The sequence below is a fragment of the Cnephaeus nilssonii genome (assembly GCF_951640355.1).
Source record: "Cnephaeus nilssonii genome assembly, chromosome: 10".
Taxonomy (NCBI): domain Eukaryota; kingdom Metazoa; phylum Chordata; class Mammalia; order Chiroptera; family Vespertilionidae; genus Cnephaeus; species Cnephaeus nilssonii.
In genome coordinates this window covers 66,870,498-66,942,586 of record NC_137081.1, presented here as the reverse complement: position 1 = coordinate 66,942,586, position 72,089 = coordinate 66,870,498, and positions in this window count along the sequence as shown.

The following is a 72,089-nucleotide window of genomic DNA, read 5'->3' as shown; positions in this document are numbered from 1 at the left end:
ACAGTGGCCTTTGCTTTATTTCCTCAAGCTTGTTAAGCTCGTTTCCACCTCCAGACCTTTGCCCAAGACATTTCCTCTGCCTGGAAAGCTCATCCTTCCTCTGGCTAGCTCCTTTTATCTTTGTCAAAGTTAAATGCCACTTCCTCTGAGACTTTTTCTAACAACCCCGTGTAAAATTGTTACTATCTCTGACACCATCCTGTTCTACTGTCTTCGGGGCACTGATCACAGTGTATAACTGATCTTTATTTGTTTACCTACTGGTTTAGTGATACTTTTTTTCACTAGCCTGTAAGCTCTATGAGGATGCAGTCTATTTTATCAGCTACTCTGCACCTGGAGGCTAGCACAGTCTCTCTAGTACATAAATACATTTTAATTAAAGATATTTGAGTGCTGTCTCATAACCAAAAAAGTAAAATCTTATATAAAGAATCCCAAATCTGAGTGAGACAAAACATAGACATGTGAAAAAATTTTAAACAACATTATATAATATAAGATAGTGTATCACTGGCAGCCACAGTAAACTTTTGACAGAAAGAGAAGTCATAGAAGTCTGGAATGGTGAGGAAAGTCTTAATGGAGTTGACAAGACTTGAGCTTTGATAAAAATAAATATTGAATTGACAGATGAATCAATAAAGACCAAGCTGATCTCATGATGGGGAAGGGTACATCATTTATGGAGTCATTCAACAATATTTTTTAATATATACAATGTTTTAGAAGCTGGAGTTAGAGCAGCAAACCAAACAGAGGAGACCATGCCCTTGGGGAGAAACAACACTTAATGTCTAACCTTTAAATAATTATTTGCTTTTTCTAAGTTTCAGTTACCTCAGTTGTAATACTGGGGGTTGATAGTCTTTTGTAGTAAACACTATGTGTCCTACCCAGATCTTGATTTTCTTTTACCAACTCTATGAGCTCTGCCCCTCATGTTCTGTATACTTCACTGCTAAGGGATCTTACTTTTTCAAGTTTCATTGATCACTGTATATATCTGGTTGCCTAATTGGAATACTATATTTTAAAAATATATATTTTCAGTTGATCTCTGTATCTATGACAATCATGACTGATGAGGAAAGTCATGATTAATTTGTGATGTCATACTTGGGTACAAGAGAGAGAGAAGTTCCAATGTGAAGTTACATATCTCCACATATGCCAACTGGAAGCAAGGAGCTTACTATGAGGATATTCTAATGATGTAAATTCAAGTGTGAGATCTAGACATGATTGAGAACAGTTTACATGGAGAGTGAAGAATGGATGCTAGTAATGTTAATAAAGAAGAATCAACATGCTTGCTAACTATCTGAATTAGGTCATTGATAGATATAGGGGAGCCAAGTTAATATGGAGATAAAAGGCCTGGGGTGGAGACAGAACCTGGTGGAGAAGAACAATGGGAAGAAAAAAGAGGGGACATCTGTAATACTCTCAACAATAAAGATTAAATACATACATACATACATACGTACATACATGGAGCTCTTTGACCAGGAAAAATACTATTACTGACAGAAATAGGTAGGTAAACATATTAAGTATGAAAGCCAATTTGAGGGAAAATATTGTATTTTTAGTGTAAGGGAGTCTGATTAAATGAACATGAGGAGTCTACTGACATTTGAAAATGGTGTTCAGAATAAAAAAGAGAATATAAATATCAGATATGATGGTGAGAATATGGTGCTAATAGGATTGAGCTAGGGACTCATTAACATGCATGCCTTAGTGTAGTTCACTTCTTTTTCCTGTAAGGTCTCCAAGGTATATATGGGGATAACTACTAAAGAGATTTTCTTAATAATAGAAACTTTCAACCTACCCTAATGCAGAAGATAAACTGGAATCCATAATAGACACCTTTACTTAAGCTAACCATTACCTAACCTTTACCTTAGCTAACACTTGTTGAGCCTTTTTTTTCTTTTTTTTTTCTAGCTCTGCTACACTCACCAAATGAATACATTTATTAGCTAACAGAAGTAATTAGACCCAGAGAGTCTAATTAGTCCATTTCTTAGACTTCAAAATTGGAACTTTTAATTTTATTGTAATGCCAAGGAAAACTGTCTTAGTACTACAGGAAAAGGAGGCAGAGATAAAAATTATGAGAGTATTTAGCCACAACCCCAAATGCAGAGCTGATCTGAGCATCCGAGATAAGAATGGGATAAAGGGAGCTATCAAGGTTAGTCCTATGGTCTTACCATTTAAATGCATTAAAGAGAAAAGTGATTATATGCTCTTACCATTCTGACCTTTTGAAAATTCCACCCCTTGAAAAGGTAGACTAATTCTTGTCTGGACTTTAGCCTCAGCCCTCTTCTTTGGGAAATAGAAAGAGAAAGGAGGGACATTGATTTCCCCTAAAGAAATTCATACAGAGAAGAAAATAAGACAATGTAGAGAGCTTAGTCTTCATTAGTTCTTCAAACTGGGGAGTGTGAATAAGAGAGATGTCAACAAAGGAACCAATGATTGGGCAAAAACATAGTGTGCCTAACAGGAGTCAGGGATGGAAGAATTTTTAAATTGAATTTATTGGGGTGACATTAATTAATAAAATGGTGGACATTGCAAGAGACTTATGCCAGTAGCATCAGATGATGAAAAAATGAAGGAGAAAATGGTCTAAGAAATGACCTTTGGATTTGACAGTTCAGAGGTGATAGTAACTCGCAGTTTTCCTGGAGTAGCATTTTCTAAAAAGTATTAACTACAAGTGTAGCTGGATGATAAACATTGTGAAATTATTTAATATTTATATTAAATATAACTGTATAATTTATGTTACTTAAAATGTATAAAGAAAAGTTGAGTCTCCTGACCAAGTATTTTTGAGAAACTGATCAAGAGTTACCTCCCTAAATTCCTTCCCTGAATCCTGTATAGATTCTGGAGCTCAGGATAGAGTGACTATAGAATTCTGTCTTTCCCTAACTGCTTTGCCACTCAACTCTTTACACTTAGTATCCTGTAGGCCAGAAGGTTAAGGAACACACTTTGGGAAATGTTTAATTAGGATGTTTATTGCAGAAACAAGCTTATGGGAAGTTAAAAGAGGAGAGGTAAAGAAGTAGAGGTCATTGTGTAAACTATTTATTTGTGAGAGATTGAATATACAAAAGAGACAATACTCAACCTGCCTAGGAAACTAACCCCTTTATCTATAATAAACAACCTTGGGAGCCGGAGTGATATGTCAAGCCTGTAGTAAGCCTGATTGTTCTCTCTATTGACAATCCAGAAAACGAAACCATAAGTTCAATAGCAATAGGCCCCAAGTGGCCAGGACTTGATTCATAATTGATAGCCTCCCTATTTTTTGTCCCCACTTCCAACTTATAGCTGTTGTAGAAGGCATGAGGTGTCAGACCTGTGGGGTGAGACAAAACTTGGATTCAGCACCCTCAGTACTTGGGTTCTGGCTAGGAAAGAATGCAGAGCTGTAAGAGAGCATTTATTTGGTAAATCACAGAGGTAGAAAAAGTAATTCCTAGGGGGGGAAAATGGGTTTAAGAAGAAAAGTTATAGAGGAAAAGGAAGAGAGAGCCCCTGGAGCTTGGGAGTGAGGAAGCTAATAGTAATGTGCCTGAGGCAGGGAGGGGGAAGGGAAAGGTATGGGCGTGCTTCCAGAAAGCACACTGGGTCCTCTGTCCTAAGGAGTTTAAGGGTGGACATTTTAGGGGAGGTCCCTGAGGAAGTTCTTAATAGAATATGCAGCAGTTTTCCAGGTGTGTCCTTTCAGGGTTGTGGTCTGCACTGATTAATTGGCCTGCACCAGGGCAGGGGGTCATTATTCAATGCAGCTGGTCCTGAAGTCAGCCTTGGCTGATTTTGTTGCTTATCTGGGCCTGTAGCTGAAATACAACTGAGGCATAGATGTTATCTCTAGGGAGGAAAGGTCAGGGGGTCCAAACTGCATGACCAGCAATATGCTAGGGGAGGAAAAGTCTGCCTGGGGTGAGGTCCCCCTATACAATTGCTTTTCTGTTGCTAGGCACCTGGGGCTTTTCCACCCTAGCGACCTTGGCCCATCGTCGTTGCTCTGCTCATGACTGTCTTAACTACCTACAACAGAACCAATAAAAAAAAAGGTAAAATAATTTACCCCTAATCAATCACATAGGATGTCCCAATTAAGTTAGCCTACTTACAGCTTCCTCATGCCAACAGGCTCCATCAAAGCATACATACCTGAAGTATTCCCTTTTTTCTACTAAAAAGGTTTCCCACTCCTCTGCCTGCCTTTGAGCCTCGGTCAAAAAGCAAATGATAGTGGCTGACTCCCTTGCTCAGAATAAATATCCTTTGCTTATCTCATTTGAGGGCCATTAATTTCTTTCCATATTTGTAAATGCTGCCTTTTAATGGAAGAGATAGATTAGTTGGCATTGTAAACCCAGAGAAATAACGTTTGGGTAAAGGGTTCAATTTCAGGACTGTGTGTTTGAAAGAAAAAATGCAAAAGTCTGTGGAAAGAAAAGGTTTGAGCTACTGTAGACAGGAAGAGAAGGAGAAAGAGAGAAAGATTGGAAGAGACAGACTGAGAAGACTTGACAGGGCTGGGTCCCAAGGAAGTAGAAGTGATAAATGGAGAAATAACCCAGAAATACAAAGGTGTTGATGTAAGAAACATCCAGACCTGTAGAGAATGTTTATAAGAGTTTATCTGAGCCAACTGATGGCATATGCTGGGGAGAATGATCTCAAGTGCTCAAGAAAGTAAGTTTTGCAGCTTCTTTTATGCATTTGAGCTTCAGGAGATTACTTGAAGGTGGGAGGAAGCAAGGCTGGATTGGATTACAGGAATAGTTCACAAGATTAGGTGTTCCCTTGAGGGTATTTATTTCAAAGGTGTATGTGTTAACCTAGAAGCAAAAGAACAATAGACAGGGCTGGTTTAAAATCTTGCACTGAAGAGGCCTGGGGCCTGGCTATTCTTGGTAACCTGCCCAGTTAGGAATTTATGACCAGATCACCCTGTGAGGTTCCTCTCCATAGAACTCCTTGTTTCCTCTACAAAGGAGATGAAGAGATATCTTTTTACTTCCTCACCCTCATTCCTTGACCTCTGGACACAGACTGAAGCCCCCTTGAAGCAAAGCTCTTCGTAGTCCAACCAGCACACTGAAGCAAATAAATAAAAAACAAGAGCCTGGCCTTTTAAGTTTTTGTAGTTGCTTTGGATTGTCAACCAGTGACTTGACCACAAAATACTTCTTGTTTCCTCAATAATAAAAATAACAATAATGGCTTGGAATTCAGAAAAAATGATTCACATGGAGCAGTTTCAGCCTCTCGATTAGATTACTTTAAGGTCAGCATGAGTCAGCTGAACCTGTTCTTAATGTAACGCTAACTAGGAGTCTCCACCCTGTTTCTCTGTAATTTTCCTCTTTTCCCAGATTTCTTTTGCCAAGAAATCTTCCCCATATCCACCTCTGCTGTTGATAAGTCTAAATTAGCTTCTCAACAACTTCAGAGCAAAAATGTTCTCTTAAAACATTATTTGATTTGAGTTATCCTTGTTCTTTCCAAATATGAGACTCAATTTTAAAAATGAAATGCTCTTCGTAGCGGTAAAATAAGGTGAATGTTTGGAACTACCATCTTAGCCCAGCACTTGGGATGAACGGAACCCATCTAGGAGCTTTTTAGAGATGAAAATCATTAAGCCCTGCTCCAGACCCCCAGATTCAGAAATCCTTGAGGGAGGGAGTGCACTAATCTGTGTTTAACTACACCTTCCAGGTGATTTTGGATATTGAGAACTATTTTAGGGCAGGAATTGGCAAACTGCAGTCCTTGGGCTAAATTGTGCTCTGTTTATTTTGGTACAGCCCAGGGAATTAAGAATGGATTTTACATTTTTAAAGAATCAAAAGATTTCATTACACATAAAAGTATATGAAATTCATAGTCTAGTGTCAATAAATACAGTTTTATTAGAGCCATACTACACCTATATATTCACATATGCTCATTGGTGCTGTCGTAGAACTGAATAATTGTGGCCATGACTGGCCCACAAAACCTATATAAAATATATACTATCTGGCCCTTTACAAAAGAGTTGGTTCCCTAATTCTAGGGTATAAGCTCCCTACGATCAACTATCCGTGTTAGTGATAAGTACTAAAAATTTGCTTTTTCTTGTGGCCTCTTCTCCTTCAGATGGTTTATTCCAGGGGTCTGAAAATCCAGTGGCATTTCCTCTATCAGTCTCCTTTTACTCCCCAAAGGCAGGCTCATCAGGGTTGCTTTTCAAAAAGGAAATTGTCCTAACAACGGGATTTCTCTACCTTAAATTTAATTATTATAGTTACTTAGCTAAGAAGCTAAGTGCAGTTAAGACATCCCCTGGAAGTATCTTGTTGCTGGCTTTAGTGGAGGTTCCCAAACTTCGCTGTGCATAAAATTGCCTTATGGAGCTTGATAAAATTGTAGATTCTTTTTCTTTAAATATTTTTTTAATTGATTTCAGAGAGGAAGAGAGACAGAGAAACATCAATGATGAGAGAGAATCATTGATTGGCTGCCTCTTTCATGCCCCACACTGGGGATCGAGCCCATAACCTGGGCATGTGCCCTGACCTGGACCGGGAATCTAACTGTGACCTCCTGGTTCATAGGTCCACTCTCAACCACTGAGCCATGCCAGCCGGGCTAAAATTGTAGATTCTTGAGGCAAATCCCAGAAGGTCGGGTTCAAGGACTCAGGGTTGAACACTCAGAATTTACAAGCAATGCATGTGCTTCTGATTCTCATTGTCTGAAGAGCAGACTTTTGAGGAACACTGAAAATATTTGAATTTTGTATGAATTTTCCGTTGCCATTGAATAGAGATAAATCAGCTTTTAGGCTAAGGCATGAGATTTGGGGTTAGAAAATAAAAGGGATAAAACTTTTCTAAAATTGTGAATATGTGAAAACATAATTGAATTATGACATGATCCAAAGCAAGCTAAATTTTCAGAAATCCGAAGCTACTCTAACTAGAAGTGTCTCCCTAAAGTCAGAGACATGCCCAGTATATCTTGTTATTCTGTTTAGTTATCTACGATTTCTTTGTGATGTAGCCATTTTCAACACTTCACTTCTTAATGCATTTAAGCTTTTCCTATACGAGAAAAAAAGAAACAAAAAATAAACACCTTATTTGTAGCAATACCCACAATTTGGCCCAAGTCTGTTCAGTGGACCATAGGTTGCTCTCTTCTCTATTAACATTATCAACTCCCTTTTTAAAATTTTGCATCTCGTTTTTCTAAATTTGTTAGAACAGGGACTTTTTGTGTACTTTCTGCCTGAGACCTTCCACAGGAAGAATGAAAATTGCAAATTAAAGAAAATAAGGACCTAAAAAAAATAAGAATAGCCCTTCAAATACTTATCTTTTCTCACTTCTCTATATTTCTAACTATACTTACCTTTCTATAAATATTAGTAATATGACTCAAACTTTTTAAGATATCTTTTAGTAGAAAGCATGTTCTTACATATGTCTGCATATATCATATAGTATATCCGCTTGTACAACATTTAATTATAGTACAGATATGTCATTCTTAAAAGTTTTTCCTTCTTACTGATGATGGTTTGATAATTTCAGGTGGCATTCTGCCTTTTTTACTTTTATCAGTGAGTCAACTTTTTAATAACTTTCCCAGTAAAAACACACAGTACTTCATTTTCTTTTTACGCAAATCACGTAAGCAATTGTTCAGGACAACTGAGTAAACATTTTCAGGTGTATTTAAGAATCTCCAGCCAGGCTCACAAGGTCATTTGGCTCAGCAAAATCCTAAGTAAATAAAAGGGCGACCCCAAACTGTCCAACCTTAGGGGTCTGTGAGCCTGATGTGAAGTGAAGACGGATCACCTTGTCCCTCTTCTGCTAGAAGAGCTTTCAACTTCACACAAGTCCTACCAGGAAGAGTGAAATGTTCTTCTACCGCCTTTCCTCACACCCTCTCCCACATGCCCCTTTGCCAGGACCTCTGAGGGAGATGATGCATCGGGCCAGGAAGGTGGGGCATATCCGCTGTCTCATTGCACAAGCCTGTCTCACACTGACTCATCTCTGAGGAAGCAGCACACTTCTGTGGCAGAGGCAGCTATTTATTTATTTGTTTCATGCATGTGCTTTTCCAGACTTATAACATGCACCATCAGCCTCCTGAGTGGGTTCCAGAAGTAAAAAAATAAAAAAAAAAACACCATAAATTGAATGCACATGGAGAAACCAAGCCTTCATCCAAGACCTCACAAGCTCCCCACCCCAGCGCTCCAAGTCCACACCACACCCTCATTGTTCACACAGCACCTTTCTTCCAAGGATCCCAGAGAACTGCTCCAGCACAAAGGAATTAGACCAAGGGAAGGATATGTTTGAGTTTCCTTCTAGACTAGTAAAAAGAACTACTAGGCCCTCTAGAGTTTTAAGGCCACACAGGCAGGCTACGTGTATAGCAAAGTCAAATTAAATCTGAAGTTCCTAGGTGTTCATTTTTCCATTTTAGAAAGTCCAGATCACTCCTGATTATTTTTATGATTGGTAGAAAAGGTATGAAGTGAGAAGAGTTTTGCCTTTAGAAATATATTCCCTGGCACCCCATTTTTGCTACATTTCTTTCCATTTATTATACTTTCCCAAATATCAAGTGCTCTCATGCTATCTTTCTCCCAGGAGACCAATCTAATCAAATCACATATACTAAGGTGATCATGATGTGTGTTGCTCATCCCATGTATATTCACATTTCTTAAAAAGGCTATACCCTAAAGAATGCTTTCATCGCTGAAATAAATTATTGCAAATAAAGGATTTTGATGCATGTATTTTTAGGATAAAATTCTTGGTGCAGGTGTATGTGTGTACCTTACCACCTTCTCTGCCTAACTTTAACACCCTCTTCTCTTTAAACAAGGCTGAGGCCATCTAGTAAAACTGCTTCTCCCTACACACACTGTCTTTGACCTCAAATACTTAAATAACTGGCATAAAACTTGAGCATAGAGTTCAAACCTTAAATGTTAATAGGAAAAATATAAAAATCTAAGATCTAAGGCAAGTTCAACTTAGTATCTAATTGAGGCTTAGTTACTAGTGGTCCATCAGTTCTCTCAGTATTTTCATTGTGACTTGAGGCAACTGCTGGGCTCTTTCTGCTTTGCTTCAGTACCTGGACTTAATCCCCTGAGCTCCAACCACCATGACTGTTTTCTGCCCCCATTCTGATGCCTGATTTTATTGCTTTGGGTCTTATCACTATAAGAACTATAAGGCATGGTCTCTGCTTTCCCCATCTAATTCTTTACTTTTTGTTCAGTTTTCTTCTTCTCATCTTCAACAATGACTCAACACCATATGTAGAGCATCCAATGTGAGTCCACATTAACCCCCCAATCCCTGGAAATCACTGTGTCAGAACCCTTAATCAGTACCCGACTGCAACCTGCTCGGTAGAAGGAGGCAGTTGCCAAAGGACAAGCTATTAGTGTTAGGGATTTATAATGACCATTTGATGAATGAACCCTAGATATGTAGAAATATTAACTATTAGATAGGATCTTAGATATTACAAATTCTTCTTTCTAGTCAATGATACTGAAACTCAAAAAGGTGAAATTAAATTTCTCAAGACCATAAAGCAACTTCCAAACTGAACCAGAATTCGACTGTGAACTCTTGAGTCTTAAGACAGTGCTCTTCCTATTATCCTATGTACCATGGTCATTTCCTAAAATATGAATAAAAACAACAACAACACAATCTTTGTACAGCATGGAAGCTGTTTTGATGTGAGCTCTGGCATCAAAGGCCTGGTAAGAATGGCTTCTTGCCACCATTCTTAGGAGGCCTTCCTGATGCCTGGTTTAACAACTGTAAATGGGCCACTGGATACTTGAGTTTTTACTGATATTAGATAAACAGAGCTAAGTTTACCAAAATTAACATTTTCCCAAGCCCTCCCACTTGTGCTCTGTAGTGGTCATACTTGAAATCTTTACTTTATATTGTAAAAACATTTGTCATGCCATACTTTCATTTTTCTCAAATTCTGGTTGGTGTTCCCACACCTTATATTAGTTCTGCTTTGGATAATTGTGTTTCTAACACCAAAGTGTCCACTTTTTTACTGTGGATGTGTCCCTATTTGAAAAAGCACAGGGTCCATACATATTCCTTTTCATTTCTCCTATACTCGCTGCATCACAGTGGCACCACCAGGAAGCTGATGTTCACGGTGATGGAACATCAATAGTCACGGTGCAGATTTGCCAGAGAAAGGTTCTATTTTCTTCTGAAGGAATTACACCCGTGATTGTTCTGAAAGTTGACTAAAATATTAAAACTCAAGTGATCACTGTCATTCATTTTATAGAAAAAGCAATCTCAGTAGATTCATGTTACTATGTTGGCTAGAAATAGGCACAAACTAGAACAAAATCCCCTACCGAACTGGGAAGTGAAAGATGCACGGGAGAATTTTAAAGAATTGAAAGAAAAGGGTTTGAAGAGTAACATCAGTAAGTCAAATAATTTAAACTCCCTTGATTCCCTGAGCATTTCAATGACTTATTATTTTAGAATCAAGCACACTTGGGCGCGGCAAACTTTTAGATAAAAATAGCAAAGCACACCTGAATAGTAGGCTCAAGAACAGTAGGGTCCTTTGCCATGGCAGAGCATGTGAGCAGGAACAAGATTTACAGACTAGGATGAATAAATATATTATTGTTGTTCAGGTATCCACTATAGGAAGTACAATATGGTTTATTTGGAGCATAATATTAAAATGTTTATGATATTAAACATTGTTGCTTTCCTTCTGAGGGAACTTAATTACTTCTTGGAGAACTTTTACAAATGACATATATTATCTTGTCTTGTCTTGGTAAAAAATCAGTAGTGCTTCTGTCCCTTTCTTAGATGCCTCCTTAAATCTGCATGCTAGCCATTTTCTTCCGTCTGCTGCTAATACCACAGATTTACTGTTCACCACCCACTCGCATGCTGGTATGCAGGCCACATGTGCATACACACTTTTTTTTTTTTTTCTAATGTTTTAGGACTGAATAAGGAATAAGGTTTTGGCCATGCAATGAAAACAAGGGTATCTACTTTCATATAAATATCATTTGTCTCCTTCTACCTGTGAATAAAAGAATAAATGACACATTCCTTTTCTCTTCCTCCATGCAGACACTGCTTTTTCCTACTGTATAAAGTACAGGGTAAGCATATGTTGACATTGCATTCCTTCGCAACGCTGGTGCTGTCTATCAAATGCTTTATGTGGGAGCCATTCCTCACACCGAACAAGCAGAGATGCGTTTCTGTTTCCTCTTGGAAGAGCACTCTAGAAGGAGAAAATTTGCCACAGTAAAAAACAAAGATAATGAAAAAAAGAGAATTTAAAGTCTTTTAAAAATGCATTTTAGGTTATGAAATTAAAAAATAGCTATTGGATGTTATTCTATCTCTCAAGAAAATTCATATTCTAAAAGGTCTTTCCCTTTACAGAAAGAGTTGATCTATTCATGCTAGTCTTAGAAATAAAACAAAAATAACAATAACAACAAAAAGAAAATACTCCGAGCCACGAACATTCCTGTTCTTTTAGGTAATAAAGGCTTTTTACTTAGAATGGATTATGTATTAAACTTTTACCGTGCCTTTGCGAGCTTAGTAAACCTTTGTTCTGAATACTTTGTGACCATTAGTGCCTTTGATTATAGATTACACCACCATTTGATTTATTTTTCTCTCATGGGCAACATATTTCTTTCATTGAGCAACATTCTGAAACTTGGAAATATAGCCTGGTTTAGTCTTAGGAAAGTAACATTCATACGGTAAATCCTCCCCAGTTGGACTTGGTAGTCATTCAACTCTTATGTGGTTGATTTCAGGCCAAGTTTAATTATGTAATCACCCTCCCCTCAAAGAGGATAGGAGAATACAAAAGCACTTGTATTTAATACAGTGCCAGCTTTCTGAAAGAAGAAAAAAAAACAACAACACACCAGTAACTGGGGAATGTTTATATTTAACATGAAGTAATAATCTCTAAATGCAAGTCCAAAGGACAATGATATAAATTTATTGTGTAAATTAGAGATCACTTAGGCCTGAATCTAGACACACTTCATTCTGTATCTCTGCTAATAGATAAAATAAAATATTTTTATAGTTTTTATTTTTATCAAGAAGAAGAAGGAAATTGGGCACCTGATCTGAATGTTTTATGGTTAGAAATGCTCAAACATGCCAATATTACGTCTGAATTCAGTTTTTCTTCCAGGAGATTGTGGTTGCTTTAAACACAGTTTCCAGGGAAGTATTTTTTTGCACATTCTGAACTGCTTGTCCAGTCATTTTCTTATATTACATTACTCACATCCCCTTGCTGGAGGAAATTCCCTCTTACAAATGCTGTATCACTGGGATGTATGTATATTTATGTAACCCTAGTGGTTCTGTTCCTTCTTAGACAAACTCAATGGCACTGTTTCCTTAACTAAACTCCGTTGTCTTCATTAATATTAAATTCACACACACAAAAGGCAAAATGCACTCAAATCTCCCGGGCGTTTTCTTCAGGCTCTTTATAGCTAACAGGCTCTGCTCTCATTTAGGGGTTTACTAGAGAGTCCTCAGACTTCCTGGAAAATACCATTGCAATGCGTTGGTTGGATGCTTACAATTCAACTGTTTCCTTCCATAAGCATGCATTTTCTCTCTATTAATAATCCAGAACAGGGTAAACCAGAGATCCTTAGCCCTAGCTAAAAGAAGCACATTCTCCAAATAAACAAGCAGGAGATCCAGCCCTTCAGAGAGCTGAGGCCCCCATGCATGTGAATGACCTGGAAAGGTTATGCAGACTTCTTGTCTTACATGAGCTTAGGAGGCCCCCTGGGAACAGCTACAGGCTCGCTTGCCATAACAGAGCAATGCAGCCAGAGTTCTGCCCTCTAGGTGATCATACATTGGGACCTCACATGCTATAGGGCCTGGAACCAGGAGCCCACCCGGAAACCTAGATTACAATATGTGGATCTCACGATGACATGAGCCCTGTCTCTGTTTCTTAATATTGAGGGAAGGTGAAGGGTTAACTGTGAACTAGCAGTAGGTCCACTTTCTCTATGTCCTTAGACGCTTAGATGAAAAATGAGTGTATGTTTATATATGTACCTAACTTTGTTTTCATTTTGGCCTTTAAATAAGTTGGAAGGTATTGCACCCGTAAATAATGCCAGCAATCCTTTTTTAAAACTCTGAGGCCCCCAGCCAGGTTAAGTAATGTGAATGCTGAGTTTTCTTTCCTTTTGCTGTTACTTTGTATATAGGTTCTTGCTTTAACCATGAATTTTGAGATTTTTTTTTGAATGGTTCATTTAATTCATATCTGAGCTAAACTGGACATTTGCTAGGAAAAGAAAAAAGTTGCAAGGATCCCTGCCCTACTTACTGTCTAAATATTGCACTGCTCATGCTTTTACATAAGTTTCTGTGCTCATAAAAGTATATTTCCCTAAATATTTAAGTGCAGAGTATTCATGCTGTTATTCTTCACCAATTTTCTTAGAAATGTTTTCTTTTTAAGGGATCAGACTTATTTCTTAGTTTTCTTTAAATTTGTGATCTCAATACTGAAAGAATCCTCCTGAATCCCTTTTCATTACTCACATGCAGTTGATCACGTTAAGAGGCTTAGAACTACTTGGCAAACGTTCCGTGTCTCATGATTTCATGCAAGGCAGCAGAAAAGCAATTATTATGGTATTTCTTTTTTTTTAAAAAATAGAAAGTCCTCATCTGATTTAAGGGTTGGGTGGGGCTCAGGGTGTGTCTCTTCTTGTTTTTGGTGGAGTCAGTTTTTTTCAGAGGAAGTCCCTGTATGAGATGTAGACAAGGAAAAAAGTATGCAGAAGGTTATTTGTGTATTGTGATCTTTTCTCCGGGCAATCAAAAATTCATTTTTAACCTATTTAGAGTCAGAGTCAGGAAACAAACTGGATTTTGAGGACCTTTTACAAAATTGACAGTGAAGATGTAAAGATGATAAGGTTTGGAGGAAGGTGGTGAGTTGGGAGGAGTCTGGCTGCTTGTGCATAAACACCTGTAGCTGCCCTTAGAACTATGACACCCCACTTCCCCCATTGGAGTCCATTAATCTTTCAGCCCAATTCTTGCAGAGACTACCTGGGTGGCCAAAATAAGCAAGAGCCAAGATAACTGGGGCTTGAAAAACAAATCAGCCTGGCCGGCATGGCTCAGTAGTTGAATGTCGACCAACCCATGGACCAGGAGATCATGGTTTGATTCTGGGTCAGGGCACATGCCCAGGTTATGGGATCGATCCCCACTAGGGGGCGTGCAGCAGGCAGTGATCTATGATTTTCTCTCATTGATGTTTATCTCTCTCTCTCCCTTCCTCTCTCTAAAATCAATATATATATATGAAAAAAACAAATCAATGTGAAAGTGCTGGTGTTGGAGTCAAGATTTTAGTTAGTCATTGACAGAAATGTGATTTGAAAATCAGGACATAAGCCAGTACCTTATGCTTTTTATCTCTCTTAATCAGCATATACCTTATAGAAATGATGAATCATTTCTCATTTCTCATATTTCTATAATTTATTATTATAAGGAAATATATTTAGAGCTACTTAGAGCCATTCATATGTATGCAACACTATCAAAAATTGTGAAATGGAAAACCTCTATGCCAGGGATCAAAACATCATTTGACAGTCATATCTTTACCAATCCAAAAGGAGATACTGGCTTTATTTAATTATTGCCATTATAGTCTTTCTCTCTCTCTCTCTCTTTTTTCTTTTTCTCTTTTTCTTTTCTCCTTAGAGGTAGCACAATTTTAATCCATCCCATTGCAAGGTCTGGCCTTAAACAGACTTTTGTGATGGCCCCTTAACCTGAATCTACTTCCTTTTAAGTGCATCCTCGTAAGTGAAACTGGACCATTGACCTTTCCAAGTGAAAGCTGGTCATTCCAGAGGAGTGGGCTCTGCTTGTCCCTCACTCTCCTCACTGCAGCTCCCCCCTTTCTCTGGGGCCATCCCTTAGGCCTGGCCCCAAATCTTCCTGTTCCACGGGCAAGTCCAAGGGTCATCCTGTGTGGTTTCTCTATCTGTATTACTTATAATTCAAGAATCTGAAAGCCCAGATCATTAAGCACTTAGATCATTCAGACTCTTTGTTCTGGGCATAATATTCAATCTCCACCAATTTTGTAAGTGCTGCAAACAGATAATATCATTTGAAGGATATAAAATTCATGTTTTTCTGTTATCTTCATTGTACCATAGTGTACACACTAGGAATAGAAGAAAAAAAAAGCCCAGAATCCCAGATAATCTTCCAATGGAGTACCTGATTGTAAATGCTTACAAAAATATCACATATTTATAACCCTGTTTGTGAGGAGAGGTTTTTCTGTATTTTGACTACTTTTTTATGCACTTAACATCAATCATCTCATTTAGTTAAAAATAATGACATTCCAAACACAAAGAAATCTCTCCCAAACACATACAAATATAAACAAACAGACACACACACACACACACACACACACACACACACACACACACTCATACACATGCTTCTCCAGTACTTTTTATGCATAACATCGGTTAGCACAGTTCCACATTTACAGCCATCACTATATCTGACCCCTCATTCATGAAAACTCCTGCTGCTTAGCCTTAAGCTATTGGACTCCTGTCATTTCCCACTGAGCACACTGGGGTGGATTTGGGTGTCTTGCCCTCATTTACAATCTGAACAAAAGAAACCCAAGCCAAGAAAGCAGCTGGCACCATAAAAACAGTAAAAACTCTAGCTGGCATCCCTGGTTGCCATTGACTAGCCAAATATCCACAGGGAATGGTGCCAATCTAGATTTCAGGGACAGAACAACAAAATAGATTTTTGTCAATAAACATTGATTTGACAAGAAGTCACACAAATCCATCCATACCAAAGGATATGGACGTTCAGAGTTCCAAACCAATGAGCACATTATGGATAAATTGAAAACCTGCCTAAGCTGGATTCATACATGGCACATGCTCTCCAAGGTCTTCATCTGCCAAATATGGTTATATGTTAAGTGTCAATGTTGCTCTCTGATTCTGCTACCAGCTGACAACATAAACCATGAACACTGACAAAGCAAACACATACCATCACTCTGGGGCAATGTTTTTCAAACTTTTTTGAAATGAAATAAAAGAAATACGTTTTCAGTAAAGCCTAATACAAACACAGACATACAAATGACAACTTAAATAAATCTAATGCAACAATAGTTATTACTACTATGGATGATACGGTCAGTTTAATTCTTGCCTTCTAGTTTATTGTTATATTCTATTGCATATTTTTAATATTTTAAGTGATTGCTTTGATCACTGAAATCTATATATATAAAAGGCTAATATGCAAAGTGTCCCCATGGGAGTTTGACCAGGAGACCAGGAGTTCTATCGCTCGCTATGATGTGCGCTGGCCACCAGGGGGATGGCACAGAATGAAGGAAGGCCCCAGCCAGCAGCCAGAAGGAAGGCCCCAGCTGGCAGCTGGAAAGCCCCAATCAGCCCTGATCGCCGACCAGGCCTAGGGACCTTACCCATGCATGAATTTCATGCACTGGGCCTCTAGCTAATTATAACTTATCAATGAGTCATGGCAATGATTTTAAATATCCTACTCAGGGTGATATAAATTTTCCCTTTAGAACTTGCTTTTATTTCTTAATATCTTTTGAGAAAAATAGTTTTCTTTTTCCCCCCTTTCTTTTCTTGTTATATAAAGACATATAGCTATTTATCTAATAAATCCCAACAGACATATGGTTCAGAAAAACGACTCCATCAAATTTATATACATTATGTACTATGTGTATGACCCTGGAATACATGTTCTAAAGTTTGCTAAAGACCATCTCAAAAATTACAGCTACCAACATTGGTTACATCTACCTTTTCAAACTTATATTTCAAGAATTACAATTAATTATGCAGCTTTTTAAGGGTTAATTATTCATCTACAGTTGACCTCCTTAAGAAATATAAAATATATTTTTTGAGCAAGTTAGAAATCCACTAATATCTAGTCAAATATTATTTTTCTCTCTTTAGAATGAAAACCACATAAATAGGTCCTGAACTTGGGGATGCTGGTGGTGGTTGGGGCTAGAGAGTCATCAGTTTGCAATTAACCAGGGACAAACAGATCACTAGCAATATCAGTCTTCCTTTCTTAGCTTACGTATTTGTCGTGGGATATCCTCATTGCCTGGCTCCTAAAATAGGCATTTGAATCTGGGTCAGCCAAGCAGGGCATGCCAATGACCTGGCCATCATAATTAGCTCAAGATTGGGCACATAACCCAAACCAGCTAGTAAGAGTCAGTATATAAAACACACCTTTTTAAACATTGGTAAGCTAGTTACCTATAATACAACCAAAGTGACTTAGGTAAAGCCTATCTAAGAATGAATCCAGTCCTGGCTGGATCAGTTGATAGAGCGTCAGCCTGCGCACTTAAGGGTTCCAGGTTTGATTCTGGTCCAGGGCACATGCCTGGGTTGTGGGCTCAACCCCCAGTGGAGGGTGTGCAGGAGGCAGCTGATTAATGATTCTCTCTCATAATTAATGTTTCTATATCTCTCCCCCTCTCCCTTCCTCTCTGAAGTCAATATAAAATATATTAAAAAGAAAAAAAAAAAAGAATGAATCCAAATATTTAAGGATGTTAGCTGGGGCTCTGGACCTGGTTATGCTTGACAATGAAATCATCTTGAAGACCACCCACTTAGAAGAACCAACTCATTTATTTGGAATATGATACAGAGCAGCTTTTAATTGGGTTTCCAATAGGGCAATTGGAAAAGGCCTGGCCAACGCGCTACTATGTTCAAACATTTTGAAGAATCTAATCACTTCACTCCCTAGTGTATTCTTTAGCAATAATGGCTCTATCATAAATGATTGTGTAACTCTGAGCATCTGAGTAAGTCACTGCACACCTCGGTTTTTTATATACTTTACATGAAATAAAAGTTAAGGGTGTTTTAATTGTATTGCCAATTCACTCATTTGACTAGAGCTTGTGGTCAGTGAGTACAAACTCTAGACTTGACCCAAGTACAACCTTGTAAACTCCCCTCTTCTCCAGCCACTAGCTGTACCCTCAGTTCCACTTTTTCATTTCACTTAAGATAAGCACTCACTTGCAACATGCCTGAAAGTATCTGCCTTAATTATTCAGTATAATCCCTTCCTATTGCCAAATATCCAGCTAAAAGAATAAATATTTTTATAATGTAATGTCTTACTCTTCTACAGACATCTCCAGTACTCCAAGATATTTGACATTTGTTTTTTTTAAAGTATCCTCTTATCTTTTTTATAATAGGCATATTGACAAATGTGAAGCAATATCTCATTGTGGTTTTGATTTGCATTTCCCTGGTAATTAAGTGACATGGAGCATCTTTTCAAGTACCATTTGGATATCTTTTTTTTTTTTTTAAGTCCATTTGGGCCCTTTATCCTTTCTTTTTTTCTTTCTTTACTTATTTACTTATCTATTTTTTATTTTTGGCTATTTAGTTATATGAATTCTGTGTATATCTTGGATGTTAACCTTTTATCAAATATGTGACTTGCAAATATTTTCTCCCATTCCCTAGTTTTCCTTTTCATATTGATTTTTTTTTTTTTTGCTTTTAGAAGTGCTTTAGTTTTATACAATCTCACTTATTTAATTTTGCTTTTGTTATCAAATCTAAAACATCATTGCCAAGACCAATGTCAAGAAGTTTTCGTCTAGTAGTTTTGCAGTTTTAGGTCTTCATTCAAGTCTTTAACCCATTTTGAGTCCATTTTGTGTATGGCTTATGATAATGGTCCAGTTTCATTCTTTTCCATCTGGCTTTCTAGTTTTCCCGGCACTATTTATTGAAAACAGTATTTTTTCACTATTGTATATTCTTGGTTCCTTTGTCATAAATTAGTTGACCATATATGAATATATTTATCTCTGTGTTCTATTCTGTTCTATTGATTTATGGATCTGTTTTTATTCCAATAGCATATTGTTGTTATTTTTTTATCACTATAGCTTTGTAATATAATTTGAAATCAGAAGTGTGATCTTTCTAGCTTTGATTTTCCAATCCAGGAACATGAATACCTTTCCATTTATCTGTCTTGTTTAGTTTCTTTCATCAATGTCATACAGTTTTCAGTATACAGATCTTTTACCTCCTTGGTAATATTTATTTCTAAGTATTTTATACTTATTAATTGTAAATGAAATTGTTTTCTTAATTTTTTTCTCATATTTATAGTAGGCATAATCATCATACCGATTATGGTGCCTGTTATAAAAAAGACAAGATAGCCTGGCCATCATGGCTCAGTGGTTGAGCACTGACCTACGAACCAGGAGATCCTGGTTCAATTCCTGGTCAAGGCACATGCCCAGGTTGTGGGCTCAATCCTCAGTGAGGGACGGGCAGGAGGAGCCAATCAATGATTCTCTCTCATCTTTGATGTTTCTATCTCTCTCTCCCTCTCCTTAATCAATACAAATATATTAAAAAAATAAAAAGTCAGGACATAAATACTGGCAAGAATGTGGAAGAGGCAGCACTTGTACAATGTTGGAGGGAAAGAAAAAAAAAAAACAAACTGACAGAGTCACTATGGAAATTTCTCAAGAATTTAAAAATATAGAACTACCATATTATCTGGCAATCCTACTTGGTATATATCCATTATCTCAAAGAGGTATCTGTACTGCCATGTTCATAGCAGCATTACTCACAATAGCCATGATGTGGAAACAACATAAATGTTTGTTAATGGATGAATGAATAAAAAATATGACAACATTGATGAAACTGGAGGACATTATGGTAAGTGAAATAAAGTAGACAGAGAAAGATAAATACAACATGGTATCACATGTATGGAATCTAAAAATAAACTCATAGAAATAGAGAATAGAAAAGTGGCTCCCAGAAGCTAGGGGTGGGGGAAATAGAAGTTGGTAAAAGGTGCAAACTTTCTGCTATAAGATGAATACATTCTGAGGATGTAATGTATAATATGGCGACTATAGTCGATAACACTATATTCTATAATTGAAATTTGCTAAGAGAATAGAACATAAACAAAAGGAAGATAAATATGTGAGGTGTTGACTTGTTATTTAACTCCATGGGGGGAAGCCTTTCACAATGTATATGTATATCAAATCATCACATTGTGCACTAGAAATATCTTACGATTTGTCAAATAAACCTCAGCAAATCTGAGAGAATAAAAATAAAGACAGCTTCTCCAAGCTAGTAGAGAAGTTTTTTACTAGATTCATTTTACCCAAGAGGAAACCAAATGTAAGATACTCATTTACGTGCCTGAAATCAAATCATTAAGAAGTTCTATTCAATAGTGCATTGAGTGCTCTCCCTCTGCACTCTCCTTCCCTGGAGCACCCCTGTGCCTTTCTCGCTATCCCCCCCCCCGTCACCCCCCCTCCCCGCCGTGCTCCCTCCCCAACCCCTCACCTCCTTTACCTTTACTTAAGCCCCAGTGGCCTCTCTTTTGCCTCTGTAACTTGTTTTTGAGCCCATTTCTTCTACCACTCACTTCTTCCATCTTTGTGATTTTCTAAATAAACTTTCTCTTATAATTTGAAAAAAAAAAATAGTGCATTGAGGGAGTAGAACATGGATCAAAGAGGGTCTAGGAAGAAGGAGATCTAAAGAAACGTGTAGGATATGGTTTTAGCCAAAGGCATGGAGAGAGAAAGGATCCAAACAACCTCAAGGACTTGGATATTATCTTGACACTTGGGTCAAATTAATAACCAGGTACATGTTTTATATGAGAACGAGCAGATTGAAACTTAGTATTCTCAATAAGTATCATTATAGAGTTATGCAAGCATGAATTTATTCACATATCATATCATTTATTTTATCAACAGCAGTCTCTAGCTTGGATCCTATTTTCTTGAGCAGCTTTGCCTATGTTTTCTTTTGATCAATCTACACATTGGCTGTTTTTCAGCATTTTTCCTTCAGCAGCTACAGTGAGGACCTCCCACGTCTATGACGGACAGACCTTTAGCTCATCTGTCAAAACAACCTGCTTGTTCACGGAATGTCTAGTCACTGACGAAAAATGCCCTTCTGTTATTTTCCATCTATTCTCCTTTCAAAATTAGGAGGCTAGCTTTTCCTTTATCACCCAAAAACAAACTTATGAGCAGAAGGGTGGATTTTAAATGCTAACGAAGAGAAAATACAAAACAATATGAGTTAGTCTGACATGCATTTCAAGGTGACATATATTTAGTTTTAAAAGCTTAAAACTATCCTCTGCCCTCTCCATTTTATTTTGCAACATTTTTCCATTTTGCCCTTTCTCCTCCCATTTTTAACATAAACTTATACAATAAGAAAGGGTACAGATAGGCGAGATTCAGAAACATTTAATAATTTAAGCCACAGAAATTGATCATGTCTGTAAAACAAATTGTATACAATGATACAAATTCAAATTCTGTTGCCCAATATTGTTAACCATCAAAATGCATTTTATGCAGTTTATTGTTTAAAATGCCAATTATTTGATCTGTTATTTTAAAAATGTTTTTACTCCCAAAGTTTGTTAATTTTATTAATTTATTAATTTATTCAGCACAGATATTTCTAGATCACATAGAATGTGTAAATATTTTGTAAAATATTAATTATTTTTTAGTGACTGAATAATTATTGTACCAAAACACTATCACGGAGGGAAAATAAACTGTCTGAGTATTTTGAAAGCTGACAGTAAATAAAATAATCCGGTATTTATTATGATGTATTTTTCTTCCTGATCTGCTTAAATGTTAGACCCAGGTTTACCACTCTGTGGCTTCCTGAGGAAGTCACTTAACTTTCTAAGCCTTATTTTCCACATTTGTAAATAGATAAAATTGAATTAAGTACACAAAGTTATGCTCATTGTATGATTTAGATTGCTCTTTTTTTTTGTAATTCTTATTTCTATTTAGAGATTTAAGATTCTTTAAAAACTGGGACTGACTTTGATTTTGCTATATCCTTAAAACAATATCTAGAGACAGTTAAACCCTAACCGGTGTGGCTCAGTGGATAGAGCGTCGGCCTGAGGACTCAAGGGTCCCAGGTTCGATTCCGGTCAAGGGCATATACATTGGTTGCGGGCACATCCCCAGTGCGGGGTGTGCAGGAGGCAGCTGATCGATGTTTCTCTCTCATCGATGTTTCTAACTCTCTATCCCTCTCCCTTCCTCCCTGTAAAAAATCAATAAAATATATATATATAAAAAAGAGTTAAGAAGTGCTTATTGAGGTGAATTGAATTGGATTATCTTAAGCTATTTGTGATACTGAAAAGGGAATTGGAGTTTAAAGGAGTCAGTTGAATATAATATTTTCTCTCTTCTTGTGGCAGGTTATTCAAACTGATTTCCACTATTCTGCTAGGCTACACTGGAGGTTTAAGGCAGCAGGAATAGTTGAGTTTTTTTTTTTTTTAAAGTATAAGATAGCATACATAGCATGCCATGACCTTTATGAAGACTCCACATGCCCACTCACCCTGTCCCCTATTACAATGTTTTCCTGATATCGCTCTTATAGAGTAAGATAATTTTACGTCAACCTATTCTCCCAGTTGCTTTTGTATTTTAAACCTCACCTCTAATGGCTGAAAGTGCTGTCTATTCAGCAGTGTTAGCTGGAGGAGAAAGAATATTTGGGAAGTCTTCCTGACTCCCTGAAAGCATATCCAGTTCAAGATGAATTCTGTAGGCAGCCTAAAAATCCAAATGCAAGAGATGCGAGCAAGAAAAAGACCTTCCTACGTCACGCCCAACCTCTTGCAAACAGTGACCCTAGCTCCATAAGTGTAGATCTTCCTGGGAAAGGGACTCTGCTTTCTTCCCTTTGTGCCAGGGTGTCAGAGGTTTCAGCGTGTTCTAAATCAGACCCTGGTAATCTTGATGTCCTAGAAAGAGGAAGTGTATTTTATGTGGCTATCCTGGAATCAATTAGCCCTCAGCCACAGTTTTCAAGGATGTGTGTGGCATATTGTATAAGTTGTGGGCAGATTATAAACGAGAAGATATAGCCCTTGCTCTCAGAAAGCTGACAGTTTAATTGTTTCTAAGGCCTGGTTATGACCTGGGAAAAGGTCAGACTTCCCAGGACTTTAGGTGCCTCAATGAGTACATTTTTTTTTTTTAAACTAAATTCACACTCGGTTTTAAAAGGAGATGTTGTCTGTGAGAAAGAAACAGCTGTAGGAAAAGCTGTAAAAATGTACCTACATTATAGATGAAAGGGCCTTCATACGTTGTAAGGAGAACAGCTGGCTTTATACCTTTTAGAAGGAACTGGAGATCTATCAAGGCCCCCGACACTGTGGATCAGTTTGATGATAAGCAGCATTACAAAATGAATAATTTGGACTAATATCTATTTATTTTACTTATGGCCAAAATATAGGTGTTTTTTAAATATATAACGTTGAAATGTTCTCATCTCTTCCAGATTCCTTGGCACACAGATATTTGCCCTTTCTGTTGCTTGGTTCTGCTAAATATCTCAAAGCTTGAGTGGTTTTATTCCTTTCTGCCATTGGTAAGAACAGATGTCCTTTCTACCTGGGCCAGTTTGGTAAGACATTACAAAGGCCAGCTAATCATGCTCTTTGGACACTCAGTGGTCTTAACCTTTTGCTTTATTGGTCTAGATGTATTTCTCTCTCATATGTCAATAGATCTCTTTGCTCCTTTTCTTAGCTTTCCCTACATACCCACAGGAGCCCTATGTCTAGGAATAATGATTATAATGAGGCTCTACATATTTTTGTGTAAAATAACCTTTCAGCCAGATGTTAGATCTCTACATTTATTTTATATTACATTGAAGATGGTAATGCTTTTTTACCTATATGTGTACAAGCTCAAGATATTTCAGAAAGAGTTAAAGGGAATAAAAAGAAAACACTTATTGAAATGTCTGATCTTTGCATCCAGAGTAAACTAAACTTTGGGATCTCCTATCTATCTATCTATCTATCTATCTATCTATCTATCTATCTATCTATCTATTTATCTATCTATCTATCTATCTATCTATCTATCTATCATCTATCTATCTATCTATCTATCTATCTATCTATATCTATCTATCTATCATCTATCATCTATATATCTACCTATCTATCATCTATCTATTATCTATCTATCTATCTATCTATCATCTATCTACCTATCTATTATCTATCTATCTATCTATCTATCTATCTATCTATCTATCTATCTACCTATCTATCATCTATCATCTATCTATCTATCTATCTATCTATCTATCTATCTATCATCTATATATCTATCTATCATCTATATATCTATTAGTACGAATGCTAATTGTATTGGAGAGAAAACTTCTGGGAGCATGTGCTAATCCCATGTCAGCAGCATACGGGGCTCCATTCATACATGGAAGTTGTGGGGTTGCACTTAACAACTGTTGTTTTCTTGTCACATTTGTCCTACGAGCTGTGAGTGTTACAAAGGTAACTAAAAAATCGAATGAGAAAAACCTGAAGGGTATTTAAAATTAAAGAAAAAGAAATTTATAAAAATGCATACACTTTACAAAAATGAACCAAATAAAAGGATGGGAATAATATTTTTGCAATTCTCTTTAAGTTGAATTCTGTGTAGGAGAACTGCATTTGAGGAGAAGAAAAACAAAGGTTTTTACCTTGAAGTTCATCACATACAATTCTTCTATCTCTTTGAGTTTTCTGTGTGACAGGTGGAACCAGTGGTGTTTGTCCACGGTCATTACATTTTAAATAGAATGACTGGAAACATAAAAGGCTTTCACCCCAGTTTTTTTCAGTGCAGGTTTGTTCCCCTAGTGTTAAAAAAATACCTCCTTACCAAAACATGCAAATCGACAGTTTCAAACGACACTGCTTTTCATGAGTTGTTGTTTTTCCCCCCTCCATTTACCACCTTCAAACTAAACAAACATATAAACAAACAAACAAACAAACAAACAAAAAACAGGAAAGGACTCAAGTCATAGTTCAATTTGTTGTTATGAGTAATTATGTCTGGTATTTGAGGGTTACTTCTATCATCTATTTAAGTTTTAAATAGGAAACCATTTAACATATCTTTGTAAGCTGTTCTAAATGATCATCAATTTAAAACATTCTTATTCTGATAAAAATAAAATTATAACCTATCAGACCATAGAAACTAAAGTGCTGTTTAGGCTATGATAGACACTACAGGAGGAAAAACATATTTAATCAGCAAGTTTCTTTCATTGTCTTTTTTGATTATTAATAACCACAGATTCTATTTTTGTATGTTGTGAACCCGGGTCCTGGTCAATGAATACAAGAGGAAGGTAGACTGTAAGCTTTAAGAAACATTTGAATTGAAAGACTTTTTGATAACTTGTGATCATTTATGGACAAACATCAAATGGTCATAACTTAGAAAAGTGTTTGTTCAGTTGTTTTTGCAAGGTAATATTATAATGCTATTTATATACTGTCTTTGTTTTATTCATCTGTTCTTATTAAATAAAAATAATTAGGATTTGCTTGTGGATGGGAGTTAGTATGAGAGAAAGAAAGGATTAAAGATGAGTACATCTATTTAGGCTTGAACAACTGAAAAATTTTAATTGCTATTTACTGAAATAGAACCACTATGGAAAATTCTGGTTTGGGATGGGTGAACAGGGATCAGGAGTCTGATTTTATATGTTAGATGTGAGATGTCTCATCAACACCCATGTAGACATGTCAGTTAGAGAATGGAGTATATATGAGACTATGAGACTGAAGTTCAGAGAAATCTAACTTGTGGAATTGTTAGCATATAGAGAGTATTTAAAGCCATACAATTAGCTGTAACCACCTGGAAAAAAAAAAGAGTAGATGAAGCAAAAATAAAAACTATTAAGCTTGATTACTATAGGCCTTTAGTATTTATTTTTGGTGGTTGAAGAGATGAGAAAGAACTAGCAAAGAAAAGTTGTAAACAACAAGGCAGGATGACTTCAAGGAAAAGTAGTGTCCTAGAAGCCTCAGAGGATGTTTTAAGATGGAAGTAGTGATGAGCCCTGTATCAAAATAATTCTGACAGTTCAAATAAGATGAGGACAGAGAAGTGATCACTGGGTTAAGTAATATGGAAGGTTAAAGTGACCTAGACAATAGTTTATTTACATGAAGATTACCTAAAATACTTATCTTTTATATACCTCACTCATAAATATCCTAATGTATTCCAAGCACTTAGAACAGTGTCTGTTCCATAGTATATGCTCAATTAACCTTTTATGAAAATTAAAAAACAAACAAACAGGATTTGGGATGTTGCTAGAAGGAAAGGAAGATGGAGAACAGAGTAAAATAAACTTTACCTCTGTTCTTAGGCCCAGCCAAGTATTGGCTTTAACAAAGTGGATGGATTTTAAAGTATATCTATACTCCCCTTTCTCATTTTAACAAGAAGTAATATTAAACAAAAACTAAAAATATATACAATGACTTAGATTCCCAGAAATATTAAATTCTTGATTGTTTATTCTTTAGGCATATGACAATGTCAACACCATTTTATTAATAAGTATTAATAATTATCAATATTTTCATTGTGATTGCACAAGTTATATGTTCAAAGTCTTTTAAAATGTTTTAATGATTTTAGAGATAGAGATATTGATTAATTGTTCCACTTATTTATGCATTCATTGTTTGATTCTTATATGTTCCCTGACTGAAGATTAAACTCACAATCTCAGCATATCTGAATGATGCTCTAACCTACTGAGCTACCAAGTCAGGGTTGTTCAGAGTCTTCACTCTGCAAGATTAAAATAAGGAAAGACTAAAAGAGAAAAACATTGTTTCTTACACATTTTTTATAAAAAGAAAAAGCCAAAAATTGTATTACTTTATTACTTCAAAATTATGACTTCTTGGTAGAAAGAAGACATATCTTTTGGAAAATGTTAAATTAGGAAACATGTAGTTTTAAAAAACAACCTTGGTCATTTTGGCATTCATTTATTAATAACTAGAGGCCTGGTGCATGAAATTCTTGCACGAGTGAGGGAGGGTGTCCCTCAACCCGGTCTGCACCCTCTCCAATCTGGGACCCCTTGGGGGATGTCTGACTGCCTGTTTAGGCCAGATCCCTGTGAGTCGGGTCTAAACCAGCAGTCGGCATCCCTCTTACAATCAAGGACCACTGGCTCCTAACTGCTCACCTTCCTGCCTGCCTGATTGCCCCCTAACTGCTCCCATGCCAGCCTGATTGCCCCCAAATGCCCTCTCCTGCCGATCTGATTGCCCCCAACTGCCCTCCCCTGCCAGTCTGATCGCCCACAACTGCCCTTCCCTGCCATCCTGATTGCCCACGACTGCCCTCCCCTGCCAGCCTGATCACCCAGAAATGCCTTCCCCTGCCGTGACCCACCTCCTCCATCAGGACATGCCTCCTCCGCGCAAGGCGGTGGAGATGCTGGGTCCGGCCTCCTCCATGCCTTGCAGAGCTGCAGGACCCCCCAGTCCTCACCACATGGAGTGGTACACTGGGCCCTGCCTCCGCTGTGCACGTGGCCATCATCTTGTGGTGGCCATCTTGTGGTGGCCATCTTGTGGCGGCCATCTTGTGACAACACTGCGCGAGGGCACTGCATGAGGGCGTGACGCCACCTAGCCTTTTATTATATAGGATTATTGATAAGTACAATTTAGGACACTGAAGATAGTGTTTGCCTATATCATCTGCCTTTCTTCTTTGCTAACAAAACCTTTATTTTCTTAATGGGGAAGGTATCTCCAATACAAAATACACACAATCCCAACCAAATTCTCATGTAACAAGAGTAAGATGTGATGCCATCGTGGCTATGAGAAGTAAGTGGAAGTCTTGGTGGTATTTTAGGGAAATTTGTTGCCAACACAGCTTCTGCTTCCTTTTCTCCCCTTTCCTTCTTTCTAGATCTGTGAATGTGACACCTGAAGGTGAAGAAGTCATCTTATCAGCACTGGGCAATCAGGATGATGATGGAGGTGGCCTGCAGGCCACAGGGATAGGTCCACTCTCTGATGGTGACATTAAGCCACAGTACTCACTTTAGACTACCTATCTCTGGAATTCTGTTTCCTGAGAAAAATAATCCATTTCCCTTCATCAGCTATCATTAATTGAATTTATGGCTTAAGCATACCCTGTTGTCAACACTGTCATAGTGTAGTAGAGGGAAAATGCAGATGAATACAGTAATCTTCCCCTTTTCACAAGGAATACATTCATGTTTTAAACAGCATGACATGGTACACAAATTATATTGGCATGGCTGGAATTGGAGTAGAAGTATATTATTATTAATACAAACAACTAATAGATACAGATGACAAATGGGTAATAACAGAGGAGAAGGGGCTGAGCGAGGGCAAAATGCATAAAGGGGCTGAAATGTATGATGACAGATGGAAACTAGACTTTCGGTGATAAGTAGGCTATTTGTTTGCAGATATTGCAATATTGTACACCTGGAATTTCCATAATGTTACTAACCAATATTATTGCAATTTTAAAAAGTTAAGACATGAAAATCTATATACTATGCAAAAACCAACAAAAAAAACCCCATCGTGTATCTATATGAATAACAGACTTTAAGGAAAAATGTATCATTAGTGATATAGAAGGGCACTTTGTTTGTGTATAATAAATACATCACTTAAAATATTTAAAGCAACATTTTTAATGGGTGCTAAAAAAATTCAGTCAGAATGTCAGGGAGAAGAAAGAAGATGAGGGGTCTCTTGGACTATGTTCTGGAGGTTCAGTTTAATCTTAAAGGGAGTGGGAAATCACTAGATGGTTTTAAGCAGGGACTGACATTATCAATTTGTGTTTTAGATAGAGCTGGCAGCAATGTGGAGTACGAAACATAAGTGCCATCTCCCTTTCCTCCACATCAACCAAAAAAATATTGAATAAAATCCAAACATGCGGAAACTAAGGGATAAATACTGTCGTCAAGTATATGAAACATTTATGAGAAGGATGCTCAGCAGTTGTTCTGGGTGTCTGTGACAGACCAAACACAAAGGAATACACTAGGATAAAAGCAGTAGAGTTGAGTTGGACTTTTAGCAAAATCATCTCAACTGGGGGCTGCCCTGGAAAGGGATACTAGCAGAATAGGCTGAAATGGGGAAAAAAATTCTTTAAATAGATAGTAAAAGTGGATACAGCTATTAGTTTTAGGGGATTTTTAGGTAGTCCCTTTTCTGACAACAAGGGATATGATAAACTATACTTTGAATACTTCAAAGTATTTTTTAAATTATACTTAAGGTCTTGAGGTGAATTATCCCATCTACCACACCCCCAAAACACTCAACTTCCTACAATATAGACCAATAAAATACTGATCATTTGCATTCACCACTACTTACTAATATCTTCTAGTAAGTGGTTAATAGAATAAAAATCAATGTTGGAATAAGTCCCCCAATAGTTCAACAATAATTTGGGGTACATTTTTCTACATATCTAATTTAATTAATAAAAGAGTCCTATGCTATAATAGACTTAGGGGTTACAAAAATTTAAATAAAATTGTTTATTTCAGAATACCACAAAGCCTTTAATAGGGTAATATTCATTATAAATCTCTAATACATTTAAATAAGATTTTATCCAAGAGTATCTTTGTCAGCTCTGGCTGCTGTAACAAAATACCATAGACCGTACTGGATGGATTAAACAACAGACATATATTTTTCCCAGGTCAGAATGCTTGGAAGTCCAAGTTCAAGGTGTGGGCAGATTTCTGGCTTGTGGACAGCTGCCTCTCACTGTATGTTTACATGGCCTTTTCTCAGTGCACATTCACGGAGAGTTTCTCTCCTTCCTTGCATATAAGAGTATCAATTTTGTAGGAGGATCCCACCCTCATGATGTAATCTACACTTAACTATCTCCAAGGGCCTCACCTCCAAAACCAGCACATTGGGGAGTTAGGCCCTCAACATATGAATTGGGGGTCAGGACATAAACATTCAGCCCATAACAAAAAAAGGATGATAAAATATATATTTTAAGCAAATTTATTTGACCATGGAATTTTATTTTTATAAATATAGCAACAAGTTATTTAGAAAACTATACTGTATATTAATGGATTTTATTTCTGAATTTGGAAAAAAATAATTAATAATAGGAAACTAGGTTTCTTAAATAATAAAAAGAAGGCAGAAATTTAACCCATGTTGGTTACAACTATGTTCCATACTTTTTACATTTAATTTCCAAGCTATAGGATAGGATATAATCCCATGAGAAAAATGGGACTTAGTAAAGCCCTTATTGTCTCAAATCTAATAAACAACTATAGGATCATCTTTGCTACTAAAGTCAACTTATGTTCCCATCAGGGACCTATTTGTGAGCAAAATGAGGTCCTAAAGGTATAAAAGTACATCGGCTTTAAAGTATTAATTTATTAAGTAATAAATTGATTCTAGTATTTGGTAGACTTATAAAGTAGTTCTGTTTATAACTATTTAGGAAATGATATCTTCAAGCCAGATAAGATGCTGAGGTAAGAGGTATAAAACGGGACAATTATAGGCAACATGGGATGTCTAGTCACCTTAATTCAAAACCTTTGACAAATGCGCTGAGTCTTCATCTCCAGCTTGACCTCCCATTGCTCCACACTAGATTTACACATTATTCAAACTGGATTTCTTGTGTTCCCCGTTAATACTGCTGGCCTCCTTACTTTTATTGATGTCATTCTCCTTTTTTAATCAAATAAATTTCTCCAGTTCTTTAATGCATAATGCAAATACGACCTTTTTGACATCTCCCCTTTCCTCATAGCCCCTGTTAGCAATGATCCCTTCTTCTGAATTTCTGTCATACTTAGTTTAAGCAATGAGAATGACTCCTACCACTATTAGGATAATCTCATGAATAGCTGTTGTAGCTATTCATGAGATTATCCTAAATTCTAAAGTAAATCAAGGGCTGCTGGAGAATAGGAACTTTTCATGTATTTGATATATCAAGACATTCTTGTTACCCATATGGTATCTTGTATTCTAGGTGCTAAATATTTGATTTTTGAATGTGTTAGTGAATTGATGAATGAATGACTAAATAAACGAATTAATTTAATTAATTCAGAGCTTCAGATGAATATTAGAACTGAATTATGCCTCATTATTAATTTTTACTATTTTCAATCTTTAGTTGTTAGCATGGGGTTGAAGAAAAGAATGGGCCAAATTTGGAAAAAGTTAAAAATAAATAATGATTGAAAAGTTAAAAAAATAATGTAAACTGAATAACAAACATGTGAGATAGGTAATGGATATATTTGTACTTATGCTAGCATAACACCAAACATTCATATTTGTACTTACAAACTAATATTACAGTCCATTCTCTGCATTTGGCATAATGTAAAGTGTCTATCATAAAAAAATCTATTTCTTCTAAGTTTGTGCTTGTTTGACTTTGAATTGTTGTAGTTAAAGAACTAAATCTACAACTTAAAATCCAGTAGCATGCAAAGGATGTACAGTTAGGAGATATAGACTGTTGGTATTCTTTCAACATATGTTATCCAGCTCTCTCTGTGCCCACATGGAGCTTTCAGACTGGAGGCAGAGATACACATTAATTAAACATCACAGTGATAAATGTAAAAGAGCTATTGAGTTTAAATAAAAACCTGTGTAAAAGACTGAGCATATATAACAGATGTGGCCTGATAAGGGAGGAAAGGTGAAGTTTTCCTCAAACATTATGAGTAGTTTAGATCTGAAGAAATAGCAATAATTAGTTAGCAGAGATTAAAAGAAGAAGTATTCTGTCTGGGGCACCAGTATGTGTTCTATGATGATTAAGAGCAATTATAGTTTAAGAAAATGACAGAAGTGGAATGAAGGGAAAGAGATGGACAAGGGCCTAAGGAAGGTCTTTAGAACCATGTTCACTCTTTGGGCGTCTGGAAGCAGAGGAAGTCAGTCATACCTGGAGTAGTGTTTACAAAATGCCCCTGCCTCTGCAGGGAGAAGGTGGGTGTCATCTTCCAGTCTAATATGGTAACTTACACATAATAAGAACTAGTTTTGCATAGATAAGAGTGAAGAAATAAAGTTACAAATTTTGCTGCTGAAAATATACAAATGAATAACTTTCCTGCTTCCTGTGGCAAGCCCACTGCCTTTCAGTACTATGAAAGCAACCTCTGCCATTTGTTAAGTTTCTTTTTTTAAAAAATATATTTTATTGATTTTTTACAGAGAGGAAGAGAGAGGGATAGAGAGTTAGAAACATTGATGAGAGAGAAACATCGATCAGCTGCCTTTTGCACACCCCCTACTGGGGATGTGCCCGCAACCAAGGTACATGCCCTTGACTGGAATCGAACCTGGGACCCTTCAGTCTGCAGGCTGACGCTCTATCCACTGAGCCAAACCGGTTTCGGCTGTAAAGTTTCTTAAACCTTGAAATGTCCTATATTAGGAAATATATAATCAGTATTTTTGCTTTTGACTTCTATTGGATGGATAATGTTTTCCTGACTAACCCTCAAAATTCTCAACAAGTTGTTCCCATTCACTCATTTCCATTCACCTTATTCCCTCATGAACACCTCAGTAAGGTGATAGCAAACATCCATCAATCCCGTTTCCTGAAAGAAGCTTTCAGATCAGGTACTGAAGCCTCACCTTAACTTGTTTGTCTCTACCGTAGGCTAGGTCTGTGCCACATTCCAAGGATATAAGAAAACATGACAATTTCTCTACTTTCATGGAGCTTCCTTTAAAGATGGAGGAGACAGACATTAAACAAGTAAATAACAAAGGAGATTCTTTCTGACAGAGAAAGATGCTAGGAAAGATTTAAAATATGATAGGGGGATAAGGACACATATGCAATACCTTAATAAAGATAAAAAATAAATAAAATAAAATATATGATAAAAATGGGGGATTTCTGCTTTGGGAGATGGTTTCCGTAATTATAATTGTCAGGGTCAAATAACAAGGGCAGTTTGGAAATATCTTCTTCAAATGCCTCTTTTGAAAGAGCGCAGCCTTAGACATGCATTTTAACAGTAATTGTGGGTTTTTAATTCATTTTATGTGCTTTGGGTTTTCATGCTATCCAGGCAGAATATGTAAGAAGCGTTAAATCCTCTAAAATATAACCAAATAATATTAAATCTCCCTAGTAGAAATTTGATATGTTTTCCAGGTGAGGAGCACGTACTTTTAAAATGTTAGATTATCAAGTTGGCTCGTCAGTGCCAGACAGGGCAGCTTTCAGGGTCTCTTGGTTCTCTCATTATCCGGCCGTCTTTCTACCGAGTTGGACTACTACTGTGTGCACTTCACAGGCAGGACAGATTGCCCAGACCCGAGCCAGTAAGATTTATTCTGAATGCTAACAGAAACTGCAACTCTCCTCACAGAGGAAAAGAGAAAGAGGGAAGGAGAGGGAGAGGGAGAGGGAGAGAAAAAAGATAGCGGAGTGAGAAGAGAGGAGACATGAGGAAAAATAAATGAGAGAACAAAATAGAGGAGGAGAGAGAGCAGGGCCTGAAAAGCCCAGAAGGTAGACAGACGCCTGCTGGCCAGCCTACTGCCCAGGGTGGGCAGGCAGGTGCTTCCTCTCCACATGGCTGCCCAAAGGTTTCAGGACCTTATTCTCTGTACTTCAGTCTTCATACTCCATGGGAAGAGGAAACAGTTATTTTATGTTTATTTAGAACTCAGGCTGGGGACCTGTACTAACAAAGCCATACTTGAAGGCAGGTTAAAGTCACAGTGCTCTTAATGGAATGTGTATCCAAACCCCATTATTGAGTTACTGACTAAACTAAAGACAGGGACCATAATGAGCAACTCTCTTCACCGCTATATCTGTTGCATTCCCAGATACAGATAATCAATTAAAGGACATAGGTGGGGATGATTAAGATTTTACCTAAAATCTCATTTTGATTCCTCTTCTCTGCTGCTTCAAATAGACAAACAAGCTAACAAAAATCCCTGCTTTATAATATAGTTTGACAAACAAGAAAATATCTCCTCTCTCTTTGGGAACATTATTTCTTTCCCCTTTTACCTAATCATTCCTTAACTATTTGATCTTAAGCAAGTTAGTTAATCCTGCTGGATCTTAATTTCTTCAGCTGTCAAATGAGAATGCTAACAGTACCTACCTCATAAGCTTGTTCAACATATTAAATGAGATTGTTTGTATTAAAAAGATTGTACCACAAAGCATTCAATGCATATTAGTCCCCAGGCAGTTCTACTTCAGGCATGCAATGGGAGTGTAGGAAGACCTCACTGGTGTGAAATGAAACAGTCAACTGAGTTGGGTAGGAGAGTCTCAAGCAGAAAATTAAGTTGGGTATTTTCTGTACCCAAATTTGGGAAATATGTCATATCATACAAGGGAGCCTAAGAGAATCAGGAAAGTGAAAATATTTAAAGGATAGGTAGAAAATGCAACATCTTTCATGGAGGCTGAGATGAAGCCAAAAGGTAATAGAAAGATCAGAAAAGTCAAGAGGAGAGGGCATTTTAAGCAAAGTGGATTAATAATATCTAATGCTATTGTATAAGAACTAAAAGATGCCCCTTTCATCAGCAAGAAGAAGATCTTGGTAACACTGAAAGAAGCTACTGCAGTGAAGTGAGGAGGTGATAGTCTAAATTGCTTTGGTTTTTCAGTAAATAGGAGAGAATGAATTGAAGATTGTGATTTAAGAAAATCAAGTATGGCTATAAAGGAAATGAAGAAAGATAGGGAATGTTTGGAGAGAAATTTGAAGCAAATTGTGACCATTGCAATGAAATGTGTTCTCTGAACTCATGGTAGGTAGCACAGTGGCCCTCCAAAGAGATTTAAGCCCTAATCCCAAGAAACTGTCAATAGGTTGCCTTACATGACAAAAGCAATATAGCAGACATGACTAAAGGTTTAAATATTGACATTGACATCATCCTAGATTATCCCAATGATCCCATCTAATTGTAGGAGTCCTTAAAAGCAGTCCTTTTCTGGTTGTGGTCAGTGAGAGAAAGGTCATAGAAGTGCAGTTTCTTGCTTTGAAGATGTAGAAAGGAGGCCACAAGCCAAGGAGTACATTACCTCTAGGAGCTGGAAAATGTTTCATTCCTATTTCCCCTTCAAGTCTGGAGGTGTTAATGGCTTCTTATTATTGCTATTCCCTGGATGCTTTACCTCCACCTTTGCATTCCTTAACTCTACTCACACTTCTATAAACGGTCCCATTACTATGCTTTCTCCTGTTAAACCCTGTGTGTACCATGGATTTCTGCCTGAAACTGGACCCACGTGCTTTGGAAGCCACTGTAAGACCCTTGGTTTTACCCGGAGTGAATGGGAAGTTTTTGAATATTTTAAGTTTTGCAACTAATTAGATTAGCCTCTCCCCACTTCATTGTATTAATCTGTACAACAGGGTAATTGCTGTATTAAATTATATCAAGGGCTCTTTATGTTTTGAAAAGTATTTAATGTATTAGTCAAATTTACACTATTTACTCTTATTCTTTATTAACTGGCTGAGTTAAGAATTTGGGTTCAGAGGAGCAACTTTCCTCAAATCACAAAAAAAATCCTTCATCCAGAGCAATACTTAAAATTTTATTTCCTGGAGATTATTTCCTATATCTTTTTAAATGTACTTTCAAATGTACATATCCTAGTTCATCTTACTTTAAGTAAACTTTATTTGTTTTTTTTAATTTTTTTCTTTATTGATTAAGGTATTACATATGTGTCCTTATCCCTCCATTACCCCTCCCCCCCATCTTCCCACTAATGCCCTCACCCCCCTGTTGTCTGTGTCCATTGGTTAGGCTTATATGCATGCATACAAGTCCTTTGGTTGATCTCTCCCCTTTACCCCCACCCTTCCCTCTGAGGTTTGACAGTCTGATCGATGCTTCTCTGTCTCTGGATCTGTTTTTGTTCATCAGTTTATGTTGTTCATTATATTCTACAAATGAATGAGATCATGTGATATTTATCTTTCTCTCACTGGCTTATTTTGCTTATGACTTTAATTCTTATATTTTAGGACTTTGGATACTTGCAATAATTTTTGAAAGAAATTGCTGAAGTTGTGAAGATAAAGATACCAAGATTATTCCTTAAGTGGAGATTTGATATAGGGTGAGCAATAAATAACCGCCACAAACTTTAAAAGGATCATATTTGCTTACCCACTTTCATACATATTTAAAGTAATTAATTCAAGATAAAAAGACCAAAAGAGATTCTTAATATACTCTTGTAAACCCATTTTGTATTACACAAAATGGTCTGACAAGCTATAAGCAGATCCATGCTTAGATGCTCCTCATATAACTACCTAAACTAACCTAAGTATTTGCTTACTTGTTTTATGTCCCACAAGATTGCATGTATTTTGAAGGTCGGGATACATTTAAATTCTCTGCTGTATACCAAAAAAAAAATCCTGACACTTAATATTAATGAAATTAATAATTATAACAAATCTCTTTCTTCAAAGGATAAGAAAATGAGTGCCAAGAAATTCAATAACTTTTCAAAGACTTGTAGCTAGTTAGTAGCAGAACAGGGTATAGAATCTATGTCTCTTGACTTTTACACCATTTATCTCTTACCTCTCCACCACTTACTTAGAACTTCTTTACAAACTTCCTATTACCTATCTTTTGCCTTGAACTCACTTCAACTACTAAATATCTTTTTTTTTCTTTTTTCTTTTTTAAACTTCAGTAGCAGTCTTGGAAACCTTAAGAATGTTTTTCTGGTTCTGTTGTTAGGAGAGTGCATTATGTTATGCTTTTGTGTGATCTTGGTCAATCCTTGTCTGAAGGATGAAATACATTGGGCTTGTAATTCTGCATATGTTATGTAAATTATAGTAGCATATTGTATTGCTTTGACCTTTACAACACTCTATAATTTGATTGGCTGACTAGTCAAGTTCATAGTGTTTACAGGCTTGCCCTTACTTGGACAGGCATGATGAGATATTCCAATCCAGCCAATCAAAATATAGAATATCAAAAAAGGTCAAAGTAATATAATGTTTTCTTAAACTACATACTGTCTTCTCTTTACTGGTTAAGTAATGTATTTTCATAAAATTAGAGAAATCTTGTGAAATAAAGCATATCTGAGAATAGTACATGTCCTGAGTATTTGGATTTGATTAAGTTGATATCACCTTTTTTGTTTTCAATCTAGATTCTCTCAAGATAACTGCTTATATTTTTAATAATCAGTGTTATTACAGACTGAGTTTTACTTTATTTTGAATTTCTAGCACCTATAGTAATATCATATTATATTTATTGAATAGATGAATAAAATTTGTAAACTATACCAAAACCGTATCATTCTGTCCCCTTAGCTTTATAGCTTTATGACACCACATTTTCCTTGGTCTCCTTTACAGGCCTATCTCATTCCTTCTGGGGGTTAGTCCCTCAAGGCTCAGTGTCAGACCCTCTTCCCACTATATTCTTCCTTGCTGGAAAGTACATGTAGTTCAACATAATTCAAGTATTGCCCATGAGCTAATATCTTTCAAATGTGTATTTCTAGAACTTTCTTCTGAGTTCTAGAAACTTATATCCAATTGTCTATTTGAATTTCTTAATTGAGTTCAAGAGGGACTCATGTCTAAAACCAAATCATGACCCTCCTCACCAAACTTGTTTTTCTCTCAGTATTCTTATAATAGTGAATGGTACCACTATCCAATTTGATTCAGAAGAAATCTAGACCAACATATTACTAAGGAAAGTAGTTTTTACTTACTAAATATTTCATCACTGCCTCTTCATAGCCCAAGGTACCACCATCTCTTACCTAGGCCATTGGATAACCAGTTATTGTTGCACCTGTTTCACTCTCATAAGAAATATACAGTTTTATTTTCAAAATAAAACTTGACAATGCCATTACCTCTTCCATTTCCTTCTTTTGCAACATCGAATTATTCCTTGAATACAGACTGAATCCTTTAAGTTTTCTATAATACTCTGCTTATTCTAATATCTCTCTCATCTCAAACCACTCTCCATTTCTCCTTTTATGTTTCACTCTTGCATTCTGCTTCTTACAATATTTCTTTTTGCTGTAGGGACATTTGCTTCTGTATGTTAGTCTGGCTAAAGTCTTTTATTTTTTCCTTTCTCTAACTTAAAAGAGTGAAACTGAAAACAAATTCTTTGTCCACTAAATAAGTGGACCTATTCCCAGAGGATACAGACTCACCAATTATGAAAAACGTGAAAGGCAAGTGTAATATGTTGTTCCATTTTCCCTAGATTTACTATAACCAGATACCAGAAGATCTATAATGGAAGCAAAGAGTAGAATCACATCAGACAGATTTGGACACACTGATTTTGTAGCTAAATGTACATTCTATGAAAATAACTGCCTAATAGATCTAGTCATCTATATTTATATCCTTGGTACCAGATAGGGCTGATTTGTTTTTTATTCTGAGGTTATCCTTCCTCGTGACAACTCAGGTAGATAAAGGAAGAAGGAATGGATTTACCTAAATTTCTTTGTCTTGATCAATATCTATTAAGTATTCAATGTACTTAATTTCTAGAATTCTAAATTCTTCACTTATTTTATTTAAAATTTCATTAATTTATAGTTCATGTATTCATGCATACACTCAACAAATTCTTTTTGAGAGGGTTTTGCTAGGAATAGGGATATACAAGATGAGCAAGAACAGACAAAGTTTCTAACTTCAGAATATAAAAGAGTATCCTAATTTACCAAGGAAGACATCCTAAAGAAAGCAATATTTGGGACTGAAATCTGACTGAGGAGTAGAAATTACTTCTTTATAGATATGATCATGTATGCCACTATTCTGCCTAAAACCCTCCAGCAGCTTCCCAGCTTACACAGAGAAATCCTGACTTCCGACCACGGCCTTTAAGGTTCTTTTGTGGGATTTCTCCCACTCAAATGTTTTGTTTCCCTTTGACATTCCATTATCAATTAAATATCATCATCTCAAACTTCCAATCTGAAGAAATAGACCTTTGCCTAACTTATTTTTAATGAATATTAGTGTTTTTTAAATGACTGTTTATCAACTGAGCCTCTCAGGAGAATACAAACTCCCTGAGAGAATAATCCTTGTCTCTTTTGCTCCTCATTGTGTCTAAACCACCCAGAAGAGTTCCCAGCATGCAGAGTTCACTAAATATTCCTTCGATGAATGGATACTATTCACATAGGGAATATCTGCATGTGAATTATAGCACCTTTTAGATTTGGTGTAGTCCATTGCTTTGGAATTATTTTAATTTTCAAAAAATTGAATTTATCCTAATTCAAACATTCCAAATGATTAATTAAATAAGAACATTGCATATATTTAATATAAGCAAGGCAATATAGGCCTTGTGTTACTGTTCCTTAGTCTTATTATGTCCTTACCAATCATGAACAATTTAGGTAAAAGTGAATTGAAGTTTTGTTTATATTTTAAAGTTGATTCTCACAGTGCCAGAATTAAGGTCAAACTTGATTTTCTGGAAATAGTTGCTTTTTTTAGGTCTCTTGATCAAGCAAGCCAGCATCATTTGGCATCCTTACAAAAACCTTTCCTGCCTCTGTGGGTTCTAAACTATGTGGTGGGAGAAACCAGGAATTATTTAGTTAGTCATTGGCATATTGTTTGCTGAAATTGTTAGCAGAATGGTCAAAGGAGAAACAACTTAGGAACTAAATGAGAGAAGTTATTTTTTTTTTCTGGTCCCTCTTTTTTTTTTTTCCTATAGGTTCAATGTAAAAACTATGGTTTTGACTGCTTTAGGAAAACAATAAATCAATACTTTTTTTGTTGTTGTTTTCAGCAGCATTAAAGAACTGCCTAAAAACATAGGCACTTTGTTTTAGACTGATGGTTGCCAGAGGAAAGGGTGTCAGGGGAATGGGTGAAAAGAGTGAAGGGATTGAGATGTACAGACTGGTAGTTACAAAATAGTCACAGAAAGTAAACTTTAGCATAGGGAATATACTAGTAGTCAATAATATAGTTATAATTATATATGGTGCCAGGTGGGTACTGGAAATATTAAGGGTAACACTTTGTAAAGTCTAACCACTATGCTGTATGCCTGAAACCAATACACAATTATATTAAATGTAAAAAAAAAAAATGTAATGGAAAAATAAATTAAAAAATAAAAAGACATAGGCACTCTGTTTAATGAAAAACCCACTGGTTTTGGTGGGAAATATGAATGAGTTCACTTGAATAAAGTTAACCAAAATATTTACCAACTAAAATTTTATAGAATATAATTGGAAACCATACACTACTAAGTGTTTTTAAGTATTTATAAGTGTGTTTTTTTCAAGGTCAAGTCTTAGTTCCAAAAAGTTTTAACATTTGCTGTCTAAATTACCTTACTGACAAAGGAATTGGACATTCAAGATTTGGGATTAAAACCGCAAACCGCCTACCACAATCAAACAAGTTTTCTGAAATATTATAGTTCTTAAAATTCACGAAGACTCTGCTTTGTCAACCAGAAAACTCCCTTCTGAATGCTCAGTATCTAATTCCCCAAATCTTTGAGTAAGATTATGGTTCAGGTGAAATAGTTAGTCTAATTCCGTGGTCAGCAAACTGCAGCTCGCAAGCCACATGCGGCTCTTTGGCCCCTTGAGTGTGGCTCTTCCACAAAATACCACGCCCTGCCTGGGCGAGTCTATTTTGAAGAAGTGGCATTAGAAGAAGTTTAAGTTTAAAAAATTTGGCTCTCAAAAGAAATTTCAATCGTTGTACTGTTGATATTTGGCTCTGTGACTAATGAGTTTGCCGACCACTGTTCTAAGTCATCGACAATTTGAAAGAGAGGAGTTAGATGATGGTGGAAAATCAAACTATTATAAAATGTTGGGGGTAAAAGAAAATGGAATAACTTTTTTTGTTTTAGAGAGGGCATATAATAGTTCAACAAAGTGCCTTAGAGTTTATTAGCACCAGAGATTACCCTTGAATTCTGACTTTCTGTGCATCATCTAATCAATTTCTCACTAGCCCTGCACTGATTTGCCACTACTTGTTACTGTTTTGCTGTTCAACAGAATATCAGATTTCTGTGCACTATATTTAATAACAAAATAATAGAGAATAATCAAAACATCTTATCATGATAGATTTTTAAAAATGGGAACACATATTAAATAACCCGAACACTTTTCAACTTTCTATTATATGTTGAGACTGCACTAAGATAGTATATAATAAAAGTTGCAAAAGTGAATGGGCGGTGGGAAATAAATAAAAATAGTAAAGTCTCAAAAAGCCATGAACATTTTAAAGTTTTTTTATTTATTGATTGATTTGAGAGAGACAGGGAGATAAACATCAATTTTTATTGTTCCACTTATTTAAGCATTCATTTGTTGATTCATGTATGTCCCTGACTGAGGATCATAACCACAAACGTGGTGTATTTGGACAATGCTCTAACCAACTAAGCTACGCGTCTAGGTCTCAGCCTTGAACATTTTTTTTTAATATATTTTATTGATTTTTTACAGAGAGGAAGGGAGAGGGATAGAGAGTCAGAAACATCGATGAGAGAGAAACATCGATCAGCTGCCTCCTGCACACCCCCTACTGGGGGTGTGCCCACAACCAAGGTACATGCCCCTGACCAGAATTGAACCCGGGACCCTTACAGTCCACAGGCTGACTCTCTATCCACTGAGCCAAACCAGTCAGGGCGCCTTGAACATTTTAAATGCTGGATTGATATCCTTGCTGCAAAGCCATGACAATTTTCTGCAGTTTTACCTGTCTATTCTAAGTACCCTTGTAGCCAGCACTGTCAAGGGTGTGCTCTTAGAAGCACTGTTATGCAAGAAGAAAAACAAATTGTTTCTCACTTATTTAGTTTCCAAATGGCTGCCAGGTGATATGTTAAACAAACCCATTATCACAACTAAGTGTAAACAATGGTTTTGACCATTTAAAAGTATTTTATTTTTCTCTTTAAGAAAACAACAACAAACACATATGGTTCAAAATGAGAGAAATCAACTATATCAAAACAGATGGAGGGTGGTTTTATTGGAAGATGGATTAAAACTTAGCAAATTTCTTCATATATATATATATATATATATATATATATTTTTTTTTTTAAATCCTACTTTGGACCAAATGTTACATATTCAACAAGTTGGCAAGAAGAGGATTTATTTTCTCTCCCCACACACTCATATGTACAGATACCAGATCCTTACTTTATAACCCAGGGAAACCTGCCAAAAAACCAGAGGTGCAGAGGTGTATAGGATTAAAATTTGGCCTATGGCTTTTAAACGGTGTAATTTGGGTCTTTTTTTAGAGATTTATTGGTCAAAAAACTTTTTATGAAATAAAAAGAGGATTTTGATAGAAGAGAAGCATTTCTATCAAGAGGCCCTAGCAATAGTTTCCTCAGGTTTTGAAACCACTCCCCCAAACACGTGATTATTCTCTAATTCCCTGGCTGAGCAAGTAACCATTTTAATTAGACTCAGAGGCAAGCAACATTGTGTCCATGGTAACAGGTATAAAAAGAATTTTTTTGAAAAAAGGGGGGAAAAAGGAAAAAAAATGTGATAACTGAAAATGTGTTTAAATCATGATAAAAGGATTTAAACAGATGTTATTTTTTTCAAGTGTTATTTTAAAAAAAGAATTTTAAAGGGCTCTTGATATGAGAAAAAAATCATTTTTGGATGTGTCTTTTAGGAAAGGCTTCTCACTCCTAAATGTTCTCGTTCATGACTGCCATGGGTGAGTGGGGTTCCTGGTAAACGAAAGTGATGTCAGAAGGGAGAAATCACTAAGGAAAACCAAGGTACCTTCAGTTACATGCATAAATTCAACTCAGCTAAAGTATCTTCAATGCTATTTACTAGATTCTGTGTGCACCAGTACTTTTTTTAAAGTTTGTGTTCAGAAAAGAGACGTTCAGGACTTAAGTTTTGGAGATGCACTGGAGGGTGGGTAAATCTGGGCATGTCGCTTAGGGGTGGGAAGAAAGGCAGGAGCAGAGAGTAGTGCTTCCTTCCATGGCAGCATGGTAGATACACGTTCTACAGCTTTAGGCACTGACTCCCATGTCACATGTTTTTTTTGAACTTGACCTTCTTTCTGTCATATGCATTCATATTTTAAAAAGTACACACACACATTTATGTATGTATGTATGTATGTATGTATGTATGTATGGTTTTTTTTTAAATAAATGGAAATGAGCTCGGGATTGACCCTCTCTTAATAACCCAGGTTTTCAGCATCAGTAAAAGCCATTATGAACAAGGATAGAGTAAGAAAAGGCTTGTTCATTTTATTTATTTTATTTATTTTTTTTTTTGCTTTTCTGCCAACAATTGCCTCCTTTAGAAACAGTGACTCTGCCACTTTGTTCAGAAAGAGTTATAACTCCCGAAAGTTAAATGTCCCTCAGAGGGCCCAGGCAAGTTCCATGGAATTAAGTGAAGGGTAAAGTTATAAGAGGAAACCCAGAGAGAGAGTAGGAGAAAAGGAGACTTTGGACCTGGCAGAAGGATGGCTTATTTTGGCTGGACTCCCTCCTGTAGTTTAAATACCTACTGATTGAAAGCAAATTGGATGGTAAGGAAGGCTGGAGTGCCCATTTAAGAAAAATAAACACCCAGTGACCCTAAGTTGGTCTTGAAGGAAATCAAACCTCTTGTTGTTTTGCCTCAAATGTTGAAAGAACCTAAATATTGCTTTGTGCGCAACATAATTTTTAGTTCTTCGGCTATTGCTAAATAAACTGGTTATCTGAAAAAATACCAGTCAGTGGAGGTAAACTCTGAGGAGCAAGAGAATGTGGGAAAGTAGAATTTTTTTAAAAAAGTAGAATTTAAAAGACTTTATTTTTATTAAAACATCAGTAATATATACTATTATATTAGTCTTAGGGATATAATATAGTTATTCAACATTAATTAAGTAAGTGATCACTGCATTGGGTTGAGTAACCATTTGTCATTTTTAATTTGCACTCAGATCTGATGTTTAAATTAGTAGGCTTTCTTATATATGGAATCTAATGAGCAAAATAAACTGATGAACAAAATAGACCCAGACACATAGAAGCATGGAACAGACTGATGGATTTCAGAGGGAAGGAGGGCAAGAGGGAAGAAGATTAACCAAAGAGCTTACTGGTATATGCATAACCAATGGACACAGACAATAGTGTGGTGAAGGCCTGGGGGAGGGGTAGTACAGGGTGCACAGAGTCAATGGGGGGAGAATGGGGACATCTATAATATTTTCAATGATAAAAATAAATTTAAAAAATTAATATGCTTTCCAAGACTTAGTAAATCTATATTTGTCATATGGAATAAGGATTAAAACAGCATAGCATTAATTGTAATTCTTTTTATATTGAACAGGAAATTACATTTCATGTATCATTCACAACTTGATATAGTAGTCATGTAAGGACATTCATATTCTACATACACACATATAAATACATACTCATACACACACACACACACACACACGCATTCAACCTACATGCAATCAGGAATAAAGGTTTCTGGACCTTAGTTGTACATGTGATCTGTATTATAAAGAGAGATTATTGGGCCACCAATCAATTACAATCTTACCTAATAATAGACAAACATGTAAATTGACCATACCTCTGCTACACCCACAGCCAATCAGGAGTGAGTATGCAAATTAACCCAACAAAAATGGCGGGTTAATTTGCATATGCAGGCATGGAACGGCCGGGCTGGGCAGGATGCCTGTTATGAGCGGAGGGGGGGAGGGTGGAGCGGAGAGAGCTACAGGAGTGGTGCTCTGGCTGGGAGCGAGGACTTGGCGGCTCCCAGGCTGCTCAGGAGCAGGGACTTGGCGGCTCCTGGGCGGCCGGGAGCGAAGCAAGGGGAAGGAAGGCCTATTCTTGCACGAATATCGTGCAACGGGCCTCTAGTATGAGTATAAATACCAACTGCAGGTAATTAAATTACACACCCTGAAGTTTCATTTCACCTTGTTTCAATTTGCCTAAAAGCCAAATTGAATGTGTTTGTTAAGACATTAGCAATAAAAGGAGGGTCTTTTCTCAAAGGGATATTATTTCCACAACATTAATAAGTGTCCCATGAGGATAAGGGATATGTTTACAGAAATGATGGATTAAATAAAGTTAGTCTTTTTTTCATGAAAAACTTCTCAAGATTTTAAAAAATATGTATTTTTATTGATTTCAGAGAGGATGGGAGAGGGAGAGAGAGAGAAAAACATCAATGATGAGAGAAAGTCATTGATCAGCTGCCTTCTGCACGCCCCACACTGGGGATGTAGCCCACAACCCAGGTATGTGCTCTGATCAGGAATCGAACCATAATCTCCTGGTTCACAGATTGATGCTCAACTACTGAGCCATGTCAGCTGAGCTCAATATTTTTTATCTGTTTATTATTCATTTCTAAATGACAATGAGTTCTTCAATATTTGTCAAACAAACTTGTTCATAAAGCCTTATTTTTCATAGCATCTTTGAAGAATAATATAACACAAGATGGGATGCACTGACAAAGGGACGGTGCTTTGGTTTAAAATGTGCTGCTCAAAGACTACCTCCTTTGGAATGAATGCTACTTATACTTTGTGTACACCTACTAGGCCAAACACTGTGCAACAGCTTGCATTATTCTTTGAACAACTTTATGAAATGCATGTGCATATCTGCAGTTAGTGGCTAAAACTAAGATCCAGAGATGCTAAATATTTTTCCAAGTTCATGCAGCTAACCAAGGGGATGAAGCTAACATTTGAAACAGCTTTGTTTTTCTTGTAGGCTGTGTTCTCTCAGGGAAGATAAGCAGCCCACTGACTTATTTTTTTCGAATTTAAGATTTAATCAGGATCCAGGCATGCAATGTGAAACAAAAATACATTTTTTTAAAAATTTTTTTTTAAGAAAGCAGGGTAAGTACCTCCCTTCATAATTTCAGAAGTGCCGGGAAGTTTCCCCTCCTCAAAATACCTCCTCAGGACATCTACATAATGCAAAAATTATGAAAAAAAAAATGCTTTACTTAAAAATTTCCTTTTCACTTTTGAAAAATGTAAATATTCTTGCATATACTTTAAAGATGTCTCAATAGTTTAAAGACATCCCCAAGTGCAACTGAATAGCAGCATTACTTAGAGAAAACTTAAAACAAAAATCGAAACAAACCAACCCAGACACCTCACAGTACTTGATGTTCAGGGAAACTACATCCAGAACATGAGTTTGATAGAGAAAGGAATCCCTATGTCCTAAGTCAAGCGTTTGGCAAGTGGTCATAAGAAAGAATGTCGTAAAGCAAATTATTTTTAATACTACTTGAATATACAAATAGAAATTTTGTATTTTTAATTAAGTAGCTAATCTGTTTGTTGAATGGATATAAAGTAATGCAGGAACCTAGATTTTTGTTTTGGTTTTGATTGGTTGATTTCCTGGGCATGTTGACTCGAATCAACCTAGAAACCTCAGATAGTTTTATCACATTAAGTACGTTAAGTAGCATGCTTATGAAGGTTCACACTCATTGGTCTATTTATAAACTTGCATATTAAACATTTTTTCATTTCCAAGTGCAAAATCCCTTTCATGTAACAGTGTAAGAAAGCACCAAAGTGCTATTAAAGGAAAACAATGTTTTCACATTAAACACAAGGATTTAAATCACTGTAATATTTTAAAAACAAAATTATTTTTTATGCTTTTCTAATGGCAGAAACATTTCAAAATTGTACCCAGACAAACTTATTGTTATCACAACTGTGTCATTATAAGAGCCAAAGATGATTTTCATAAGTTTTTTTTGTTTCACTTTTTTATGGGCTTCTACTATAAGTTTTATAATATATATGATTTAAAAGACAATAAAAGAATCACCTTTAACCAAACTGAATAAAACTGGGCAACCATAATATAAGAAGGTACTCTATAAACTCAAAAGGAAAATTATCAACTAGATTCCATCTTGTTCATTATCCAGTCCTTGCCTCTTAAAAGGAAACTGCACCGTCCAGAAGTAAAGTTGCTCTATATGAAATTGCCTGCCAATATTCAGCCATGTTTTAATGATCATTAACATCAGTGTTATCCTTTGATCATATCAAGGTTTCAAACAGTTTTGAGAAATGAGATATTGAGATAATTCCAGGAATATATGTCTACTTCCTGAAATTCCAAATTTAAAACTAATATTTAGCATTTGAGAAAACTAGCATAGTCTCTTAGTGGAAGTGAATTGCAGTGTTATTCGATATGCTGGCAATATGTACTATCATAAATTCAAGATGTTGGTAATATTTATTACAAGTATGTATGTTATAATCGCTTGCTGGAGCAGTCCATTCTCTCTGTTAGTAATTAAAAAATGGGGTGGGGGTGGCAGGGGGAGTCACTGAGATTTCAAAGAAAGCCTAGATTTTTTCACCATCCCCTTGGAAGCTTCCCCTAAGGCGTCAAACTGCTTCACTATTCGAATCACCCTTAATCAGAATATCTATATCGTATAATACTTCTGCACAAAGTAGATTTTATTCTACAGGTCAAGCTCTGCAGCATAAATAAATAATAAAAAATAAATATCTGAATAAAAATTAGAAAAAATTATAGGCCCCTTTCATTGTCTCCTTTTCTTCTTCTTTCTATTCTCCTTCATCCTTCATAACATTGATGCTCATTGTGACACACACTGTTACCTACTATTGGACAGTGGTGGTGCATAGGGGGGAGGAGGGATAGTTCAGTGAACTAAGCTTTATATTTTTCAATTTATCGATAAAAAAAAGAAGCGTTATTGTAGTAAGTGCATTCACTGGCGGCAAGCCTTAATTTACAATAGTGACGTGGCCACAATAATAGTGTCCTCATCCCCCAAACTACAGAAAAGAAAACATTCCTTGTTCTCAGCTGATGAGACCAAACACCTGTGTCAGACTTCAGTCTATAGCTGTGCCCATAAGCTATGTCCATGGCCTGCCTGGGATGAAGGATATGCTTTGGAGGGAGTCCCCTGAATATTTAAGAGATTCTGCCTCTTATTTTGCTCTGTGTTCTTCTTTGTGCTTCACACTCTGCTGAATCAGATAATACTAAAAGTAACCCCAGGCAATAAATGTTTCAAGTGATGACTTCAATTACTAAACATACATCCTCCTGTCTTAGAAAGATTTCTGATTATCTAGTTACCTGATAATGAATTGTATGGGATTACTTAAGAGGTGTTTACCAGAAATTGTGCCTCAATGTGTTTATTAAGCCAAAATAGCATTTTTTAAATCACAGAATTTAGCAAGTTATACTCTTGCTCTACTTTATAGAAGAAATTTCCACTGTCACCTTTTATTTCTACATATTTGGATTTTAAATATAGTATAATATAAGTCCATTGCAAAAAAAAAAAAAAAGACTAATGTTGATTGCAGCCTTAAAATATTCAGTCTCTTCCTAGTTATAATACACACTATGGTGATGTTTTAAAACTGCAAAGTTTCTATTTAATGTCACTCAGTGCTGCTTTTCTAAATGCAGGAAATTGTTACCCTTATTATTTTTTGGTTTATCGGCACACCAATCACAGGGACATAAGATTCCAAGTCAAAGTTGCTCTTTCATGGTGATTTCAGTTAAGTCTTGTTATATTTCTTGCTCGTGTCAAAAATCTTGTATCTAAACTTGAATGGAAGTCACATAAGCAGCCTTGTGAGATCCCGAGTACCCTTTCAATGTTCCATGAGCCTCAGCCAAATGAATAATTGTCCATCAGCTTATGGTTCATTAGGGACCACAAATCAGTTGAGTGGGAGGTGTTTCATAGGAAACTATTCAAACCTAAGTTTTGCTAGATTCCTGATGAATAGGACAGCCTAGGATAAGGAACTTTCATCTACGAGCTCCAAGGTAGTTAGGCTGGTGGTAGCCAAGGCCCATAAAGCTAATTGGGCGGTGAACAGAAAGGGATAGAATATAGTCTGGAGATAGAAAGCAGTTGGTACTTATTCGCAAGTAGAAGCTTCGTTTTAAGGGTGATCTATAAATGAATTCACTAAAGAATTAAACTTCAAAAAACATTCTCCCACAGTGAAAAATATAGCAGCAAACCTTGCAATTTTTATTTTGTTTTTTTAAAAGATATTTTTATTATATGTTAATTGTTTTTATTAACATTAACCTTCATTACTGATGTTTAGTGTTATAATCTTTTAAGATCATTTTGACTAAAGTTATTTTCAATTACTGTATTATGTTCAATTAGGCTACTATTTTAAAGGGATGGAAACTGTAACATAGCTCTAAATAGAGGAGTCCCCTTGTCTAACTCTCCAGCAATTTATTTTTATTTTTTTTGCCCTTGCACATATGCTGAGAATCATTTTATGATGGGTTTTCTCTTTGGTCTCAAGGAAAAAATAAATACATATTCCAGGTTTTAGAAATTCCTAAGAAAAAACTACCTATGTTAAAATGATATGATATTAAGAAAAGCTTTTAAGGTACTGAATCTTACTAAAACTGAAGCAAACCAACACTAACTTCATACAACATCCCAAGGAAGATTGGGGAGATGCAGAAATAGTCTTCAAAGTTTTTCAGTTTCTAGTGATTTTGACACTTGAAAAGTGAAAGGCAACCAATGCATTAATTCAAATGATAAGCTGGCCTTTTATAAACTTAAATACATATTATATTGTTAATTAAAACATACTGTGATAGAATAGATTAATCATGGAAGTATAAAACAAACCATTTAGTCTTGCTGCATAATAGAGAATTCCATTAACCCAGAGAAATATAATGTGTTACATTTCTTTTGGAAGAATTCTACAAGGCACATGTTACCTATGAAGAAAAGGAGAGCTCTGGGAAATCTGTTAAAGCACAGGTTACTTAGTGAAAGAAGCAAATTATAATTTTAGAATTTGAAAGGAAGGTGTCCCTGATGGCATGAGAAATCAGACAAGAAATTTACTGTGTGAAGGAGGAGAAGTATTGACCTGTTATTTCTTCTCAGTGGCTAATGTGGGCAGGCATCACCTAGGGAGTGGTTGCAAAAGACAATCAAAATGCAGTATTTCACAATTTTCCTTCGGAAAAGTCAGAAGGGACATGGATGTCATAGCATCACAAATCCTAGAAGAAACTATAGTATTCCTTCATTTTCTTTTTCCAAGAATATATATACCTTCAATTTTAAGTGAAATGTGTGTTATACATAACTAGAAGTTTTTACTATTACATAATTTTGGAATTGTTAAATATTGTGCTAGTAAATAAATTCAATTCAATATGATGTCAGAATTTAATTTCATATATGTAAGATTGACATCAGAATTTTAGGTTCTTTATTCATGCCATCAAAGTTTGAATGATTTTTTTTTTTATCCACCTGCTCTCCCTCTCTTTAATTTTAGATATCAACATACTCTCACATAAAAGTATTATAGTATGGCAGTAAAGAATTTTTGTACTAGATGAAAGTTCAATATACAATTAAGACTGTTCTTTCTTCTAACAAGTGCTACTATTTAACTTTGGAAAAAAAGCATTTTGTTGAGTTACATAGCAGGATTTTGAATTATTGTTGAGAAGAATTGTTCACCTTACCATCTTTGGCATCAAAATGCACTGATCTCAGAGTTTCTCCAAGAATCACACATCTAGGGGGAAAAAGCAAACTACACAGAACAGTTCTTCCACTGTGAAAAATAGCAAACTTCCACACCTACAACAAATTGCAAATTTTCACATATTTGCTCCAGGCAAACATTTGCAATTTTCACAGCAAATAAGGCTTTTGGCTCCAATACACTTTTTTTTTTTTTGTCTCCTCCCCTCTTTGAAAAAAAAAAATCACTCTACTTATTTTCAGAAAACCAGAAAAATACACGAGGCAAAATTACTGATAATATAATGCTTATTCTAGGTATTTTAATTTTGATAATTTTTATATCTACCAACTTAGACCAAAAAACATTAGTTCAACATGACTGTACTTGATTGAAGAATCCATGAGTTTGTATAAGGACCCTGAAAATGTTATTGTGATTGCCCTTAAAATGTAGGTTAGTGCTTTCAGGACATAGGATTTCTTTCAGTAACCAAATAAAAAGAGAAGTTGGGTTTCCCCTAAAATATGTGTTGTTGTTTTTTTTCATTTTAGTACTGTAAGGCAATGGTTCCCAGGTAAGGGACAATGAATGGTGCTTTCCATTCAGCTATGAAATACAGAGAATTTTTTTCCTGCTAATATTTATATGACCATTTGTTTATATTAAAGACAAAAATCTAGAAACAATACAAGGCTATCTCTATAGTAATCTCCTCTAATTTACTTGCTTCCACTTTGTGAAGGGAAATGACAATTATGGCATTATTATAAAAATGTCCATAACTCACCCATAGGAGAATCTTTCCTAGAATTATATCATCCACAGCCTTTGTGCTGTGGCAAAAACAGAAACAAAAAGTTGAAAAGTTGAGCATTGCCTTTATGTTATAGAGTGAAAATATGTCATCTAACCAATGTTGGTTTAGGTTTTCAAATTTATAAATTCTATTCTATGCTGTTCAGTTTATTTACTTCGAACCACTTTCATATTGCAGGTGTGTGTGTGTGAGTGTGTATATGTGTTTGTGTGTTGTATAATAGAGAACTTTCCATTCCAAAACTGTTTTTTGCTCCTGGTTTCTATACAGGATCAGTAAGTTATTCTGAGGGAAGTCATCTTAAATGAGATGAGGTTCTGCCCCTCTCCAAAACACAGCTTTCTTTGACAACAGAAAAAGGTCCAGTCCCTTTAGTCTTTTTTAAAAGACAAAGCACAACTTGATCTCTGTCTACATTATCAAGTCCCTTTTCCACATCTTTCTTCCATCTCCCCTTTGTGCTACCAATACCTGAACATTATGACATGTTTAATCCTGCTGCTTGGATGGTTTTGTGTGCTAGTCTGGTATGTTCTCTCGCCATACAGTTCCCCTGCTGAATTCCTCTTCAAAAAGCTCAGCTAATGTGCCATTTCTTTAGTAAAACTTTTAGAATCTCCTTACTTGAAACTCTTTTCAATCTTTTGTACCTCTACTTCTAAATATCACTCTCTCCATTAACTCACAATCATTCCTTTGTCAGATCTTGACTGAGTATCTAATATTGCCGACATCCAATCGAGATAAATACGAAGGTTATTAAACATAACTTTTGCCTTCTAAAAATTCACTATAAGGGACATTGCCCCAATCCAATTATGTAGTCAACTCAAAGGACAGACTATCTCTTTATCTCTAACTCGTGCTTTAATATGGCAAATCCTTACATTATTTTAAGAATAAATTATAGTGCTTCACTATATGAGGAATATACATAGCCGATTTGTTAAAAAGTTGATTTATGGGAAGCGTGAGAGCAAAGAGAACCCATACTATCGGGATTATTTATATAAACATAGTTATAAAAAGTGGAAATCATCTGCCCTACATCTAAAAATACAGTAAATTTACTGAGGGAAATACCCTACTGGTGTGCTTGGGGAACTTCTCGCTTCCACCAGCAGTGCTGCCAACAGTTCCTGAGGCAGCTTCCTCTGATGAGTTACTTTGTCATTCAGAGGTAAGAAGAGATTTGACCAAATAATCATAGGGTTTCTCTAATCCTGTTAATTGAGTGCATAACTTAAATGTACCATATAAAGTTTAATGGTTTTTAATCTCTTTCTTCTTTACTTTTTAAATCTTAAATTAATCACAGTAAACACAGTGAAGCGAAAGCTTTCTGATGCCTACATAACCAGTCAATTCATGGGAGAAAACAGAAATTAAAGCTGATCATTATTTTTTGTTTTCTTTCGTTATGGGACAATTGTGCAGCTATTTTTAAATTACAAAGAAACACTAATTGTATGTTTATAACTATGTTATATGATTGACTCATACCTAATATTATATCTACTAGAGGCCCAGTGCATGATTAAATCATGCACGTGGAGGGTCCCCTAGGCCTAACCTGCCATCCAGGCCATATCCATTGCCCCGCAAAGCCTAGCACGCTCCGCGGACACTGCTAGCAGCCTGCTCCCTGCTTTTGATGGCAGGGGGTCTGCTGGTGCTGGAGCGGACACACAGCTCCCTGCTTTCAATCGCGGGGGAGCTGGGTGCCTGTCCGCTGGTGCACCAGGCCTTTCAGAAGCCTCCTGCACGGTGGAGGCTTCTGAAAGGCCTGGTGCCGGAGCGGACAGGCACCCAGCTCCCCCGCTTTTGATGGTCCGCGGTGGGACGTGGGCTCGCTGCCCCACTGGCCCAATTGGCCACCCCGGCCACCCCGAGTCCTGCCCCTCCGCGCCTCCTGGCCAATCGTGAGCATAGCGAAGGTACGGTCAATTTGCATATTTGTCTATTATTAGGTAGGATTACATATTATTCAACTTACATGGAATTCCTGCTATTTGCCAGACACCAAGTACCAGACATTTCCTTCCTTTTGTAATTTTTATTTTTATTTTTTACTAATTTAGAGCTTTATCTTTTAACTGAACTGCTGTGTTCATCTTCTAACTGAGTGAACTCCCTCCCTTTGGCTTAAAGACAGCATCAATAATACTAGCATTTACTGAGTATTGTGATGCTTTAATATATTAGCTTATTTACTCTTCGTGGAACTGAATCAGAGATAGATAATATTAACTGTTATATGTTGTTTTCAAATACTGAAACTTATGCTCCTAGGGGTTAAATTGCCTCCAAATTTCCTAACCAGCAAGTGTTGGGGTTAGGATTTGAATTCACGTGATCAACACAGAGACCACAGTTTTAGTCATGATAGTACCATCTTTTATTTGCTCTGGCCAATTTTTGTTGATTTTTATGTATTTCACAGCAGTTAACTTGGGAATCAAGCCAATACTCTAATCCCAGTAGATCATGCTTTCACTTGCACAGGTCACAATGTAAGCTCAACAGGGCCCTCGTGACTTAGTGCCCCTCTTGCTTTCCAGCCTTATTTTTGACTAGTTTCTGTTTCTCCTTTGTTTTCACATAATAAATAACTATTTGTAGCTTCATTTCCACTCTATACTTGGCCAAATTTCTATGTCTGTGTTCTTATTATACCTGCTTCCCAGAAAACCCTTCCTACCAGTCTTTGCTATAACTCTATTAGTTATTCAACACAGCTGTCATTTTCAGGGAGCTTCTCTAGTCATAAGATAAGTGAAATGCCATCCTACCACACCTAAAATGTCTAACACATTGTGCATGAAAATATTTTAGCATTTATGTACATTAACTTTTTTACATGTCCCTCTCTTACTAGACTACATGTACTAAGAGGAAAATGCTCCTTATTTTCATCCCCACTTTGGTTGGCATATAAAAGGCATTCAGTAATTGAATATTGCCAATGCAGATGAACATTTGATTATAGGAGGAGGCAGAGATGGACAATCAATCCCACAGTAGCATTCAGTTGTACTCATGTGCTGTGTCATATCCAATTAAGATGAGAACTTTCTAAAATTTGAACAATTCTGAAAGGAACTTGTAAGGCTATACCTTTATCTACACTTGGTTAACTCTTTCTGGTTTCTTTCTCTATTCATGATTTAATTTGATACTCACAATGAAAGTGTGAGGTAGGCATAATTATTGTCCCCAGACCAGAGAAGAGGAAATTCAGATTTAGAGAACTTGAATGACTTCTCTAAGATCACACTGCTAAATGGCAGCCAGAGAACTGAAACCATGCCATCACACTCGAAAATCCTTTCTCTCATATTGAACATTAAGGTTATTAAAAATAACCCCCAAAACATGCATTTATTGAACACCCCTAAACTAAAGCATTGGCAACACTGGTAAATGGCAGTTACAATACATGTTTGTTCTCTGTGTGTTAGAGGAATGTCTTAATTTTGGAATTAATATACATATGACATTATTTTATAATAATAAATATATGTTCAATGAATTAATGATTATTCACTAATTTTTTTCATCATTCAATCTATGAAGCATATATAAATATATAGAATATGGAACATTTCTTGGACATCCTATCTAATAAAGAGGGAATATGCAAATTGACCATCATGCCGACACAAAGATGGCGGTGCCCATAGCCACAAGATGGTGGCACCCAGTCTCCTCAGCCCTGCCAGAGTCCTAGCCGGGGGGCAGCAGGTGCATGGTGCAGCTGGACCCACCCTCAGCCCCCCAGCCGCCCAGGGCTGGCCTGAGGCGCAGGCAAGCCTCAGATGGCGGCTGCCCAGCTAACGCCCGAGACACAGGCAAGCCTCGAATGGCAGCTGCCCAGCCTCCCAGGGCCGCCCAAGGCTCAGGTAACCAGGGCTGGCCTAGGCTTGTGCTGCTGGCAATGGCAGCAGCAGAGGTGTGATAGGGGCATCGCCTTCCCCTGATTGCCAGGTCACCTCCCGCCCTCATGCACCGGGTCTCTAGTCTTCAATATAATTATCAAATTGACTCTTCTGTACACTTTCAGGAATATATATATATATATATATATATATATATATATATTAGTAAACATACATCATTTAAAGCTCAGAAATATATAATGTTTTCATTTTTGTATGGTCTCCTTATATCTTTATCTGAAGTAGGCTTTCAACTATAGTGCACATAAACTATAATACAATAATACAATAAAGGTATTAACTTGTTTACTAAAAAATCCCTAGTTCATTCCCACAAACATTTATTGAGGGTTTTTTATGTGGGACCTAGGGTAGGCCAGGAACTGTGTTCCGTGATATGTTGGGGTAACAAAAATGGAGAGGCCATACTTCTTTATGTTTTCATTCTGAAGGTTCTGTAATTATACTTTTTTACCACTTTTATTTCCCAAACACTTTCAAGTCTAACCCTTTGTCACATTTAAATGTGGCTTTAATATTCTTAAATATCTACCACTAGTAGATTACAGTGCAGGAAGATCACAGGAAATGAATTTCACTTCTCAACATCACAAGCATCTGGAATACAAAAAGTCCATGGATGAATATTACAAGTAAGAAAAGTACAAAAAAAGAGAGAAAGTTTGCTTTAAAAATAACAAAAGAAGTTTAAAAATTGACTTTCCCCCAAGTCCAAATAATTGTGGTCTAGCCATCAGAGTAAAGGCTTCATTGGCTCATTCCTTTGATAAGAATTAGTTCATGCCAAACTGTATACCCAAGTGTGTGTATAAAACATCACACACAAGCATATACACCCACAAAGAGACACACACACCCAGGTTTTTATTGTTCTATACACTTTTCATATCCATGTTCTAGGTCTTCTAGCTGCCCTTTACATTTGGCAAGCTACTTCTTTGGAGGCAGGACATTTTCCTCAAAGAAGCCCTGGTTGAGGACGTTCCCTGCTGGGAATTCGTCCAGCCACCACGAAGGAGGACCCATCACTTGCAGATGCTCCCTCTACTCCCATCCTCCTTGTATTCTTCCATACCATGGACTGAAGTGTCCAGTCTCAGAATGGAAGGCAGGCTGCTGGAAGTTGCGATTCTTAATTACACTGTACCATCTATCAGCCACCTCCTTTCCTGTCCGACCGTAGGATGCCCAGGCCAGGTTGTCTCTGCACTGGCTGGGACTGGACTCCGGGGTGTGCTTGAGGGTCCTCATGCTGGCCGGGGCCTCTGAATATTGCCGAGCCTCCTGGATGAGCTCCTTGCAGAGCTTCGGCAGGGTGCGCCATGCCGCTGGGGTAGGCCTGTGGGCCCTCAGAACCTCGTTATTAAACTGTTTGGAGCTGACTTGCTCTTGGCCAGCTCACAGGCTTCCGGGCCCTCACTGCCTCTGCTCCCTCAAATCTGATTTTTTGAAGGGCATGATTTTAATATATGTGACAAGGGTGCTTAAGTTCTATTTAGGCGAAAACCCTATGTGTCATGGGGAGTTTAAATGCCAACATACAATTTTGGTGACATTCTACTTGCATCTTCCCAGATGCAGGTAGATGGTAATTGAAAAATCAATGCAACATCCTGTTTTAATTATCTTTCTCCAGACACTGATTATAGTGCTACTTTGTCACCCCTTGGAAAAGTGTTAACTAAGCATGTCCTATGGTCAAAGCACTCAGGTAGGTGTTGATGGTCATATAAAACAAGTACTCTGAGTCAAATATTTTCTCAATGAGCCTCTCAAAGTTGCTTACGACCTTCCTTCTTATTGCAACTTCCAGCTTCTTTTCTAGTTTGTTATGTCCCACTTGGCTAACAGTTTTTATTAATTATTCCAGAAACCTTGATGAAGCCACCATATATTAGTGTGCTGAGTAACAAATGCTTTGTGATTGGCTGCTTTCTAAATTTTACAATAATCCAATTGTCCTGAGATGGATTGAGGCCATATTAGTTACATGGCCTTCAATAGGCAAGTACTCAAAATCCTTTGAAAACAGTACTAATGTCACTTAACGACAGTTAAGTTGGTGGAATAATGCTTCATAGCTAAGTTTTTGAGACCATTGAAATAAAGATTTTACCTAGTCAGTCTTTAAGTGAGATGCCTTAAATATTTTTTCATCAAGATTTTTTAAGAGAACTGTATTTTTGGAAGTCATGCCTTTTAGAATGTCTGGAATTCAAGTTTCCTACATTGTTAAAAAAGGGCAAAGATCTCTGACTGAGAAATCAGATAAGCTGGTAATAGGCCATTCTTTTGTGCACCCTGGGAAAGTTGATTTTTGTGAACTTGGCCCTTTACCTTTATTCTTCTGAGATCCATGGGTAGCAGGATATAAAGTGTGTGTGGGGAGATATTTTATTGGTGAGAAAAAGAGGAGGGATGATAGCCTCAGGCCCTCAACTTCAAAATATTTTTTTTTTTGTAAAATATTTTTATTGTTTTTAGAGAGAGGAAGGAAGAGGGAGAGATAGAAACATCAATGGTGAGAGAGAATCAATGATTGGCTGCCTCCTGCACACCCCCTACTGGGGATCAAGCCAGCAACCAGGGTATATGCCCTTTGACAGGAATCACACCTTGGACCCTTCAGTCGCCAGGCCAAAGTTCTATCTACTGAGCCAAACCATCTAGGGCTCAAAATATTTTCATTAAATAATAAAGAGGGAAAAATGGTGAACTGAGTAAGAACATTGGTTCAGTCCATACTCTTTATTTAATAGTTGGATGCTCTTAGGAGAAAGTATTAAAACTCCCTATCTCTTGGTGTTCTCATATGTAAAATGGAAAGGGGTTGTAATTTAAATTACAGGGCAAATGCTCAGCCTAGTGGCTAGTCCATGGTAGGCAGTCAACAAATGTTATTTAGCAATACTCATCTACCCCTTCTTCTTCACCATTGTTACACAAGAGGGAACTGGGGTCAGAATTTTGACCCTCTCCCACCGTCAAAGTTTCCCCGAAGGAGCAATGCGGCCAGGATCTGAGTGGAGAAAATGCTGAGAGAAATTCGTTCACAGTCTATGTGAGGGAAAGAAACAGGATGTGGTCTCAATGAACATTTTAGAAACCCAATATGGCAGGGTTTCTTCCTTCTCTAGCAGCCAGAACAAACAGAAAGTTTCTGAGTACAGGAGAAAAAAATACTACCAGTTCTATAAAAAGATACATTATGTCAAAACAAAGAGACATTCCTGAATGCTAGGGGAATTGATTCAACAAAGTAGATATACTGTAAAAACAAAACAAAACTATAAAAAACACAACAGAATAAAACAACAACAACATACTGTTAGAAACTTTCTGATTTATGAGATCTCATTAAGATTTGATAGAATACTAGTATGTTATCTATTTACATGGAGGAAGGAAATGCAAAACAGGAACAATTTGAAATCAGAAAGTATTGCATGAGAAAAAAATATGATTGCTTAATTAAAAATAGATGCATTTCAAAAACAACAAATAAGATGCATTAGAAAACTGATTTTTAGATGCCAAATCTAAGGAATTCAACAAAGATTCAGATGAAATAGTGTAAAAAAATAAAAGGGAAAAGTTAGGAAAATTAATACAGATAGAGGAAATATAAGACAATAGCCCAAGTAAGAACAAAAATCAGGAGCAATAATTACATAAATTATTTTTTTCAAGAAAAACATTATTGGGATGGCAAAAAATCAAAAGTTACAGATTGATACATTTCAACAAGTATCAAGAACAAGAAAATTGAAGACATAACTAAATCTATTTTAATAAAAATGTTTAAAATTTAATGATAAAAAAAATTGTACTAGCAGCCAGGAAGATAAGTAAACCAAAAGGCAATGACTAACTTACAGTAAATGAATTAAATATTGTACATAATTATTTAACAATTATCATGAATCAAAAAATGAGTTTGTCATTAAATATTGGAATTATTTGAGCCAAGAGTGAGGGGAGAAAAACTATAGTGAATATCTCTTGTTACTCAAGATAATTTCAATATTCTTTCACCCAACAATTATTGAGTAAAAGGTTGAATATAAGTGGCAGGCATTGTGTAGTGAAATGGATTTACTGGTAATTTGCTTCTTTAAAATTTTACAATGTTTCCCAAACCTTCATATTAAAAATGCTATAAAAGAAAATAAGAGCAAAAAGGAAATTTATAAGTAAAAGCAGAGGAGAGATAAGAGAGACCAGGGAGTTTAACATCTTAACTAATATTCACGCTCAGAAGAATGGGCAGTTCCTCTTTTCATGGGCCTGAATTATACTGATTTCCAAAAGCAAATCTTTCTCCTTGTCATCCAGCAATCTCACAAGGGTATGGGGTCCAAGGCCAAGGTCAAGGTTTCACAGTGATGATGCCATTCCAACGTTGGAAGCATCTTCACATATCATCTCCTCTCTCTGCCACTTTTTCACACCATCACCATTCTGAAGAGGACACGGGTACTATTCTTTTCCTATTTCTTCTGAGATAAGGCTGTTGTAGTTGTAGACTCCATATTCTTGGGTGACCCATTTCTCTTCTCTGGGCTTTAATTTTTTCCCCCTGAGAAATAGATGAAACTGGTCAGGTGTACAACTGTTTCTAATTTGCATGTAGTTTATGGATTATGGCAGTGATTTTCAACATGGACTACCATTGGAATTCTGTGGGGACTTTTTTTTTTTTATAACACTGATGCCTGTTTCTTATTCCTAGGTTCTAATATATATGGCCTGGGGTAAGGTCAGTCCTTCAGGATATTAAAAGTGATCTGGTAGAGAACCATGGAACTAATTTATTGGACACCAAGAAAGGGCATCCATGTAAAAGAGTATATAGTAAGGAGAAGCTGGATTATAGTAGCAAAAACTACTTTATTTGCTTTTAGGGGGTACTATCTAAGTACCCCCTAAAAGCAAATAAATACCTAAAACATTAAGATCTTTGACAAAATAGTTAGGTTCCCTAAAAGAAGTCTTTTGTGCCAGGGAAGGCAGTTGTCTTAAAAGGAATCCCTCTGGGCATTCCAAGTCCAGGGTCAAGCCACATGAGTGAGTCAACCCAGTAGAGCCTTCCAATGACTGCCCTCCTAATCAGACATCTGACTACAATTACTCGAGTGACCCAAGCAAGAAGAGCTCAGTAAGAACCTCTGAAATTCCTGACTCGTATCGACAAAATTATGACTAAAATAAAAACAGTTGTTTTAAACAATGTTTTGGAGGCATTCATTTAACTAGTATATTAAGTAGTACAGATTAGAAAGCCATACTTCTACCTTTCTGATTAAAAAATATGGCAGGAAAAATTAATTTCTTAAATCATCTGTTTATCCCAAAGAGCAAGCTTGTCAGAGAAATATTGTAGACTGACATTTTTTTCAAGTTTTAAGTGGCTCATAACTGACAAAATTAAATGAATTCCCGTCTTCATATAATGCCTTTGGTATTCCACTTTATATGCCAGACATCTGTCCCGTGTGTTTTCCCCTCCTTCTTTCTTTCTGACAATCTTTGCCATTTGTGGTGCCCCAAGGAAAACATCCCTCAGATTTCATTCAACTAATATTGGTTAACTTTTATGTAACTAATAAAGTTTTCCCATGGATATGGCACTTAAACCATCATTTGTAGGGGTTAAATAAATGTTATTAAATTTAGCCAACTTTTTTTTTCTTGAATTCAAACAAATATACTTGGAGAAATAAAAAATTCTATAGTTAAATATATAATTATTCATATAGTTTCAAACATATAGTTACCCAGGGTGCAGATAAAGTTTTGGCAATGACATTACCAATCCTTTTCATTAGATATTCAGCACAAAGTATGGCATGCACTTGCTATGTAAACATATAAAGAACAAAAGACTGTCAAATTGATCTCAAACACTAAAAAATACATACAATCTATATATTTTGGACAGAAAACATGTATCATTATAAGACATAATGAATACCTATAATTAGGATATGGAATAAATAGGCATGACACATTCCTGTTATAGAAGGTTTAATAGTCTTAAGAATAAGTCTCTGGTGTCATACTGTCTGGGTTCAAGCCCAGCCTCAGCCCTTGTGGTAGAGACTGCAAACCATTCACCAAAAATATCTATTTTTTTTCCCTCTGAGCTTATTTCTTAGCATTTCTTGCTGTTAGGATTATTATATATCTGCATTCTTGACAATAAAATGAAGTTATATGCAACATCCTGGTCAGTCCCATACAGCCTTCTCCTTGCATTGAATGCATGTCATCTTTTAAGATGATCTTGGAAAACATGTGTTCAATTATGACATAACTTTTATCAGCCTGATTTTACTAACTACTGTGTGGAAGAGCGTTCCCCACCTCACCGCGAACTCACCACTGACCTGAGACTGCAGTGGCTTGTTACTATAGGTATATTTTTCAGATATTATCTGTAGACATTCTTCCAAAATGTTAGGTTTATATATTACTGTAGCCACGGAACCCTAATATAAACCCTTACTATCACTGTGACCTTGAGAAAAATTAAAATTTCAGTGCCTCAGTAGCCTCATGTATAAAATGATCATAATAACACCTCCTTATGGGGTTGCTAAAATAATCAAATGAAGTAGTAAATGTTGAGTATTTAGAACAAAACATGATTCACTATAAACATCATGAAATCTTAGCCATCATCATCATTATGAGTATTCAGCATGTAGAAGACCTAATTGTGAGAATAGTCTTAACACTAAGGATTACTTTTTATTTTTTACTTATTAAATTAAAAATACTAATATTTATACATTAAAGTATCAAATACCTACTTTGTATGTAGTGTAGCTAGGAACTGAAGATATAACATTGAATATAACAGATACCTTTGCCCTCAAAGAGCATGTTGTTCAATGAAGGAACAAATAATTACTCCACAATTGCAGGACAATGGGATAGGTCTCACATTCAAAGTAAGGGAGGATGAAGTGGAAGCTTGAATGTAGAGCACCTAACGAAATCCAGAGGACAAGACCTTAGTGTTAAGTGAGAATTACCCAGGGCTTATCCAGTTGAAGAAGTGCTTTGGGGGGCTCTACATGGAGAAGAAGGGAATACATGCAGAAGGAAAGGCATGTGCCCAAACCAGGAGGTAAGAGGAAGCATGGTAGAAACTTAATAGTAGCTGAGCAATGTGAACATATGAAGGGAGAGAGGGGTATGGAGAAAGATGAGATCGAAAAGGGAGCAGAGCAGAGAAAAGACCATGTAGTGCTGTGCCAAAGCCTTTGGGTTTAAGTGAAAGAGGACTGACATGACAAGATTAGGCTTCTAGAAATGAAACTCTGTCTGCAATGTGAGAATGGATTGGCAAAAACAAATGTGTTCAACTGTATATTAGCAAAACTATTAGGAGGCCAGGTGATGGATGATGGTAGCTTGGAGTAAGACAACAGTAGAAATAACTGAGGGCAGTGAATGGAATAAAAACCAATTCACCATAGCTAAGATTTGGAAACAGCCTAAGTGCCCATCAGCAGATGAGTGGATTAAAAAACTGTGGTACATCTACACAATGGAATACTAAGCTTCAGTAAAAAAGGAGTTCTTACCATTTACAACAGCATGATGGAACTGGAGAGCATTATGCTAAGCAAAATAAGCCAGTCAGAGAAAGATAAATATCACATGATCTCCCTCATTTATGGAATATAATGAACAACATAAACTGATGAACAAAAACAGATCCAGAGACAGAGAAACATCCATCAGACAATCAAACCTCAGAGGGAAGGTAGGGGAGGGTGGGGGTAAGGGGGAGAGATCAACCAAAGGACTTGTATGCATGCATATAAGCCTAACCAATGGACACAGACAACAGGGGGGTGAGGGCGTGAGTGGGGGGGATGGGGAAGTATTGGGGGGATAAGGACACATATGTAATACCTTAGTCCAGTGGTCGGCAAATCGCGGCTCGTGAGCCACATGTGGCTCTTTGGCCCCTTGAGTGTGGCTCTTCCACAAAATACCACTTGCGGGCGCGCACGTACAGTGCGATTGAATCTTCGTGGCCCATGCGCAGAAGTCGGTTTTCGGCCTGGGCGAGTCTATTTTGAAGAAGTGGCGTTAGAACACTCAAGGGGCCAAAGAACCACATGTGACTTGTGAGCTGCGGTTTGCTGACCACTGCCTTAGTCAATAAAGAAAAAAAAAAAAGACCTATACAGGTGGTAAATCTATGGGCCTGGGAAATTGATGTTTTTGAGAGTAGGTAGGATGAGTCACAAATAGTATCCAGGTTTATAATTAGGCTACTCAGTTTATGATTAGACTTGTTGTTAATCCTCACCCTAGGATATTTTTTCCATTGATTTTTTTAGAGAGAGTGGAAGGGAGGGAGGGAGAGGAGAAGAGAGAGAGAGAGAGAGAGAGAGAGAGAGAGAGAGAGAGAGATTGGTTGCTTCCCACATGCACGCTGACCTGGCTGGGATCAAACCTGCAGCCCAGGTACCTGCCCTTGACCTGAATCAAATACACTATCCTTCAGTGCACCAGCTGATGCTCTACCCATTGAGCCACAATGGCTAAGGCATGGCTGGCAGCATTTGAGGAGACTCCCCAAGAAAGATTTGTTGCTTTTAAGTTTGCAGCATGTAGTGGATTTCAAACCCGAATAATGTGTTAAAATCCTAATTAGTTAATTATTGTTCAGAAGGCAAATCTGCATGTATTGTCTATTTGCCCAAATGAGTGGTATAAAAGGCAAAGAAGAGGCAAATTTAAGTTCAAGAAATGTGACTTATGTAATGTTTATATGTTTATTTAGCTGACGGAGCCACTCAGAGTAAAGTGGATTTGAATGAATATTTATTAGGGTGATTTAATAAAGGAGAAGATTCTTGCATTCTAAAAGGTATTTTAGTGATAATCTCATATTGGAAAATCTCTCCTTAGTTTTCATGATCACTACATAGAAATTGGAAGCTCTAAGAGAACTACTTAATAAAACCCTGCTTTAAAAGAGAGAAAATCAATGTAATTGATCTGAAGATTGATAGAAAATAGATCCTAGTCACCTTGAAAGGGCTTTTCATTGCTACTTTATGAGATAAGTTCTTCAATTTTTTTCTTATTTAGCAAATATTTATGATAAATTATTTTTTCTGATTATACAAATAATACTTATTAAAAATTTAGAAGATGTTGAAAAGTTAATAGAAAAAATTCCAAATACTTGAAGGCAATTTTTAATATTTTGTGTGTATTTCCTTCCAATACTTTTAATATGGATACAAATTACTCTACAAAATTATCAATACAATTGTATATCTTGTTCTTATTCATTTTTCTATTTCAAAGTATATTTTTAAGTCATTACATACTCTTTGAAAATTCAAAATATTAGAACTGATAATACTTTATTTATTTTTTAAATATATTTGTATTGATTTCAGAGAGGAAGGGAGAGGGAGAGAGAGAAACATCAATGATGAGAGAGAATCATTGATCAGCTGCCTCCTGCATGCCCCCTACTGGGGATCGAACTGCAACCCAGGCATGTGCCCTTGACAGGAATCGAACCTGGAACCCTTCAGTCCACAGGCCGACACTCTATCCACACTGAGCCAAGCCAGCTAGGGCAGAACTGATGATACTTTAAATGTGGATTCATTCCTCTGTTGGATATAATAGGGATTCTAATTATTCTTCATTACAAATAAATCAGATGGCCTTTATACATGATATAAAAATCCTGTGTTTTTAGAAGCGGAATTACTTGTATGCATAGGTGATGTTCAAGATCACTTGGTTATTTATTAGTGGTATAGCAGAGATATTTTATTTTGGAACTTAGGTTAAACTGAACATTTCAATCACTTTCTTCTTCTGCATGTTGTTTTCTGTTTATCAAGTGAGCCTTATAACCAATGATTGCTCAAAATAGATACCATGAGTTTTTGTGCTGGTAAAATGCTACATTTCCCCCTTAAGTTTGCTTTGAGTGAAGATATAAAAAAATAATGTATCTTCGTAATTCTCTAAAATGGTACTATTTATTCCCACTAATGCTTGGATTGCTGTGGAAACCTTGAAGCGCAGCTCTCTCCATAGCTTTAATGTACTTTATTCTACATGACATTGGAAGGCAGTGTCAATTATGATGAATCATGAAGCTCACAACTAATGATACATTTAAAGCCAATTCATTTGTCTCTTTGATCATGTAAATGTATTGGCATTCACCAAGCCTGCCATGATAGGACATTATAGCTACTTTGGAGTCATTTCATTGTACACTTATATATCAGTGCAGCTGCCACTAATGTTTACACGTCCATGTGCTACACTTCCTCATGATATTTTTTGCAGAGGTTAATTCTCATGCACAGTAGATATATTTATTACGAAGGCAGTAACAGACCCACAGGAGACATTACAGCTCTTAAGAGATCAGTGCCTATGATTAGTCCTATTTTATTCTATCTTTCTAACTCTGGTTAGCTAGTGAGCCCCCTTTTTTAAATTCTTCGTTCACATTGAAACTATTTGGCTACATGTTAATGGTAAAATTATTCTTATACCTATAGGTTTCATGTCTTAGAGATTATTTTGTTGGCCTGTAAGCAAATCTATTTCTCCAGTACTTGCTCCTCGACTTTGAAGTTGTGTCCCTGTTCTTGCTAATCCACCTTTAATAGTAGTCTAGACAATAATCTATGATTACATAAGAAATATTTCACATCTTGCAAATGTTTTAGCTATTGTGCAATAGTAAGTGATAGCACAGCATACAATGTTATTCCCTAGATCAACACCTTGCAACATGATTTACAGAGAGGCTTTCTCTTCAAGAAAAAGTCTCACTTGCTATTCATGTTTAGTCTGTTTTCCCTATCTTATCTTTAACAGCTGGGCTATATCTGCTTCCACAGAAATGTGTTAATGTATGTTTAATACCAATAGCAAAAAGAGAACTTTGAAAACTGAAAAGAGCCTTACATTTAAGTTTCAAGTAATCAGCCAAATAATTTTTTAAATTTTATTTAATTTTTTCTGTCATCATTTATCCCCCATTTATCCTCTCCCACCTCTCCCCTCTTCCCCCCAATAATCGTCACACTGTTGTCAGTGTCCATGCGTTCTTTCTCTTTTTTTCTTTCTTGCTCAATAATTTTTAAGTTGATCACTGATTGGTGATCACACCATTAATAATGAACAAAGATTATAATGAGTTAAAGTCCAGTCTACAGAAATATAGCAAAGATAAACATTTTTGTTTAAATCATAACTGAATCCCTGGCATTAATTTGTTTGTCCTGGACAAATTTACTTTAAGTAGAGATTGTATTTTATCCATGGTTTCTGAGGCCGGTGTGTGAGGACAGGAGTTCCATTCTTTCTACAACCTTATCAGTTTCACTCTGCAGGAAGGTCTTCAACCTGGCCAAGTCACATCCTCTGAGATCACATGCTGAGTCAGGAAGATTGTTGTGATATTAAACCAGTCTCATTCCTCAGAAGCCACACCATTTTTGCTCAAATTGGAAGGACTATTGGTCAATGGGGGCATTACTCACAGACTATTTGTCAGGCCAGCTGTATTGATGTCCACCCGCTACCTATGAGGCAATGTCTCTGGATACTGAGTCACAGGGGAGGGGTGAGCACTTAAGCAATTACAAACCTGCAGATGTTAGCAAGGGAGGTCTCATTCACTCATAATAATCATAGAGCATTTTTTTTTACCAGGTTTTAATACCAATAAGAATAAAGGTATGGGTGAGTTCTGAGTTGTGGAATTGTATTGAAAGACTAGGGGCCCTGCACACGAATCCATGCATGAATAGCTCGCTGCCGCATGCCTCAGCTGGCCGCCCCGCCCACCGCTGCTCATAGCTCTCCACCTCACTGTAGCTTGCTGCCCCGCCCACCTGCTGATCGGTCGTTACCGTCACGGCGTAACGACCATTTGCATATTACCTCTTTATTATATACTAGAGGCCCGATGCACGAAGATTTGTGCAAGAATGGGCCTTCCTTCCCCTGGCTGCAGGCACCACCTTCGCTCTGGCAGGAGCCGCCTTTCTGCCTTACCACACTGCCCAGAGGCCTGGAGCAGCTGGGGTGGTGCGGAATGCCTGCATCGTCTTTGTTGGGTTAATTTGCATATTCACTCCTGATTGGCTGGTGAGCGTTGCGAAGGTACAGTCAATTTGCACCTTACTCTTTTATTAGTGTAGATGATGATGCTCTACCCAAAGACCTCAATACTGAGCAGGAGTGTTAATGTGAAAACGGTTTTCTCACCTCGCTTCAGTGTTAGCTATCAATGATGGGTAAACTCAACCTATTTAAAAAACATAAGAGTCCCAATGGATTGTTTGGTTCCCCATGCCAACAGGGAACACTTAGTGATGGCACAACTTACCAAAACCCCAAAACTAACATTATGTTACTTGTTTATGTAAAAGATATTTAAAAGCCCATTGTATTAAATTTTCAATTGTACTCTTTCAGTTAAAGGTACCTAGACTGGAATCAATCCTAATAATATTAATGGATTTTGTAGCCAGAAAAGTATCTCCATATAATCTATATCAATATAATGTTAAATGTCCTTATTTATCTCATACACATTTTGTACTGAAATATGATAGGGCTATACTTTTGATATATTTAAACCTCACTGTTATTTTAAAACCAATGTGAAAAAACAAAACACCCTGGAAACTAGATTATATTTTGCACAAATAACACACTGATAATAGTGAGACTATTTTATCCGTAACAAAAATAGTTTCCTTTTTAAAGGCTGGCCATTCTTTACACTTAGCTCAAAGCAATACTACACAGGTAGCAGTTCCCTGAAAGATAAATGGCCTTTCACACGCTGAGGCTTGGGTGCTATATGCCTTCTGTCTGTGAGGGGACCTTTTCCTAATAAAGGATTCTAATAAGAAGCACTGATTTCAGTTCAGCATATACAAACCTACAAGCTCTGATGGTGGTGGGGGAGGGGGAGTAAATAATGGAATGACCATAAGTCTAAGTTTATTGACTCACAAAGGATTTTCTTCTCGGGAAGCAGTGTGTGTGTGAGGGGTGGGGGGGTAGGGGGGGTTCTCTGATGTTACTAATCCAATTCCTGATAAGACAAGTAACTTAGTCCTTCCAAAAATTTATGCCCTTACTATTTTCTGAGACCTGGTGAAATGCTTGGTGCCAGAAAATGTATTTGTTTTCATATACCATCTACAGGATAGGTGACTGAGGTATAGCAACAGATTCCATGTAGACATTGTTGTTGTTTGTTTCCCCTGGGGAAATATGAAGAAGATGAGAGGCAAACAAATGATACTTGTCCTATGAGAGCAAACTATTTTTAATCTCATTAAAAATATACAACTTTCAAACAGCTTCCAAATTGGGATACTGCATCATTAAGCATTTGACATTTGTCCAGTTAAAACTATTGACTCATGCTTTCTTTGCTACCCCCTCAAATTACTACAGTGCCACAGCTGATCTGACTATATTTTCCATTTCTTATAAATAGCCACAAGAAAAGTATTAATTATCCTTGTACGATTTAATGCACCAACTGCCTTAACCTTTCAGGTTTTCTTAAACGCCAGCATAACAAGGCATATCCATGGCAGCAAATGTGATTTATGACAGGAATCTTTAATTTCTGTTTTTAAATATGTTACCCACCGATCTGCATACATTTAAATTCGCCTGCAACACTTTTCTCTGTCTTGAGGCTGTTGTTTAATATTCAAGGATGATTTTTGTCCACATACATTTTGGTCTATGTCACCTCAGATTAAATTATTACTGTTTGCAGCCTTTTCAGAGCAGGCCTCAGGCCCTTATTTACAAGAATCAATGAAACAGTAATGAAAATCCATTTTTCATACTATCAGCTCTGGCCTGCTTTTATTTAGTTAGCTGTGTCTAAGCAAGCAATTCATTTTGTGCAAATGTCATGTAGAGAAAAAAGGATGAGCCGTGAAAGGGTTAATCATGAAATAAGACCTAAGCTTTCTCCCATATAAAAAGCATCCGTAATGTTAAATTTTTTTAAAAAGCCCTTCTTAATATATGCAAAGTAATGTATATTGACACATAAGCAAGGCTTTTCATGATGAATATTGAAATATATATGCAAAGCACAGGAAATGTGTAACATGTTATAGATCTTTCAGTGTACATTTAGAGGAAATGAACCATTTATATTCTACAATTTAGTGAATACCTACTGTTTATTGGTACAGAGCACATAGGAGTATATTTGTCTTAGTAATTTATTTAGGTAAATATATTTATTCTTCTAGGGGTTCTTGTGCTTTTCTTGGTTCTATAGTAGTAGACATAAATATTTAACAATGCATTGTCTCAAATGTTATTCATGTAATTTATCAGCAAAAACAGTGGAGTTGTAATAACTTTTAAGCCTGCATGCACCTTCTCTTAAACCTGAGATTGATTTAGAATGCGTAAAACTGGGCTGGATTTTTTTTTCCTACTGCCGAGGAGAATTATTTACTAGTAATAACCAAGAGAAGCTAAACTAGTCTAGCTACCAAAGGAACAAGGCTCATTTACCACTTTTTGAATCAGCTTTCTTAAGCAAATACTTTGGCAATAAAAGAAAAGGGGTTAGTGAGAGAAGCAAGCATTTAATTGTTATGAATATATTTCCTTATATTTGCTGACCTACCCACTTTTCTTTATACAGAGATGTAGACACAGAAATATACATATATATTACCCCTTGTGAGTAGTCCTCTTGGGAATGTCTTCTAAATTTTAATGTACTTGGCTATAAGATGTCAGTTCAAATCAAGGCTAAGATCTTGTAAAAGTGACTGTCCACTTTTTAATATCACAAAAGAAATGAATAGAGATGGAAAGAAAGCATTTGGAGTCTTCTTGATCTTTGCTATGGACTTTCTTGGAAACACATTTTATAGGCTCACAATCTGGATTTTTCTATTTGTACTTTTTTTCTATTACATTTGGTTTCTTAATTTCTGTTTCCTATGTTTGGTGGTCAAATTTCTAATACTGCTATAATGTGCAGATCTGAACACAGGCTTATTTGGTAGTTTTAATTATATTTTTAAAGCAGTAATTTTCTACTGAGCTAAAGCAGAAAATGCGTGCATTATTATCCTGAAGCTGAATCTGAACAGTGGATTCCATACTGCCAGTGCTCATATAGATCCAGGACAGTGGTTCTCAACCTTTCTAATGCCGCGACTCTTTAATACAGTTCCTCATGTTGTGGTGACCCCCAACCATAAAATTATTTTTGTTGCTACTTCATCACTGTAATTTTGCTACTGTTAATGAATCATAATGTAAATATCTGTGTTTGCTGATGGTCTTAGGCTCTACAGCAGCGGTTCTCAACCTGTGGGTCATGACCCACAGGTTGAGAACCTCTAGCAGGGTCAACTAAGACCATCGGAAAACACAGATATTTACATTACGATTCATTAACAGTAGCAAAATTACAGTGATGAAGTAGCAACGAAAATAATTTTATGTTTGGGGGTCACCACAACATGATGAACTGTATTAAAGGGTCGCGGCATTAGAAAGGTTGAGAACCACTGATCCAGGCAGAGACTGGTAATGGAACAGGTCACTGTAAACTAATCAAACATGAAACCAGAACATCTAGTCAACCCCAGTTACCAAGTTGTACTTACCTCCTCAGGTGCTGTTATCCATTACAGTTGCACACACAGCAGTTTTTATTCCAATATTAAAGTGTTATATGTTAAAGAATAGGAAGAGCACATCCATATGAATTATCAGAATCTGAATTATTCTGGAAGATTAATCATTAATATATTTTATTGTTAAATGAATGTCGTTAGCTCAAGTCTGATAAAAATGAAAATTAATTGCCTGGTTAATGGTGGTAGTAAATAAGTTGATTTTTTTTTATATATTTGGTTACAGAATCAGCCCACCATTGGCTTGTTTTCATATATTGACATTTGTAAAAGGTGCCAATGACTAAAAGGTTTCCTACCAAACAATATGCTTTTAAAATCTCAAAGTATTTAAGATAAGGGGAGTAAAAGCACACAGCTTTAATTTTAAAGTTTCAAAGCAATCCATTTGGGTTTCATTTATCCTAACAATCCACATAAACTTTTTCACTTACATATTTTTGAATACATATAATTGCATTATAAATCCAGCCTTTATATGAAAGACAAAGAGGTAAAGATTATATTTGGAAGGCAGTTCCTGAATTATAATCTCTCATTTACAAATGATCAGTAGAAATTTAAGACCTGTTTTCCATATGATGAAATATGGCTCATTTATTTTACATTACATCTATGAAATTTTGGTGAAA